The sequence below is a fragment of the Argentina anserina genome, chromosome 3 (genome assembly GCF_933775445.1).
Source record: "Argentina anserina chromosome 3, drPotAnse1.1, whole genome shotgun sequence".
Lineage (NCBI taxonomy): Eukaryota > Viridiplantae > Streptophyta > Magnoliopsida > Rosales > Rosaceae > Argentina > Argentina anserina.
This window is the reverse complement of record NC_065874.1, coordinates 4,735,848-4,806,829: the sequence shown is the minus strand read 5'-3', so window position 1 is coordinate 4,806,829 and position 70,982 is coordinate 4,735,848. Positions and strand designations below refer to the sequence as shown.

General features: G+C 37.4%; 8 protein-coding genes across 12 annotated transcripts; 3 read left to right on the top strand and 5 right to left on the bottom strand.

Annotated features, from left to right (window-relative positions):
• The first annotated feature begins 7,022 nt into the window (after positions 1 to 7,022).
• LOC126788322 (licodione synthase-like) lies at positions 7,023 to 8,942 on the top strand. The gene is given in 2 exon segments (XM_050514297.1): positions 7,023 to 7,985; positions 8,095 to 8,942. Coding segments are annotated over 2 exon segments (1,581 nt in total). The 5' UTR covers positions 7,023 to 7,064; the 3' UTR covers positions 8,755 to 8,942.
• Positions 8,943 to 31,193: 22,251 nt separating this feature from the next.
• LOC126786297 (transcription factor TCP2) lies at positions 31,194 to 37,835 on the top strand. Of its 3 annotated transcripts, none has more exons than XM_050512073.1 (5): positions 31,194 to 31,464; positions 31,586 to 31,653; positions 31,907 to 32,096; positions 32,651 to 34,469; positions 37,499 to 37,835. In XM_050512073.1, exon 4 carries the CDS (start codon positions 33,068 to 33,070, stop codon positions 34,457 to 34,459), a length of 1,392 nt encoding a protein of 463 aa, XP_050368030.1. In that variant the 5' UTR covers positions 31,194 to 31,464; positions 31,586 to 31,653; positions 31,907 to 32,096; positions 32,651 to 33,067; the 3' UTR covers positions 34,460 to 34,469; positions 37,499 to 37,835. The 3 variants fall into 3 exon arrangements, with proteins under 3 accessions (XP_050368030.1, XP_050368029.1, XP_050368031.1); XM_050512072.1 differs by having other exon boundaries at positions 31,586 to 31,664; XM_050512074.1 differs by lacking the exon at positions 31,907 to 32,096 and having other exon boundaries at positions 31,586 to 31,664.
• A 3,128-nt stretch (positions 37,836 to 40,963) lies between these two features.
• Positions 40,964 to 42,895, bottom strand: LOC126786353 (F-box protein At5g46170-like). Of its 2 annotated transcripts, none has more exons than XM_050512154.1 (2): positions 41,502 to 42,895; positions 40,964 to 41,402 (listed from the first exon to the last, which is right to left on the bottom strand). In XM_050512154.1, the coding sequence occupies exon 1, from the start codon at positions 42,788 to 42,790 to the stop codon at positions 41,513 to 41,515; it is 1,278 nt and encodes a 425-aa protein (XP_050368111.1). In that variant the 5' UTR covers positions 42,791 to 42,895; the 3' UTR covers positions 40,964 to 41,402; positions 41,502 to 41,512. The 2 variants fall into 2 exon arrangements, with proteins under 2 accessions (XP_050368111.1, XP_050368112.1); XM_050512155.1 differs by having other exon boundaries at positions 40,964 to 41,388.
• Positions 42,896 to 50,430: 7,535 nt separating this feature from the next.
• LOC126785900 (ornithine aminotransferase, mitochondrial) lies at positions 50,431 to 55,357 on the bottom strand. Its single transcript, XM_050511577.1, has 10 exons — positions 55,152 to 55,357; positions 54,514 to 54,622; positions 53,889 to 54,119; positions 53,364 to 53,523; positions 53,170 to 53,225; positions 52,856 to 53,008; positions 52,399 to 52,496; positions 51,863 to 51,943; positions 51,513 to 51,746; positions 50,431 to 50,858 (listed from the first exon to the last, which is right to left on the bottom strand). Exons 1-10 carry the CDS (start codon positions 55,301 to 55,303, stop codon positions 50,720 to 50,722), a joined length of 1,413 nt encoding a protein of 470 aa, XP_050367534.1. The 5' UTR covers positions 55,304 to 55,357; the 3' UTR covers positions 50,431 to 50,719.
• Positions 55,358 to 55,990: 633 nt separating this feature from the next.
• Positions 55,991 to 61,372, bottom strand: LOC126787780 (KH domain-containing protein At4g18375). The gene is made up of 8 exons (XM_050513680.1): positions 61,252 to 61,372; positions 60,296 to 60,933; positions 59,530 to 60,024; positions 59,063 to 59,302; positions 58,719 to 58,979; positions 58,384 to 58,439; positions 58,202 to 58,298; positions 55,991 to 58,074 (listed from the first exon to the last, which is right to left on the bottom strand). The coding sequence occupies exons 2-8, from the start codon at positions 60,914 to 60,916 to the stop codon at positions 57,943 to 57,945; spliced, it is 1,902 nt and encodes a 633-aa protein (XP_050369637.1). The 5' UTR covers positions 60,917 to 60,933; positions 61,252 to 61,372; the 3' UTR covers positions 55,991 to 57,942.
• A 2,651-nt stretch (positions 61,373 to 64,023) lies between these two features.
• Positions 64,024 to 64,454, top strand: LOC126788757 (uncharacterized). Its single transcript, XM_050514769.1, has one exon. The coding sequence runs from the start codon at positions 64,045 to 64,047 to the stop codon at positions 64,411 to 64,413; it is 369 nt and encodes a 122-aa protein (XP_050370726.1). The 5' UTR covers positions 64,024 to 64,044; the 3' UTR covers positions 64,414 to 64,454.
• Positions 64,455 to 65,320: 866 nt separating this feature from the next.
• On the bottom strand, positions 65,321 to 68,506 carry LOC126788098 (protease Do-like 5, chloroplastic). Of its 2 annotated transcripts, XM_050514061.1 has the most exons (8): positions 68,240 to 68,506; positions 67,431 to 67,580; positions 66,925 to 66,987; positions 66,704 to 66,793; positions 66,406 to 66,528; positions 66,235 to 66,322; positions 65,813 to 65,887; positions 65,321 to 65,527 (listed from the first exon to the last, which is right to left on the bottom strand). In XM_050514061.1, exons 1-8 carry the CDS (start codon positions 68,489 to 68,491, stop codon positions 65,421 to 65,423), a joined length of 948 nt encoding a protein of 315 aa, XP_050370018.1. In that variant the 5' UTR covers positions 68,492 to 68,506; the 3' UTR covers positions 65,321 to 65,420. The 2 variants fall into 2 exon arrangements, with proteins under 2 accessions (XP_050370018.1, XP_050370019.1); XM_050514062.1 differs by lacking the exon at positions 67,431 to 67,580.
• A 1,465-nt stretch (positions 68,507 to 69,971) lies between these two features.
• Positions 69,972 to 70,763, bottom strand: LOC126785959 (uncharacterized). The gene has a single exon (XM_050511647.1). The coding sequence runs from the start codon at positions 70,761 to 70,763 to the stop codon at positions 69,972 to 69,974; it is 792 nt and encodes a 263-aa protein (XP_050367604.1).
• Positions 70,764 to 70,982: the final 219 nt, after the last annotated feature.

The following is a 70,982-nucleotide window of genomic DNA, read 5'->3' as shown; positions in this document are numbered from 1 at the left end:
CACCACCAATGACAAAAATAAGTGACAGAAAAAGAGAGAAATGAAAAGCAAGAGATAATGGAGGGATTAAGTAAATAAAATGAGATAATGCGAGGGAGAAAGAAGTAGACACATAAAAAGGAGAAAAAAAAAGAATTTATTAAAGGAGATTGCACCCACCAATGACAAAAATAAGTGAAAGAAAAAGAGAGAAATAAAAAAGAATAGATAAAGGAGAAATTAAGTAAATAAATAGAGAAAATGCAATAGAGAAAGAATAAGATAACCAAATTTAAGAAGTAAAAAAAGGAATTGATCAAAAGAGATTGCACCTACCAATGACAAAAATAAGTTAAAGAAATTAAGGAGAAAAAGATTCCAAGCTATAATATTCAAGGAGCTAAAACTTTTCTATAAATAGCACATCATTCACAAAGAAAAATTATCACTTCTCCTTAGTATTCAAGAGTTGAAACTCAACCAAAACACCACCATAAACTTCCCTCACAAATCAGCCAAGTCGTCCACGCCAAAACCATCATCATCTCCACCGAGTTTCACATATTGCAACCGTACCTCTAAGGTTCCTACAACGTGTTATTCTCACAACTCATCTCCATGGCTTTGTTTATTTGTGTTAATCTACAATTCTTTGTGTATGAAGATTGTAGGTTGTTGTTTATGTGGAAGTATTAGTTTTGTATTTGTTTCAGAATTTTCAGATTGTATTTGATATGATTTTGAGACTATGTTGAATCTATGTTCTTATAATTATTGAAGTTTGTATTTATATTGTTGTGTTCTACTCTTCGTTTACTTACTCTTAGATAATTTTTAGATATGTGCATACGAATTTAGTGCTTGAATGCAGTGTCTAAGATTGTATTTGAGTGATATCTTCATCATCCATATTGACACAAATCGAATTATACCCTAAGTAGGTTCGGTTTGTGTTAATTAAAGTAGGAAATTCTGTAAATTTACATGTACCCCATGGTGAGTGACGCCACCGTGAAGCATGTCTCCAACAAATATTTTGTGCTTAAATATAATCTTGTTTGATTTCTACCCTAAGTGTTGTTAAACTTGATTGCATCCAATTTAGGTGAGGCCCTAAGTCAACCTAAACGTCAATAGAAATCTTGCATGATTAGATGTTCCTCTAAGGCTCTAATTGTATTAGTGTCTAAAAGTATGTAATCAGATGAATTAGAAGGCATGATAGAACCAAACTTGTAATTATGTGGTGCATTGGTTAATTTAGTTTAGTTTGGTAAAAAGAAGTCGATCATGTAAATAGTAATTTAGGTTTTTTTTAGTAGTTAATAATCAATCTCAAACCCCCCATTATTTGTTAACACTAAAAGTTTAGAGTTCCCTTCAATTTCCCGGAATGAACGATCCCTGCTTATTCTATACTAACGATGACATTTTACAGGGTTAATTGTGTGATGCTCGCGCGTCCCATCAATGAGCCAGTCTACCAATCGTTAGGGGGAGAGAAGAACAAGTTTGTTCAAGTTAAATGACTTGGTTTTGTCATGGTTTGTCTCACTGTGCCTCATCATGTTCCTAAATAGTCCTACAAATGACGAGATAGAGATACATGCTGCAATTATGCCTGTAAAGATTGATGTCCAACAGATGGACATGTAGTCACTCTTTCTTGGTGACGTGGTGACTCCACAAATGTGGTTGATGGTGTCACTAGGTTGTGGCTCTCATGTAAGTGTCAACAGACCACTTGATTTGATAATACTTGTTGAATGCGAGTTATGGCACAACTTGATCTATAATCAATGATACTCACTTGTTTGTTTTCTTGGATGATGGTTATCATTGGGGAACGCCTCAATGTCAATAACAATCCAAAGAGATATCTCGACAAATGACGATGTTGAAAGAGTTTGATGTCGAACCATACATATATACTCTTTTGAAGCAAAATTCCAACATTGTAGATTGACCTACATGGAAACTGCTATCCGGCATGAACTGATGGTGATGATCGACCTACCTCTCCGCCACAGCCTCCTAGAAAGCCGTAGGATCCAGTTCTAACAAAAAGATAGGTCATTAGTCAGATAATGCCAACACCGCACATGTAAATCCTATAAGTTATACCTTTGTTAGGCATAGTGAGAAAAAGAAGAGTTTAGACTCATCTTATGGCGCAAACTCTCTCACAAAACGCCCTGAAATCAAATATGAGATGGTTTGTTCTCATAATACCTTGTCAGTTAGATAGTTTCCAAAACAACTGAATTTGTAGCTTGTGGTCACATATCATCTTTGTTATGACTAAGTTAAGAGATGTAGATAAAGATCCTGAATGGATTAGTTTTAACCTAATTCAAGTGCCTCCAGACTACGGAGTGCGTTAACTTGATAAAGTTAGGGATATTAAAATGAAGTGTGATGGACTCTTGATGAACTAAGAGCCAAATGTTGCAATTCTAAAGCTCCTTGCTTAAAACTCAGGACTTACCACCTTGACCATTCAAGTCTATTAGACTGGAAAATGCAAGAGAATTCACTTCGAAGACTTTTTATTGCATGGCGGGATAGATGTTGCACATCTCATAACCCCATGTTCATTCGATATAATAGAAGAGCAAGAACGATAATTAAGCAGTTGTAGCTTATAACTAGGGCCCTCGTTATGCAAAAGTAATTTACCCATAACTATTTGGGGATATGTAATGTTGCATGCACCTGTACTTACAATGAAAGAATCTTGAGAATACTAGGTCTCGAAAGTGATGACTGTTATTAATGATGTTATTCATCGGTTGGCTAAAGGCAGTAAGAATGTTAAACCAATGTCTACAAGTATTCCTATGAATCATTTGAAGTCAAGAGAAGACATGTTTCCGCTGTTTAAGCGATGATAAGTCTTAGAAGAACACTCCATTTAAGTATGATATGTGTATGCATGTACTTGTTGTATTATATTTGACTCGACATGTCATTCGGTTTAAACTCGTAAAGCCAAGATGATGGCTGAGTACACCCACACATATGTCAGTGCTTGATCACAGAACATTGTGACGTTAAATCCTATATCCTGACACAATAGACACTTTAATGAAGCGATGTCAGAATTTGTCCAGATTTGTAAGTCAACTTCCACGGGACATATAGAGCAGCTCACTTGTTGGAAAATGGTAAATTTAGTACCATTAGAAAGATCTATGTGTATACTTTCTAGGGACACTAACCATGTGACTATATCACTTATATTGAGTGAGTTATAGCTGTTTTAGTAAAATAAGACGGATCTGTCCGGAACCTGCAACTGACTCAACTTCGACGAAGCTTTGTGATCAGCTCAGACCGAACTAGGTTATGAACCTTATATCACTGGAAAGCCACGGATGTTTATTTTCCAGAATAGTTTACGGTTTATCCATATCTATTGTATCAAAGACGTTATGACTATTTAGATGCGTGAAGGTCATACCACGCGTAAATCTGTTTTTCATTGCAAACTCTTGTTTGAGTTGTTATGCAATTCTCTTTCTTTTGATTCATGTACGGATAAATGTACATGTTTGATTTAAAAAAAAATTGGTGAGATTTAATAATCAAATTATTGACTCATTACTACTTTTGAAGAATGTGAAGAGCGTTCGTACACACAATCCATCTAAACTCCGAGATTGAGTTACCGATCATGGGAGTTGTTTTGCAAACTTCAAGGGGAGTCTATACCACATGTTATCTTCAATAGTAGTTAGTGTGTTATGCTCTTTTTCCCTTCGACCAAGTTTTTTATTTTACCCAAGATGTTTTTGTTTTGCTTGGCAAGATTTTTACCGAGGCAACAGTTATGCACCATGACACATTAGGATCGCGTTACAAGGGGGAGTGTTGTAGAATAATTATCTCTGTAATCTTCTGTTGTATCTTGTCTTAATTAGTATAAGTTAGTCTAGATAAGGAATAATATATAATCCATAATCCTACGGGATATTCAATGTAATACATATATAAAGGCCACCTTATCAATGAATAAAGATGATGTTTCTCCTTATTTGATGCATACTACATTCCTCTATTACAGTATAGAAATTATAATTCTAATAAGAAAATAAGTAATTATCATTTATTAATAAGATTAAAATAGCATAATAGGTAAGGAAATAAAAGGAAAAATCTCTCGAACTCCCGAATGGGCCAATATATACCATAATTTTGAACTTAATGCCAATTAATACCTAATTAAAACATAGATGTTATGCCATTTTGAAATCACAGCATGCCCCCTCTAGCCTCTTCTAAGTTCCGCCCCTACACGTACTAGGGTTAATGCATCTGGTCTTCCATCTTTCCCGGGCCAGAGTTTTATTTATCATTTTAGTAAGTCATCTTAGTGGTAACGGGTAACCAAATCAACGGGGGTGACTCCCGTCTTGTGTTTTTAGGCTCCATTAACCCTAGTTTTTATGTACTTGTCCAATTTACATAATCAGTTTTCTAATTAAGAACCGATAATCAAGCTCTAGTCCTCTAGTTTATGTTTGTTTAGTTAAAAGACGGCAAGGTGACATACTTCTTATCTGTATGTATTAAAGCAATTTAGCATATAGAACTGTCAATAGGCATTATATATAATTATATAATATATTATATATATTAAAAAAATTTAGCATATGGAACCGCCAATAGGCATTATTGAAGAAATTAATACCCTTTTTTGGAAGAACTGTTTTGATTTAAAAAAAACATCTTGTATGAACAATCTGGTAAAAGACAAAGAAAAAAGAAAAATACAATCTAGTAAAAGACAAAGAAAAATAGAAAAATAGAAAAAAATTTGATTAACTTCCTTTGAATCAACTTTATTTTGTTTGCCAAATTACTAAAATAAATTCATGTTTGGTTCTTTCCATTTGGACTGGAAAAGTGGAAATGAAAGTGAGCGATTTCTGGAGAAAATTGTTAATAATTAATGGATATAGGCTTTATATAGACAATTAGACATTGTAGATCAGCACATGTCAGTATTTGGAAGCAACCAGGAAGGAACCAGGGGAAAGAAACAAATGTGGAAATTATAGCAAGGCATAGACAAGAGAAAACGTGCTGCCAAGAGTACTATCCATGCAGATGGCGGAGTAAATACTGCAACTGTTGAACTCCCCTTATATTCCAAAATGTCTGCCTAACTAAACTTTCATAAATTTTCTTCTGGGAGTCTAAATAAAGCTTGATAATACAACAAACGTACGGAGACGATGATATCCCAAAAAAAATTGACCAAAACAATGAAATAAAATAGTGGAAACCGAATTGAGATCAAACCTAGTTAACATTAGTCTTACTGTGTCAGTGTAAACATTTTTGTTCAATTCGGATATCCTCGATCTGCTAGCATATACAACTAATACATAGTAAGATGTGTATACACTCGTGTATCCACCATTTTGCTGTAAGGAAATAAAATTTAGTCAAACTTGCAGTCATTGTCACCACACCAAAGGATCTTCTAGCTAGTTCTAGATAGAAAATACAAAATTTGTTCTTTGTATTTAGGCCTTAAATTAAGTTCCTACGTCTACTCTGATACATGCATCAGTAAACATACGAGGTTGCAGTATGTCCAAGTTCAAACAATTTTTTGATAACATGTTTAGTAACATGTCCAATAAATAATCAAGCTATAATTAATCAATATAACATCGATCTATGAATTATATCTTAGCTGATGTGATATCCTCCACAGTTGAAAATGAAATCTATGGGTTGTATAATCAGCAATAATAGTTTTCTTTTTTCTATGATTGAATCAGCAATAATAGAGAGATTTCAAATACACACCCTAAATATCTTAATACACATCCATACTTAATACATCACCTATTTCAATTTTCATTCCAATATTTTTACTAAATACATCACATAAAATACCTAAAATACCTTTGAATTAAAAAATCACAAAATATGTCATTATTGAATATACAAAGCTACTTTTTACAGTGATTAGTATATTATCATATATATATTAACATCGTATAGATGTTCATATCGATTCCTGTTTGTTCTTATGAATCATTATGGATTGTAATTGTTTTTTTCAAATTCTTTAACCATAAAAATGATAAACAACATGAAGAATATATATATATATATATATATATATAAGGAAGGGATGAATTGATTGTTTGAAGAAGATGAACATTTCTTTGTTAAGAATGTATGAAGATGAAATTTAATGAATGATAAAAAAATCATAATTCTTTTTCATGAATTACCTTGTTTGGGACTCTAAAAATAGAAATGATCTTTTTTCGGTGACAATTAAGGAATGAATTGATTGTTTGAATCTTCCACTTAATTTTCCATCAAGATATATACTAATTTAAATTTCCCTGTAGATTTTCTTATTTTAATTGTTTCTAAAAATAAATTCTTAGTTTGATAATTTAATTTGTTTTTAATTTTCTGAATTATTACATGTACCTATTTTGGTCATTCAACGTACATGCGAAATTTTATTTGAATTATTGAATGATAAGTGTGTGTATCAAGAGTTTATAGGTGTGTATTTAAAACTTCTCGCAATAATAATAGTTTTTGATGAAAAGTAATAGTATTCGATGATTTAGTCAGCAATAATAGTTGCATACGTATGTGCATACATAGGCAGAAAGAAAATGAACATTACAATACTTAATTTGGTGACTATTTTCTCATAGGGTTTGCAATTTAATTTCCTTGGTTGAGTCGTGATCTGTGACACCAAGAGTGATGCAATCAAATGTTGCATAGACTAAAACTAAGGTGGGGTGGGTGGCTAAAAGTTAAGAAGATTCTTATGACAAATAGCAAGCTGAAATATTGTAACGATTTTTTTCTAAGTCAAAGTCGCAAACTCTTACTTAATATCAAGAGAAGTCTACGCTGATAATAATTTTCCTAAAAGCTTTTTTTCTTATTTGGTACGCAGTCTTTGTTTTGTCAAGTCAGTACATGCGTGCTTTGCTCTTTAAATAGCAGTAGGTGATTGATGAATGATGAATTTAACAAGATACCAAAACAATTACTTGGGTTAACTATTATAATCTAGGGAGCTAGAAGCCATGGAACTTGAGTTAGTCCTATTCTTTATTTTGGGAATCATCTCTCTTCTTCTCTATACCAGGAGTGTACTACGCCAAAATCACCATGTTCAACACCTCCCTCCAAGCCCCTTTGCTTTGCCCATCATTGGACACTTCCACCTTCTTGGCCCTCTCATCCACCGCTCCTTCCAAGCCCTCTCGTTCCGGTTTGGCCCCATATTTTCCCTCCATCTCGGCTCTGTTCCATGCATTGTCGTAACCTCGCCCGAGCTCGCAAAAGATTTCCTCAAAACTCATGAACTCTCGTTCGTATCCCATGCTCAGTCCACGGCCATTGAACGCATAACCTACGACTCTTCCTTGGCATTTTAGCCCTACGGACCATACTGGAAGTTTATCAAGAGGGTGACGGTGAACCAACTCCTCAGCAGCGGTAGCGTCAGTAAGTTTCATTCCATTAGGGCGGACGAGTACTCTCGGCTCCTTAAGCTCTTGGCAGAGAGAGCGGAGAATTGTCTGGCTGTGAACCTCAGTGAAGAGCTGCCAAGGCTTTGCCACAACATTATAGGCCAGATGATGCTTGGGAAGTATTCCACTGCGGCTTCTAGCAACACAGAGCGGGCTGAGGAGGCGAGGTTGGTGGTAAGGGAGGCGACCAGGATCTTCGGAGAGTTGAACTTGTGTGATTTTAATAGGGTGTGGAAGAAACTAGACTTCCAGGGGTTTGGGAAGAGAATTGAGGACACGCATATCAAATTTGATGAATTGGTGGAGAAGGTTGTCATGGAACGTGAACAACTGAGAGTTAAGAACAAGAAAATTAATGGTGGAGAGGAGATCAAGGATTTTCTAAGCATTTTGCTTGATATGTTGGAAGATGAGAGTGGTGAGAGTGTGGAGGTTGGATTTTCAAGAGTTCATATTAAGGCTCTAATTACGGTAATAATTAACATGATTATACTAGCTAGGGTTCTTTTTTTTTATATAGCACTGAGGTGATACTTGTGATATATAACTGATAACTTATGATTTTCTTTGTTTTTCACAGGATTTGTTCACGGCTAGTACTGACACAACAGCCATTGCAATGGAGTGGGCGTTGGCGGAGCTTATCAATAACCCAACGGTGCTCGAGAAAGCAAGGGAGGAGATCAGTAGTGTGGTTGGGAATGGACGAATAGTTGAAGAATCGGATGGTCCAAATCTTCCATACATCCAAGCTATCATAAAAGAAACATTTAGGCTACACCCACCCGTGCCTATGGTCACAAGAATATCGGTAGAAGACTGTAAGGTCCGGGACTATGTTATTCCGGTGAACACAATACTATTTGTGAACAATTGGGCCATCGGGAGAGATCCAACAAACTGGGAAAAACCGTTGGACTTTTGGCCGGAAAGATTCTTAGAAAGCATTGGAGGTGACCAAACGAGTGGAATGGATGTTAGAGGTCATCACTTTCAATTTCTTCCATTTGGTTCCGGGAGGAGAATATGTCCCGGTATCAACTTGACCATGAAAATGGTTCCTAGTCTGGTGGCCGCTATGATTCAGTGCTTTGATTGGAAGGTTACTCCAAGCAAGAAGATGAACAATGATGATGTTGTTGATATGAGTGAAAGGCCAGGACTGACAACTCCAAGAGCTCATGATCTTGTGTGTTTTCCAGTAGCTCGCTTTAATTTACTTGATGTTCTTAAAACTTGATAATTAAGGGAGACCCAGATGTTGTACTTACCCATAAAATAAGACCGAGGATGCAGGGGTTAGCTCTCTCATGCATGTATGTGTATGTTATTTTCGTTTATTTGTTTGTAAGGTTTTTCAATATTGTAATACTTGAAATAGTTTTTTTCACCAACAGTCCCTCAATTCTGGTGTACTTACCAATGTGATACCTCAACTCTTAATCGTACCAATGTGATACTCAGACTCTAGTATTGCTATCATTGAAGTACTTCCGTCAATTTTTTAAACTTTTCCGTTATCTTGGTGACGTGGCAGGTACGTGAGGCCCACAAAGAGGGTTAAAAGACAAAATTAACCTCATCTGAGATGAGCAATGTTTTTCCCGCCCTTTATCTTGAGAAAGACACCCAACAATTCCAATTTTGGTGCCAATTTTCACTCCCTACTCCTTAATTTGTGTCTAATATCTAAACTAAAGAACTACCGCCAACCAGTCGACCACAATCTGATAAAACCTAGATCAATCTCATTTTCTATTTTTACCCTAGCACTTGTTAAACTAACAGAATAAATATATAAATTTATATGGAACATCTCATTTCCACAATCTCATAAGAATATAGAAACACATAACTTAACGAAATTCAACTACATGTACCATTAGTTCTTACAAGCAAAAATCATGGCAGATCAACATAAAAGGTGGCAACTAATGGTACTTAAACATGTATTTGAATTTCGTTAAGTTATGTGTTTTTATATTCTTATGAGATTGTGGAAATGAGATGTTCCATATAAATTTATATATTTATTCTGTTAGTTTAACAAGTGCTAGGGTAAAAATAGAAAATGAGATTGATCTAGGTTTTATCAGATTGTGGTCGACTGGTTGGCGGTAGTTCTTTAGTTTAGATAAGAGACACAAATTAAGGAGTAGAGAGGGAAAATTGGCGCCAAAATTGGAATTGTTGGGTGTCTTTCTCAAGGTAAAGGGCGGGAAAAACATTGCTCCTCTCAGATGAGGTTAATTTTGTCTTTTAACCCTCTTTGTGGGCCTCACGTACCTGACACGTCACCAAGATAACGGAAAAGTTTAAAAAAACTAACGGAAGTACTTCAATGATAGCAATACTAGAGTCTGGGTATCACATTGGTACGATTAAGAGTTGAGGTATCACATTGGTAGGTACACCAGAATTAAGGGACTGTTGGTGAAAAAAACTCTACTTGAAATCTTATATTGATATCAACGTGATATCTTCGTCTAATTTCCGTAACAACATCAAATTGATGACATTACCACAAAACAATTGTCACTACATGCATGTACTTCATCAAATGAGGCTTAATTTGGCACGAATGTGGCAGACTTGAAAATAGAAATACTCAGTTTTAGACAAGGTCACATCTGATTTTTTTTTTAAATGAAAAATACTAATATTATTGTAAATATAAAGATAAGCGCATAGTGCAATTACAAAATATAGCTTTGGATACAAGTTTTCGGAAACACATCCAGATAGTTTGAATGGTATATTGTTAGAGTTTGCATAATATTTACTAGCCTAAGGCCCGAATGGCTTTTACATACCCTTCCGCTAGGGGTGGAATTCGGTTTGATCGGTTCGGTTTTAGACTAAAACTAAAAATGAACGGAATTTGTATGTTAGTTTAGTTCAATTCGGTTTACAATTTTTCAATAACTCAAATTGAAACTGAACTGAACTGGTTCACATTACTGTTCATAAACATTGTTCATGCATCGCCACTGTTCACCGACCGCCACCAATGACCACCAAATTTCACCACCACAATCTAAATGACATTCCTAAAAACCACTAATCGCCACTGTGGTACACTATCAATCCCTCCTTCGATTTCCACTAATCGACACTTGCGGAATTATCCCCTACACCATCGAATAGGTGCACCGGGATTGTAAACACAAACCCGGTAAGCTTTACAGCTCGTATGAGTAAAATAACAAATACCACTCGCATATCAATATATACGAAATTACACAAATCAACAAATATAAATGCACTCATGACAAATTAGACGGCCCATCTGGTTGTCTAATAATGTGAAAATCTATGAACTCATGAGAATTGGGCAACCGCTCTGTTTACCCAAATGCATTTATAATACGGGTACTCATGAGCGCTGGTACACCTCTGTTACCCCTCATTTAGTATGCCGCCGACATTGGACAACCATCTGTCATCCAATATCAAAAATATATGGGTACTCATAAGCCGATAACCCATCTGTTACCTCATATGCAGTACCTCGGCAGACAGACTAGAGCTCTAACTGTATCGTAACTTTCGTCCGGCCAAAGGCTAGGTTCCGACATGCCAAAGACGTCCGAAGACAGGTCCGAAGACATCAATCACCTCCGAAGACAAAAATCACGTTCGAACACAAAAACTCGTCTGAATACATCAATCACGTCCGAAGACAAAAATCACGTCCGAAGACAACACCTTTTAACAAAACTCAATGTTAAAACCACGTACAATAATTATCATGTCATATTGTACAAATCAAATCACATGCTCGATATATAAATCCAATCACCACGTGATCATATTCACAACGAAATCCTGACAGTATATAATATAGCAAACTATATATATGTACATATTTACCATTTATACAAATATATATATATATATATATATATATTTCACTATATCATATACATGTCTTATTTCATTCTTTAAAATTCTGCATAATCTTGAATCTCCGTAAGGATAGATTCGTAAATAAGTGAGATTTTACTCACCTTATAAACTCGAGCGTAATTCCACAATTCCAACAATAATTATTTTCCTTGGTTTAACGATCATCTTGAAAAGAATTTAGAATCGTTACGTAAACCTTAAATGCCGAAACAGTAAAAATATGTTACTGTTCAGCAATTTCTGGGATTACGAAATTACTGTTCACGTATTTACTATTCATGTATTTCTGTATAAATACACATCAATTATATACTCTTGTACGTACTGTTTACATATTTTATGTACGTATACTTACTATTCAAATGTAAATAATGTCTCAGTAAATAATAATTACTGATTTACCCTTCCGAAATTACTTTTTACATTTACTTAAGGTAATTTACATTTATATTTACCGTAAGTAAATAAAATTTACATTTCTAGTACATAAAAATAAATTTTACAAAATTACTGTTTCGAAAACACTGTTCACGCGCCGGCGACCGCGTGTGGCGCTCACCCCCCACTCACTGTGACAGCGCGTGGGGCCCACGCGCCTAGCCTAAGGCCGGTACGTAGCACGCCACCGCCGCCCTATTTCTCCTCCTCTTCCTCCTCACGGCCTCACGCCGCCTCTAGGCCACCCCACACCCCCACACGCGCCGCGTAAAGCGGCGGTATCCTCCCCACCTTCTCCGACCTCCGATCTCCACCAAAACACCACAAATCAACCCAAAAATTCAACAACATCATCACAACCAACCAACCTAGGCTAACCTCACCTCGATTCGAGCTTGAAAAACACCGGAGATGAGCTTGACTGCGGCGGAGGAAAAACGCAGGAATTGGCGGCGTTGGTGGAGCTCCGTCGCGGCGTGAGAGGGTGCGTCGACCTCGGGGTCGCCTGCGGGGGGTGGTGCGATGCTTCCTAGGCCGGCGGTGAAGGCCACGTCTCCCTGAGAAGGGAGATCGGAGGTGAAGCCGAGAGGGAGAGGGAGAGTTTCGGGGTGAGAGAGAGAGGGAGGCGGAGAGAGAGGAGAGAGAAGAGGGGTTTCCAAATATGGAAACCCTAAACTGAAAAATTCCCCTTTTATACTCATTTCCAAAATCGGAAACTAACTTCCGACATTAATAACTTTCACGTCTGATGTCCGATTCAAATGCGTGACGCGCCCACGAACTCGTATCGAAGAGCTCTACAACTTTCATGAAGGACGTTTTCGCAAACTAGCGTAGGAATAAAAGTCGATACTTACGTTGCGGAAACGTAACGTTTTTCTAAATAAACATTTCGTGAACATTTCCGTTTTCGTTTCGTAAGGTCGCGAACCACCAATTGTCGTTTTAAATTAATTTCGCAAACTTTATAAATTGAAAACAATTTGATAAATAGTTCCGAAAAATTCGGGTTATTACAACGAGATTCTGGTCTCAACAACTAAAATCGTCATTGAACTCACCGACGGCAATCGCCAGAAGAAGTACAAGTAGGTAAAATTGACTATAAAATTTAGGTTTTGTAGTTGGTTAAACTTATCGAATTGTGAATTCGCTGTTTGGTTTGTGGATTTTGTGCTCAATAAGGGTTTATTTGTGGAATTGATTAACAAATTGGTTCTTAGCAGGCAATTTGTGTTTTATATGTCTATATTTTGTTAATGAATTTTTTTTGGGTTTAGTTATTACTGGATTCATGTAATACCCTGAATTCATAATTCTAGTTCAAAAAACACGTCCTAATTTTTCATTTTTATTCCCAAGTTCCAACTTGTCGCACGTTGGTCACAGTGTTACCATGTACGTCGTTACGAGTTCATAAGTGTTTGCGGATTTATTTTCTGACACTCGGTGTATTTTCCTTATTTTATAAATAGCTTGTGTTTTAGGGAATTGTTTTCCTAAAACTAAATATCTCTAATTAATTTGAGCCATCAAAATTATTCTACTTTTGATCCTAACCATTCATCAGTGTGCATTGGGGATAATTGTAGTAGTGCTTGTTGACACTAGGTTCTTCTCTACCATATAATATCAGTAATATCAGTCACCTAATGCTTCTTTATGGATGGGGAATAGAATCAATGAAAATAACTAGGCCAACACTTTTGTCCACTTTAGTTAAGTGTGAATGTGAATTATTTTGTGCATAAAGACATGGAGCAATCTACCCTCTAGATGGTCTCGCTTCACATCATATTGCTTTATATTGCAGTTGTAACTATGTCTGTTATATCTGACAAAATGTATATATATTATGCCTAATATACCATCTTGATGCTATTTTGTTGCTTTGTAAAGAGAGGTATATGACTTTGTAAACAGTCTATGGCTATGTTATTATATATGATAGTTAGAATCTTGATGTTGATGCTATCTTCTGTAACTGTGTTACTTACCTATAATATGTGTTCTTATCCAATCTGGCAATAATGATCTATTCTAGCTTTGAAGTGCAAACCTCATTTGAGGAAGTGATTTTGTGCGTGACCGTCCTTCTGTGATTTTCTTCTGTGATTTTCTTCTGTGATTTTCTTTTGATCAAAATTAAACGTACAAGCACCAGGGGCGACCTTGAGCCGAGAGCCAATAGGCCCAAGCCTAGGGTCTGAAATTTTAAAGGGCCCAAAAAATCAACTTTTTCAGTAGAAAAAAAAAGTTTTAAAAGGCAGCTTCCTTTATTCATCTCCTAAAAACCGGTGAAATCTTGGTATAGCTTCCTAATCTTCTTCTATCATTATATCATTGTTTCTCTACGTCTGAGCTTCTCAATTAATTAATTTATTTTCAACTTTAGGCAAATTAGGCAATTGAGGAATTCTTATGAGTTTTGGTATGTTCTTTGTTTTTTTTATTTTTGAATTTGTTTCCACTTTTGGTTTTTGGGTTTTAATTGTTTAAGAATTCTCCATGTTTCAATTTTATTTTTGTTTGGTTTAGTTACTTGTATGAAGCTTTGTATATGATACAATTTAGGGTTCATATGTTGAAATTGTTTGATTGATGATTGGTTTTGAATTAGGCTTTGTATATTTCAGTGATACAATGATTTTTTTTCTGTAATATTTTGAGTTATTTTTATATTTTTTATTCAAGTATTTGTTAGGGACTTAGGGGCCCTGAAATTTATTTTGCCTTGAGCCTATATTGAGACAGGCCCGTCTGACAAGCACTACTAGCAAAAAAGGTTTACACAGAGACTTAACTAACACATTAATTAAGAACCATAGATAAATTAAGGTACATAAATTTTACAGCGTTTTAGTGATACTAAACTGAAATTTAGTGACATGATCACTGTACTAATTAAAGAACCAAATCGAAGAGCGCACTGAAAACATAATTCACTACTTATTCAACGATTGCTTCCGGGCTCCCCACCCACCCCTTTGAGAAACTCGATAACATAATTACTCCAGGAGGAAGTGGGAAGATCTTTTTTTTATCAAAAAAGGAAAATTATTAAGACTTCAAACAACTAAATGGGTAAAATTCTCCAAACGAGAACCCTACAGTCTTAAATTAAACTTCATCAACTACTTCATGAATCCAAGGAGGATCACTCTCTCTGCAATACACAGCTTGACCAAGAGATAAAGCTGATCTAGCCAACCTATGAGCTTTGTCGTTCCCCCTCTTCTTAGCTTGACCAAGAGATAAAGCTGATCTAGCCAACTTATGAGCTTTGTCGTTCCCCCTCTTCTTAACATGTTTCCAGCTAATCATCTCAAACTCTCTCATCAATCCTCTGACTGCATTCAAGACTCCACCTATTTCACTCAAATCTCATTCGGTACAACTCAAGCCATTCAGAACATTGAGAGCATCACCAATGACTACAACTTTGTTTAAGTTCAATTCCTTACAATAGCCATGCCACAAAGCTAAAGCTTTCGTGACAGCTGGTTTTAGGGGAGCGTGTAAGGGAATAGATAATGCACCCATCATTTGACCCGAACCATTTACAATGACAGCACCTAACCCAACACATCCCCTCTTCGCATCCACAGCTCCATCAAAAAACATTTTTGGATCAGCATCATCATGTCCTTCGTGACAAGAGTCATTCTCCTCATGTTGATTCATTGTCATAACATTGCCTGTTTTTTCACTTAGCCTCAAGATATCAATTTTCCGATCAATGCAGTTTTGGACCAGTCGATCAGGTTCCATTCCCAATTTACCATGTCTGATATCATTTCGGTTCTTCTATATCCACCAGCAGATTAAACTAAACAGCTCCAGTTCGCCTTGACTCCCGACAGAAGCTACATTAATCACCATTTGAGAATGAATCCTCCTTCCAATACTTCACAGAACCTCTTAGCCAAGAGCACTTCCAGATTTGTTGAGATTTCGGACACTCCCACATCGAATGGAGAACTGTCTCACTAGCCTTTCCACATCTTTCATAGACATCATGAGAGCTAATTTTACGTTTAACAAACGCTCAACACAAGGAAGGAATGCATGGGAAGCTCGCCACATGAATAGCTTGACTTTGTTAGGAACGTTGAGGCTCCAAATGATACTCCATACATTTTTGGAGTTTGATGCATCATTCCCACCACTATACTCAGCTCTCACACCCACTTCTTTCAGCTCCATACCTAACCAGTACCCTGATTTAACAGAGTAGTAACCATTCTCCGTATAGTGCCAAATAGCCACATCTTTGTTTCCACAAAATCTACGGATTTGGCTAGACTATTAAATTCAGCAGTTGTTCGCTAACTTCGCTCCTTACCACCCGGACACAAGGCCATCATGGTTACATCAATGTACAATACGCACTTCATTTCTGGGGTATCCTCAAGGACCTCAACTACCTCAGGCATTACAAAATGCTCAGAACTTACCTTCCCATAATCTGGTACTGCCTCCCAAGAGTTTCTCAATATCTTCTTACAGTGTTCATCATCCCAATTATGGAGTACCAACTACAAACTTATATACTCAAATGTTAATTATCATGTAGTACGTACATTGCTTATATACTCAAACTTATATATATATATATATATATATATATATATATATATATATAAGTTTCTCATTTGTGGAGGTCCGTTCCATTTAAAATATGTGGATATTCAACGTCAGTCGTTGGATCTGAACATCTAATATTGAAGGGCTAGGATTAGATTTAACATAGTGTGGTCTTTTTAAAGTGATACCGGCGGGTTATCTTACATTATCTTACAGGTCATGGGTAAGATAATCCGTCTGTATCACTTTATAAATATCACACTATGTTAAATCTAATCCTAGCCCTTTAGTATCAGATGCCCAGATCCAACGACTGACATTCAATATCCGTAGATTTCAAATGGAATTGACCTCTATAATATATATATATATCCAAAACTAAGTTTTCCATATACTCCCAATAGTGGTTGATTTTTCACGGCTTGCTCTATACATGAAATCCGAGAGGGAACAACATTCGACGTAGAAAAATTCGAAAATTCAGTTATTACTATTGGTAGTTTAGTACGTACGTGGTACAAATAATTCAATATGAACAAAAAAAGTTAGTACAAATAATTCAGGTGAAAGATCAAGCAATAATTTTTGATAAATTTGAATGAAAACTATGTTCCATTGTGGATCAATTATATGTAAAGAAACACTTCATTAGTTTGCCCTTCTCCCAAAAAAAAACAAATTGTTTGTTTTATCTAGTGAAAAAGGCTGGTCAATGTATGATGATATATTGACCCAAAAAAATGTAGGATGATATGCAACTCCAGGAAATATAGGGGATTCTTTTTGGGATCACATGTATTCCATTTCAGGAAATTAACAGCAACAAGCGTCATGGTCAAATATTTGCATTATCTTCTGATGATTTTTGCAACGGATAGCAAGCTCTCTGCAGTACGTCTCGCAGAGCTGACCGCCTTATGAGCTTGTTATCATTTCTGGTGTCTGCGGCCCTCCGGAAAAAATCTCAGTATTACAAAGTATGGCCGGCCTACCTATATATGGCTCTCTGGAGCATTATTCATTAAAACGCATGCATGTGATACGTACGAAAAACCCATTGAACAAGATTGCATGCAAACCTCGAGCTCAATTAGTAAAATAGAATTATCACAAGTGCATGAGCTTTTGTAATTAACATGAAGGAAATATTTCTATTAACATGTATTAAGTTGATTGTGCCCGTGCGAGCGAGATGTTTAGTTAGAATGGAGGAACTAATTAATTAACTCTAATGAACAATATATGCTATCTAGAGAGACTAAGGACGGCCTCTCTAGCGGAAAAATACTGAATATAAGAAGATGATGTAAGAGTACTGAGGATTCAGCAGAGATATCAACTGTTAGAAGGAAGTAGTACGGCAGCTGTTTCAGACGAACCATGAATTCGATCCCACCAACATTACTATCCGCAACCAGTTGGTGAAGCGTGCAGCCTCAGCGTATGTGCAGTCCGCGGCGATACTTGCCTGCACCCGAAATTAAAGGATCTTAGTGAGCTTCTGTGGAAGGCTCCTGAGAGGGCATTGCGCGTGCTTGACTTCGGGATGGGATGCATATGTTAGGAGCCCAATAGAAGCTTGCTTGAGGCCTATTTTGCAGTATTTTGCTTGTGTGGTGGGTAATGTGAGGAGTACAATGAATAACTCGTCGGCATGAAGCTAATTAATAACTATGGTTTCTCATGGATGAGTTCGTTCTCTTTGATGTTAATTTGTGCATATATAGATTAATTTCTTTGAATAGACTTTTTCTTTCTTTTGGATTTCAATCATTTCCATTTGTATGTAACGATGTCGCGTTTAATTTGTCTTGATCATGCATGTAACTCTCCTTTACATTTCTCGCTTGAAAATGCTCCTTTATGTTTCTAAGCTAGACCACTTTTAGGTAGTTCTTAACAAAAATTTTGTACGTTTAACCAAATAGATCGAACTCTACAATGAGTTGTTCGAATGTTCACTTGCTCAGCGATTAAACTAATATAATCTTATTCTCGTATTGTAATTTTGGGCTGGGCAATTTTTTTTGCTAACAAAAATATTGAATTATCTAGTTTGGGCCCTACCGAACTTGGTTTTTCTAGTCCAATACGGCGGAGTTCTCTACGGTTTTGCTTCCCTCCTTTTCCCTACAGATGAGATTGTTAACTATATGCAAAGAATAATCATCACATCACAGACAGTTAAGAAATTCATTTTCCTAACCAATTTCCAATTAATTAATAAAAATACCGGTTATGGTGTTTCTTAGTGTACATATTCAACATAGTTTGTAGAACTCGGCATATATTAAAGTGCGTTCTAACCATTATTTTGCTACATAATCACCCGCTGATCATCACATCACAGGCTTGGAAGTTCCGATCATGAACTTGCTAGTCAACGAGAAACAGTACCTTGTATTTGCAACTTCAAGACCTCCTCTTCAAAATGAATTTCTCCATCTAAACATGTCATCATATCATCGATTATTTCCGCTACACATGAGTTCTCACAGTAAGAAGACATGAGTAAGAAATCAAAAGTTGTAGGAGCCGAAGATCTAAACAGACTTATATATGAAAATCCAACCTACACATTGTACAAAAATTACGTGGAAGTATGTTCACTTCACTTCAAGTCATTCCATGTCTTGCTGGACAACCATTAGGTCAAATTCAACAGAGATTAAACTAAAACTATACGCTATCTCTTAAAATATCAGATACGATATGCCTTTCAATATCAACCATGATTTATATGAATCTGGGTCGTATTTGACTTTGATCTTAGTTCTGATTGTTTACAGTGTTAGGAAACCATGGATTATCGAAACTAAAGCAGAAAATGTAAAGAAAACGCATAATAGGCTGAAGACTACATCATGTATTACTTCCTTGAATTGTGTACAGTACATTAGGTATTATATATGGGATAGGGATAGGTATCAAGAATAGGCTTAAGACTACATCGTGTATTACTTCCTTAAATTGTGTACAGTACATTAGGTCCTATATATGGGATATGGATAGGTATCAAATGACATAACTGATCTTACGTTCTTAACACTCCCTCAACCATATACTTGGCTACAAGCATAATGGTTGTACCTAAGTACAGAACAATATAAATTACATGATGTAGACAATTAGCAAGCTAACATCCCAATTCAAAAACCCAACAAACAGTAGCAATTTGAGTGCAACACTTAATGCAGGATGACAAGAATGCGATCACAACAGGGCATATATGTATAACCATGGCAGTAGAGGAACCAATTGAAACTAAAATTCTTGAAAATATGTCTGGAAATTTGTAAAAAAATTGAAAGCTGCATGTGTCTTCTCAATCACTCTACTGCCCAATCTGTGGCATTACACTTCTACCTTAACCAAATATCACCAGGTTGCAATTTTTCCTCACTGATCTACACGAATAAACCCATAGAATTGATAGACATAAATAAGTGCATCCATTGGCAATAAGACCAGTCTACTACAAATCCCCTTATGTAAACTCAAGCGCAACAATCCCAACTAGATACATGAGGGAAATCTCCACCAACTGGAAGCATGAACTTCACACGAGACATAGAAGTAATCGATAATCCAAATAGTCAAGCCTCACTCACCAGTCCACAAATAAAGGAATTAAAAACTGTCGTCGAATTTCTTTTTCTGGCGGCAGACACAAACTCTGATATGAAAAAAATGGAAAATTGATGAGTTGGAGCACAAAAACTGGGACCACAAAGAAACTTCATGTTCAAGAATGAGGGATGCCCAAATTGGAAAAGAGAATACCAATATCTCTTTAATTGACCTGAAGCACCAACCAAGTATGGAAAAAGGAATGCAGCACCAGGATATGCACAATATAACACTCAGACTACAAATCACCCATCAAAGTATGTATATAATCTCCCATCACAATATATTCACCTTATAATCGTTATCCAACTCCATTATAACACCATTTGTATAGGAGCGCGACAAACACCTCATCAAATATGTAATTATCATTTCTCAAGATTGAACTCAGCTAGCCCACAACCCCGTAACCAATCCATATTCCAAATTGATAAGCTAGAATCACCAGTCCAAAAAGGAATAGAATACTCTTCATTCTTAAACTTCAAATTTGTTGAAAACAAAAAGGAAAACAGATGATTAATAACAGAGCAACCCAAATCTGATATAATTCCACGACTTATGAGATGGAGAAGCCAAAATTGGAGAGATATTACCAAGCTATCAGACAAATATGATGCAAAAGCAGGAGTACAGATCATTCCATTCTCCCTTGACGACACGCGCCAAGCACCGTGACGGCAAACGAAGACATAAGCTATGGATGAGGGAAGACAACGCCAATAGAGAACAGTCATGGACCCGACCCACTGGATTCAAAGGCCCAAGCTTCAAGGAGTAAGCAATGGGATCACAACCATCGTGCCGGCTTGGCTTCATGAACACTAACCAAGACGGCCGGAATCAAAAGGAGTGGAGGAAGCAGGAGAGGAGAAATTGAAAATTGGGGGTGAGAGTTTTGAAATTGGGGAAAAGAAAAATGAAATCTATAGAATTCAATATGCAGAAGCAAAGCTAAACACAGAAGCCGTACTATACTATAGACTCTGATACATGTTAGAATACCATGAATTATTGAATATAGAGCAGAAAATGTAAATAAAACGCAAAATAGGCTGAAGACTACATTGTTACGTCCTTTAATTGCGTACAGTACATTAGGTCATAGGGATAGATATGAAATGACATAACTGACCTTAGAACATCTCCGGTATGAGTGAACACGAGTCCATTCGGTTCGGTTTTGGACAAAACCCATAACCCAACCCAAATTTTAAATTCGGTTCGGTTCGGTTTTTCTATTTTAGAGACTGTAACCCACAACCCAACCCGTACGGTTCGGTTCGGTTTTTTTTTCGGTTTTACCCGTATGTAAAATACGTAATATTATATATATATATATTAATTCATCAAATTCAGACCTCATTTGACCGTCAGAATTTTCGGTAAATTAAAAACCACTATTATGCCCTAAGGGAGGATCCATTACAAAGATGCGAACGCCGAAAGCCGTTTGCATATTTGAAGTCAACTAATTTTGTTACCTATCGTGCGCGGTCGCACTGAAGAAATCTATTTGGCAAAACCCCGGTCAATGAGGTTTTATTATGTGAAAACGCCTCTTTTTTGGTTGACCGTAAGTCCGAACGGTCAAATCATGTCCAAAACGGACGAAATTTTTACGGGGTCCCTAAATATATATACCGATCACATCTGCTGGTGTCGATCGACCATATTTCGAACTAGAGTTGACGATCACCTAAGTGTCAACTAATGTATCATAACATTTATATTAGGTTTAAAATAAAACTATCGCATTATGAAATGACTATATGAAGAAAACTTCTAGGGGTCGATCGACACCAGCTGATGTGATCGGTATATATATTTAGTTACCCTATAAAAATTTCATCCAATTCAGACCTCATTTGACCGTTGGAATTTTCGGTAAATTGAAAACACCACTATTATGCCCTAAGGGAGGATTCATTACAAAGATGCGAACGCCGTAAGCCATTTACATATCTGAAGTCACCTAATTTTTGTTACCTATCGTGTGTGGTCGCACTAAAGAAATCTATTTGGCAAAACCTCAGTCAATGAGATTTTATTATGTGAAAACGCCTCTTTTTTGGTTGACCGTAGGTATGAACGATCAAACCATGTCCAAAACGGACGAAATTTTTACGGGGTCCCTAAATATATATACCGATCACATCTGCTGGTGTCGATCGTCCATATTTCGAATTAGAGTTGACGATCACCTAAGTGTCAACTAATGTATCATAACCTTTATATTAGGTTTAAAATAAAACTATCGCATTATAAAGCGACTATATGAAGAAAACTGCTAGGGATCGATCGACACCAGCTGATGTGATCGGTATATATATTTAGTGACCCTATAAAAATTTCATCAAGTTCAGACCTCATTTGACCGTCGGAATTTTCGGTAAATCGAAAACACCACTATTATGCCCTAAGAGAGGACCTATTACAAATATGCGAACGCCGAAAGCCGTTTGCATATTTGAAGTCAACTAATTTTTGTTACTTATCGTGCGCGGTCGCACTGAAGAAATCTATTTGGCAAAACCCCGGTCAATGAAGTTTTATTATGTGAAAACGCCTCTTTTTTGGTTGACCGTAAGTCCGAACGGTCAAATCATCTCCAAAACGGACGAAATTTTTACGGGGTCCCTAAATATATATACCGATCACATCTGGTGGTGTCGATCGACCATATTTCGAATTTGAGTTGACGATCACCTAAGTGTCAACTAATATATCATAACCTTTATATTAAGTTTAAAATAAAACTATCACATTATGAAGCGACTATATGAAGGAAGCAAAACGGCTAAATAATACGCCTCTTATACATTAGGTCAATTAAGTTAGAAATTAGGTGCGGCTATGAGGCCGACTACACTATTTTTTTATTTAAAAAATAATAATAATGTAAAATTATAAATATGACAAAATGATGTCGTTTTATAACGTTGACCATTGACTTCGGGTTTTTCGGGTCCGTTCGGTTTCTAAGGGATTGAACCCAAAACCCAACCCAAACAGATTCGGTTCGGTTCGGTTTTTTTTATTTTCGGTTCGGTTTTATTCGGGTTCGGTTTGGGTTCGGGTCTGGTTTTTCGGTTTTCGTGTCAGTTTGTCTACCCCTAATCTCCGGTCCATTAGTTATTTTGGACATGTTAGCTCAACGGCATCTTTTTGACATTAATCCCTCTCTTCTCCAACTGAATAGTCATACACATATGACAATATGTGGATTTGACTTATGGCTTGATTGATTTCTCTATGTCAAATTTGACATATCAAACCACTCATGTCTTTTATTTTTTTTACTATTTTTCTTTGATACTCTCTTTTTCTTCTCGTCTATCTCTCTCTTCCTACTCTCTCTTCTTATGTCAAATTGATAAAATAATATAACACATCCATTCGATCAAAATTTTGTTAAATTTGACTTTGACACCTCATATGCTAAATTCAAATGTGACACAAGTTATTTGGCATTTTCATTGGAGATGCCCTTACATTCTTAACATACAGATGGTCCATCTTTGACTGCAGCAAAAGCTGAAACCCCCTGGATATGGTCAACTTTTATAGTTCTGGGCTCACCAAACCGGAAACATATCACGGGTGGAAATGTGGAAGGTTGGTCTTGTTTTTAATTTATTCTGATTATGATAGCCTTTCTAATTGGAGATCTAACCGAACTAGGCTGTGCCTTTCACTGGCATCTTAATCTCCCAAATTGGAAACCCACCCACTTGTTCTTTTGGAAGGTAAAATATTATCATCCACATTTTAACCTTATTTTTGTGTGATGATGGTGTAGGAAAGAGACATGGAAAACTCATTTTGTCAAGTAGCTCTATACTGCTGCAATGGTAGACATTAGTCACATTACTAGGTACATTGAACATTGTCACTTCTTAAGTGATAATACTAAAATACAAACGATTCGTCATACTAAGTAGTAAGTACAACTCGTGAGTTTGATTTATGAGGTGGATCTTGTTATCACACATTACAAAATGATTGCATTAATGCGTCAATATGTGATCATATGATTCATATCTATATATAGTCTTCTTTGGTCTTACTTAAAATTATAACTTCGACCCTTAACCGTTAAAACTTGGACGTCTTATTCTTTTTCTCAAACAACATATAATAAAATTATAACATTGAATCAAACGAACATCAAATCGCATTCCTATTATTAGGTGAACATTCTTCTACTATCTAGTAATTTACAGCGTAGATAATGTAACTACTTCTCAAGTTAGAAGAGTTAACCGGGCTGTGCTTCGATTACTTATATGTTTAGAACTCTCCAAGCTAGCAAAGCACACGCCCCTTTAAACTAAAAGGGGCTTTTTGGTTTATGCTTTTAGATCAATTCAGCACAAGACATTATTATCAGTCAAAATTATAATTACAGAACAGTTGCTAGATCGAGAAATGTCCCCATTTGAAAACGAAATATCAAGCAAAGTACCATTAATCAAGTAACCAGAAGTATTCGATTATATATCTGGTGCATCAACGTGATTTTGTATTAGCCAGGTAATTATTTCACCAAAACTCTTACATGTTGAATCGAGAGTTAACTGACAAGCTAGATTCTCTAATTTCGTTTTACATGTTTCTAGGTTAGCACTGTTCATCAATATTAAGCATATATATGGAAGTACTTTTATTTTTCTACTCAACAAAGGAAAATAAAAACTCCATTTGATGGATTTTTCAAGTTACATATGGTAGAACTCATCGTTGCCAATTGTAGTAGCTAATGAGTTTACTTCTTGTGCCAAATCGCATGAGTTTACATCACATGAAAAATTGTAGTAAAAGAAAAAGTTACATGCGATCACATGTTTTTTATCTAGAGAAAGACGCATACTGTATTTTTTAAATTCATATCACCAATTAGACATAAAGTAGTTCATGTATCAAAATCGAAATGTTATTATTTGCACCAAATATATTTCAGACATCAAACGTCCTAGGGTAATTAAATTTAGAGGGACGACCTAATTAGAGAGTAGAGACAATGTGTGACAATTAGTAGCGAGTCACTATTGCCATTTACCAATTTGATCAATCATTCTGCAAAAGTAAATTATTAAGAAACAAAAGTAGTGGGACATAACTGGGGTTGCAAACGTAAAGAACAGAAGTAAAAAAGGTAAAAACAAGTACAAAAGAAAAGCACAGAGAAGTACTGTACTAATTACCAAAGCGATGAAAGGTAGTGCAGGGTGAACAGAGAGCACAGCAACTGTGATCATGGAGTTTAGCCAAGGCCTTGAACCCGCCACTAGGTTCACGAGGACCGTGACACGTGCTCTTCCACTTCCTACATCATCGATAACCGAACGTACTCATATATCCCATCCCTTCGATCACATTGATGCAGATTTACAGGTCCTCCATCTTCTTCCTCTTCCTCTTCCTCCTCCTCTACCGAGTCTCAGACCACGACACATGCCCCTGCTTCCTCTATAAACCCCAACCCAAATATTTAACCTAGCTCTCTCTCTCTCTCTCTCTCTTCGTTCTCTCTCGGCATTGGTTTGCTCGAACACGAACCCTACTTTCCTGTATATCTATCCCACTTCCTCATCTGCCACATCTCGCTTCCGAGCACTTGCTTAATCCTGATTAAGATATTGATTATCGCATTGTTTATACTGAGCACAGTACATTTCGATTGGTTTGGTGGTAAAACTTAATGTGTTTCCTTGTCTTTCTGTTTATTATTGTGTACTATAAAGCTCATGATAAACGATAAAGGATGAAATGTGTTACAGAAAGTAAGGTTTTCTGGGATTATATTAATGGCTTCTTTTCACCCGGCAAGTGATTAAGCGTGGGATTTCGAGATCAACTCAACATGACCCTCTTAATCAAAGCTTTCATATTAATTTTGGCAGTTATAAAACTAATTTAACATGTACTGCTGGAGACACTATCAAATAACAAAATAGTGGTTTGGACAATCTATTTATTTCTAATATATTTTCATTGGATGGGACGTGGGAGTTGGAATAGTCCATATATTGAGCAGGGGATTAAGCACTGAGAACGATTCAGAATAAGGATGTAGGTAACTGTATAACACAGTCTGTTTGTAGCTCAATGCAGTACTACCTACTCCAATAAGTATGGCTAGCTAAGATATGATTAATATGACGAATATTGATTGCTTCCCATGCCTATAGTGAGTGCACACTGTATTTGTATGATAGGTGCTCCTTATTTAACTAATTTTTTGGTTATTTTTTCACATCTCCACAATTTAGTAGTTAGATATATATGTGTAAATTATCCATATAAATTTTAATTCAATTTGGTGACTGTTTTAGCTTTCACAATTATGATTTATAAAAACGGTTCTAGTTGGACACATTTGATTAGATCATAAATTTAATAGTGTTTCAATCCTTTAACGATCAACAAATTGAGTGAATTTTTGTATGGATGATGTACACATACATATCTAATTACTAAATGGTGGAGATATGAAAAAGTGACCGAAAACTAGTCAAATCAAGACATTCGCACTTTATACATTCTAGAGCGGAGCCCTGCTTTGAAATTAAAGTGCATAAGTCCTTATTTGACTAGTTTTCGGTCACTTTTTCACATCTCCACCATTCAGTAAATATATATGTATGTGTAGGTCATCCATACAAAATTTTACCTAATTTGGTGATCGTTAAGGTATTGAAATACCATTAAATCTATGAACCAACCGAATCAGTCTAACTATAAACGTTCTTATAAATCATAATTGTAAAAGCTCAAACGGTCACCAAATACACATACATATCTAACTATTAAACGGTGAAGATATGAAAAAATGACCGAAAAATTAGTCAAATAAGGATCTCCACACTTTAATATCAAAGTGGAGCTCTACTATAGAAGAGAACTATATATATATATATATATATATATATATTATGTTTCAGCTAAGAAATTTATGCAGAGAACATTATATCTCTTATTATAGTGACCCAGTCCACTCTAATATTACTTTCAATTAACGATATTGAACAAGACAGTAAATAGTACAAAATTGTTGAAGTTCTTAGTTACAATGTTTATATGGAATTTTTTTTATAAACAATACATGAAATATAGGGCACTATGAATTTCAGTACATCGACTTCTCTAATATCAATTTAGTCCATTAATTTCAAAATATGACCCAATAAATGTACATAACGTCATTAACACCGTCAAGTTAGAGACATATGTCATAATTTCATTAATTTGAAGGGTAATTCGGTCAGTTTTGGTCTGTTGGACGCCCAACCCTGCTATCTGCTCCTTTTCTCCCATCTCGTCCACCACCGCAACTGAAGTTCCAATATGAGATAAGAACTGAAATCTACAGATTAGAATCAATTGATCAGATGGATAATTGAACTCCTCAAACCACGATTCTTCTTCTCCTTGATATCAATCAGCTACCATTCATCTTCCAATTGCCTAACAGTAAACGAGATCTCTGACCCGCACTATTGAATTCAACTCTAGGTATAAAGGATTTGGGTATGTGTATTAGTGAATGAGAAGGAATGATTGAGGGGTGGAGCTAACAAATTTGGAAAGCATTGAATTTGCAAAACATGCAGTTGAGAGAGAGAGAGAGAGAGAGAGAGAGAGAGAGAGAACACCACTACTAGGTCCAAGCATGCCTGAATGCTTGATTATATCTGCATATCAAGATGGTTAGTAGTAGCTAAAGAAGAGGAAGTAGAAGACCTAACATGAGAACGATTCTTTTGGAGCTGATGATGTTGGTGGTGGAGATTTGCAGACTCCATCTCCAATTCTCTATATGCAATGATAATTTTCCATATCCTTTTGATAAACTCATAAAGTCCTTAATCTTCTCATAGAATTGTATTCTATCTCACGCACGCAAGCAAAAGATAGAATATTGTTACGCAGGTCTCAGCAGAGAGAGAGAGAGAGAGAGATAGAGCCAAAACAGAGTGAGAATAAACCCATTATCCCCTTCATTATACCTGTACTGTCATGCACAGTGACGGAGTCAATGAAGTCCTATACGAATATTAAGTTGGGGTTCATATTTGATGTATCAGAGTTCATATTTTTATAGTCATTCTACTAAAATTCATAGTGAGTCATCTTTCATTTACTGCCTTGAAATTTTCCCTATGTATATATATGAACTAAATACATGAAGATCCATCTAATCCATGCATACAACTTTGGTGCATGTTGTCAGAGTTTTTTTTTTTTTTGAAATGCACTGAAAAATGTTGATTGACATAATAACACCTGCATCTATAATGTTACAATTGGTTAGTTAAACCGTTTAACTTGAACTTTTCAACAGCGGGTCAGAACCGTACCACAAATCAAGTTGATGAATTTGCTATCACACTGAAATTTTAACGTATCGGAACGTAATACCAGTACTCTGCGAATTAGGATTAACGTAGCAACATCATGTTCCATCATTGTCTATCAGAAATTAAATAAACTGAAGAACAAAGCAAGACTTGAGCTCTCCAATCCCCTCATCGAGCTATAGAAAATTCAAGGCTTACACATTCAGAACCAATACTTCCCTCAAATTATCTCAAATCTTCTATGAAATCTATCTTCTATTAATCAACTAGGATGTAGCTCAAATAATTGGTCTCTTCTGTTGCTACATTGTTTTCTAGCAAAGAGATCATATGCTTCCACAGTGGGTTTCTGTTGCTGCCTCCACAGCCCACAGTATGTTGCCACCTACACATTTGAATACTATTTCTTACATTATATCTCAAAAAATTAGTGTCACGATATTATCGAAAAACCAATTATTGTCACTAGAGGATGGGTAGGAAAGAGGAGTAAAGAGATGCATCATTTAACCCGTACGGACGAACAAGATTAATCAAATCCAAAATTGAATTAAAAACTAAACCACCTCAAAAGAAGCCCTTTGGGTGGGAGGTTGAGTGAGTTCCCAACTCGACATTTGGGTGGGGAAAAAAGGCCTTTAACTCTGAAAACATCATTTTTAAACCTTGGTGATTTCCATTCCATCAATAAACTTTATGAGATACTTGAGATTAAACCTCATACTTGAGTTAGAATTACAATGTCACCATTTTGTGATAATTTTGTTAACTAGGGTTTTCATGGTGATTAACACATGTCGGATTTTACACAATTTATTTCTGAGTATTTAAATCTTATCATTCGTGTTCGTAAATAGATGTGGAAGTATAGTAGTCGGCTAAATTAATTGAGATTGAATAATAAAGGGAAAATTAGTTTTAAACCGTAAACTCTAAGTATACGTGTATAACTTTTCTCTTGTGCATTGTATATTATCAAAGGAGGTTCTATTGAGTATAGTCTTAAAAATTAAACTAGGTAGAATCTCATCAATTTCGAATAATAATTATACAACACCGCAGCACTATCAATGTGTGCCTATCCCTCTAATAGATAGTACATTAGTACGAAGCGCAAGAATAGACAGATTCAAGAATTGAATGATCCAACTTATTACCATTAAAAGTCCTCTATTGAATCAAATGAAGAACCCTTTTCCAACTAAGACCTAGTTGAGATAAGTTGTACCAAACATTGTATAATCTACATATAGATCACTGAGTATTCCAACTACCCTTGATTTACACATGGTAAATTTATGGCAGATAGAGAAACAACTGCAAATCAGAGGAGCAAATCAAATCAATAAACTTGCAAATAATTGAGGCAGACTAGACACTGCTCATTTGTAATTTGTTCCATATGTAACATGCATTCAATTTCATAGTCAGATACTTATAGGGCAAACTATTAAGTTCGGCCATCAGGTCTAAGTTATATATATGACATATTTCACTGCATGCACTAGTAAATTTTAAGATCTAGGACTCGGTGAAAGTATCCTGTTGATATCTTAATTACCATTATATTTATGGGGGTGGCTAGAGTTGTTTGATTTTAACTTGTCTTCTAATTGGCCGTAATTCACTGCATGCTAGCTGAACTTTCATAGCCATAACATGCATTATTCAAATAATGCAAAAAGGATGTGAATTAATTTTGTTACTAGGCTAGCTCAAAGGGAGAGGACACTCGCGCTTATTTGAAGCATCCTATATTGACTGACATGAATGATAATGTTAAATGTGAACGTTAGTGCCTTGATGCAAAGCTTACCTAGCTACTTGGTAGATGATCGATAGAAACAATGCCAAGCAATGTGAGTGGTGATTCCTTAATGAAAAGCTTACCTAGCTACTTGGTAGAAGATGGCAACAATGCAAAGCAATGTATATTTTATTAAATATGGGATGCGTTGTCAAAGCAAACTATAGCTCATTAAGAATAAGTTTTAGTGTCAAATGTCAAGATAAATGTGTGTTTTCTTGAGGAAATCTCATCTTAGGTCATTTCTTTCTCTAATGAAGATATATATGCAATCTCTTCTATGTGATGTTTGCGATGCCTCATGTTGAATTGTTTGCGGAGCCAATGTGATACATGTATATTTTTTTGGTTAACCCAATGTGATACATATAGTTGTATATACACTTAGATACAAAATGAGCATTTTCTTTACCAAATAAGATCACATTCAAGTATTTGTATGGAGTTAAGAAAACTTTGGAATGTCAACTTGTTCAGTTGTTCATATTGTTCTTTTTATAAATAAAACAAAAATATCTACGTATTCATTATCATGTAGAAAGGTGAGTACAAGAATAATGGAAATTTGACTACAGCATATACCTCAACTCACTGATTTCCATACCTACTTCACACATTCTCATTTTCTTGTTCTTATATTATTCTTCATGAATGAAATCCTCATTTTCTAGCTAATTACAACAACTCCCATTTGCTCAGATATAATTGTGAAAATGATATTCTCCTCCGGAAAATGCTTTGACCACAATTATTAGTTCAAGGTTCCTCAATCCATTTTCTTACATAAATTACAAAACAATTTTTGTGTCTCAATTTTGAATAATGAAAAAGAATAAGGTAGTAGGGTAAAATTGGAAGAGAAGAAAGGGCAAAAGAGGAGAGAAGACGAGTAGAGATATATAAAGTGGAGAGAGAACGGCGCTGTCTGTGCTGTGCTTTCCCGATAAGCCCGGTGGTTTGCTCAAATGGGGAAGAAGAACTCAACTCTTTCTCCTTCACTGTTTCTTCACTCTCTCTCTTATCTTCTTCCATCATCACGACTTGAACTACTCCTACTACTTAACCCTTAACCCCACTTTGGAAACATCATCAATTTCCCACTTCATATATTCAATCTTTTCCTTCCATTTCTGATTACTCCCTTACCCGCCAAACACACCCCACAACCCTAACTCACTCTCATCTCTCATACTCTGAGTTGATAAGCCAACCTTCTGTGAGTGTCTTTTTCTTCAATTTTGTAACCTTTGAATTATAAAGATTGAGATTTGTTGAGTTTCTGGATTTGGGTTCTTCTTTGTTTAGGCTAGTTAATGAAGCTTTTCTGGACTTTACAGGGATCAAGGAGCTGTGTGTAAAGCTTAATTCTTGCAAGTCTACTCCAGAACCCAATTCCAGCTTGAAAGTAATTTCTAGGTCATTTATTGAGCTTTGTCTTATTAACCATTGCACCCATCTCTTTCATTTGAGCTTGAAAATCTGCAATTGCAAATCTTTTCCAGCTATTTCAGCTCTGGAAATTGGCTTGAATTACACTGCAGCTTTGATTGGTATTATTATAAAGAGTAGTGTTGATAAGGTCTAGATCAGAGGTAGAGGGGGGCAATGGGAAGGACAAGAATCTGAAAGTTTGTTTGATTTGTTGGTTTTCTTTGCAGCAAGGGAACTGATCCCATCAAGTTTTGTTGCTCAGATCTGTGAGCTTTGGATAGTTAAAATCTCATTTGCTCATGAATCTGCAGACAAACAATCACACTGCTCCAAGCTTGGCCTGTACTCTTTAAGTTATACCAAATCAGAGAGAGCTTGACACCTGTACCAAATCAAAAACACCCAACATTGTTCAAGGTTTGAATTCATTTTCTCAATTTTAAATTCACAATTTTCACCTTTTCTTAATAGTGGGTCTGGGAATATGTCTGGCAATTTTAGGGCCAAGCCCAAAGGGTTTAAATACTGAGAGCTAAAAGGAAGCTCAAAAGAGTCTGGCTTTGGCCAGATGGTTTGAAACTTTGAATCTGAATCAGAAACCATATGGCTCTTAAAGCTCTTCTGAGATAAGGCCTGTATTCATGAGAGAGGATGATGTCCCTCTCTCTCTCTCTCTCTCTCCCTTTCTTTGTTTCTACTTTGGTTATGGCTCAACTCTTTTCTTTAGGCTTTCAACTGTTGCAGTATTGTGTTTGCACAAAAACATAAAAGTCAGATCTCTCTCTCTCTCTCTCTCGGAGCTGTGTTCTTTGAATGAGTCTTTAATTTTATCAGTGTAAAAAAATGTGTACGTATTTTAGGCATCTGGAAATGGTTTAATATTTAGTCTCCTCTAGCTATTATTACATTTACAAGTAAGAGAAAATAAAAAACTGATATCATTATATTGTTGGGTTTTTTTTTTCTTGCAGGGCTGAGCTAGGCAAGGTCTGAGACTAGAGATGTTGAAGTTGCAGGCTTTGCTTTTGGTGAAAGCGCTTATGCAAAAAGCTTAAACGAGAGACGGAAGGCTAGGCCTCCTGACTTGGACTGTGATATATCACAGCGTAAAAAAAGGCCTTTTTATCACTACACAGCCAAAGTAGCCTCTCTGAATTATCGTCATCAATGCATATGACACAGTAACCCCACCTGCGCTACTCTCTCTGCTACCTCCTCTGTACTCTCCCTAATCACCTCCCCCCTCTAATTATCAAAGCTTCAACCCTTCTCTCTCTCTCTCTCTCTCTCTCTCTCTCTCTCTCTCGCCTAACCAAAGCAAAACCCAATTCGGAGAGGCGTGTTTTTTTGATTGAATTGGATGAGTGTTGAGGCATGAAAGTGATGCTATGGAGGTGGATGACATTCAAGCTCAGCAGCCCTGCAAGTACCCAAGAATTGGAAATGGCGGTAGAGGAAGCAGCACTGTAGTGTCCAAGAACCCTGATGAGGAGGCCGACACCGCCGGCCGGGAGCTCAAGAGAGCCAGCACTGGCGGAGACGCACCCGGGACTAATCGGCTTAATGGTTGGCACCACTCTCGGATCATCAGAGTCTCGAGAGCCTCCGGCGGCAAGGATCGGCACAGCAAGGTGTGGACTTCGAAAGGACTGAGGGACCGGAGGGTCAGGTTGTCTGTTACAACGGCTATTCAGTTCTACGATCTTCAAGATCGGTTGGGTTACGACCAACCCAGTAAGGCAGTGGAGTGGCTGATCAAAGCCGCTGCTGACGCCATTTCCGAGCTTCCTTCGCTGAACAGCTCGTTTCCTGACACTCCCAAGCAGCTCAGTGATGAGAAGAGGGGAAGCAGCGAGCATGGATTCGACTCTGTTGAGCTGGATGCTGAAGGTGATCCCAACTACCACCACCAAATGCAGAACCAGACACAACACCAGCTTTGTATGTCGAAATCGGCTTGCAGTAGTAACTCGGAGACAAGTAAAGGTTCTGGGCTGTCTCTGTCGCGGTCGGAGATGAGAGTGAACAGAGTGAAAGCCCGGGAGCGAGCTCGGGAGAGAGCAGCTAAGGAGAAGGAGAAAGACACCAACAATAATAACGACGAGTCTTCCCGCATTGCGCAGGCTATTTCTCAGAATGCGTCGTTTACTGAGCTTCTCACCGGCGGGATCGGCGGACATGGAAACAACAGTAATAACAGTTCCAGTCATCATCAGCAGAACTCCGGTAGCAACAACGGCGAGCCTATTTTGTTCCACAAGGCAGGACCGGGGATAGATTATTTTGCTTCTGGTCTTCTCGGACTTTCGTCCAATCCGGCCCGAAACCACCAGCACTTCTCCGGGCAAGTCCACCTGGGGAACTCCCTGCCGCAGACAATGTTCAGCATCTCTGGTGACCATGGTCACAGCAGCCACCACCCGGAGATGCAGCATTTCTTTGTTCCTGACTACATCCCTGTCTCGGCGGCAGCGGCCAACGGCGGTGGAGACTACAACCTCAACTTCTCGATGTCTTCTTCCGGCGGCCTTGCTGGCTTCAATAGGGGGACCCTTCAGTCCAATTCATCATCATCACCTTCTCTTTTGCCTCACCTCCAGAGGTTCTCTCCTTTAGACGGATCGTCCAATGTACCTTTCTACATCGGAGCCGCCCCAGCTCCAACCATGGAGAATCATCACCACTATCCCCAGCACCAACACCACCAGTTCCCAGCTGGATTGCAGCTCTGCGGTGACGGAAGCCGGCATTCAGACCACAAGGGAAAAGCAAAGAACTGATCTTTTTCCGGTAATTACTTGCAACCAATCTTCATTTCTTGATCTTCAGTTCTTCACTTAGAAAATTAGTCTTTCCCATTGTTTGCATTTCTGTTCTTTCTTTGCTTGTTGGGTGTATTTGTCTCATGAACGGGTGGAAGGGGTGGGTTGGTTTTCCTCCATAATAATTAGACCATTTGTATATGATTTGTTTCATGGTATGCTTTTTGGATTTAACATGTAATTTTGCATCCTAGTACACTAGTATGATAAACAAGATCCTCTTGTCTTGGTAATATGAATAAAGAAATGAAGGCATTGGGCCAGGGGTTTATGGGGTTTTTAGGATTATATATTATTGTAAATGTGCTTTTGAATCTCCTGCATGGATTGGTGCGGATGGGGGATCGGCTGGTTGTCTCCTCGTTTGTTCTATTGTTGGTTCCCTTCTCTCTTAGCATCTGTAAGTCCATCCATGTCGCTGACAGGTGTTGCCATTCAAATAGTGAAGCCATGTGTTTGTCACTTAGGTTTAGCCAGGTTGTTTAGGGTTAGATTACCTTAGCCTTTAGCTTTTTCTCTAAGCTATATATAGCTTTCCAGTGTTGTTTTGGACCTCCCAAGCTTCACCACATGGCTAATGCTCGGCGCTGTGTCGGGGGTTCAACTTAGAATTTAATTAGCTTGAAGTGCTAACTTGGTTTCTTTTCTTGGCATCACAAAGCCCATGCACGAAGGCAAGTAAGGTGCCTTCATGCCAGAAAAATTTGCAGTTGAGTTTAAAGTTTGCTTGAATAATAGTGTTACGCGCTGCAATATAATTAGGAGAATACAAACTGTACATGGAGAAAACAAAAGTCAAGCAACTGTCCATAATATAGGTGATATCCATAATATAGGTGAACTTATGTGGAGAAGGTTAATAGCTATTATTAAAGTGCAGTTATCTGTATATGCATCTTCTCTCTATATATCCATAGGTAAGAACAAAAATGAAATTGTAGAACCTTTTGTTCTAGGTGTAAAATTGAGGAAAACTACTGCAAAGAAATGATGGGTAACAGTAGAAACATCTTTTCGTTTTATCTTATCTTTTGCATCTATGTACAGTTGTTTTAAATTCTTTTATTCTTTTTTTCTTCACCTCCAATTCAGTCTTTGTTAAATACCTGTTCTAATTACTTAGAAAGTTATAGCTTCAAAGCAAGTGACATGTGAAAAGGAATTCACATGTAGAACTTGAATGTAGCTGTATCAAAGTGATAACTGTGTTTAACGAGTACCGAGTACTGTTAAAAATATTGCAAGTTTATACTTTGTGTATAAAGTATAAACCGATGTTCTCTTCTTTGGAACAAAAAAAATGCATTTCTACAAGTGTTTTCTACAACTCACAAACCATTCTGACCATCAATATTTGGTTTGTAAGGAAGGACCTTTGCCTATCTATATTAGGCAAATAATTGCGCTGGTATCTAGATGCACAGTCTTATACATGAATAGATCAATCACAAAAACATATAACACGCACAAAGTAAATACACAAAAGAGGAGAATCAGTACTACTGCTACAAGATTAACAAGCCCCTACAAATGGTTCTCCACCTCACCAATCTTCATAACATTTACCTCATGCAGCATGATTAGACCACTTCTAGATCGTGCTAAAAGCTTTCCATATATATTCCCTAGCTTTCCATTGTTGTCTAGAATCTGAGGACAGATACTTTCTTGATTTTCTTAGCTTGCTTCCTGGTTTGCAAGCTTGGTAGGCGAGTCTAGCTACTTGCTTAACTAGGATAAGCTAGGCAGAAATCTTATTATGACACTCACATGCACTATTTTTGTTCTGTCGTGTAGATTCCTTCTAACATACTATGTGTATACTTCTTGGGAGAGAAGTTGCATCTCATAGCTCAAGGCCAACTCAAGTAAAAAATGTTTGTCTTCTTACACAAGCACTAATATGCTGTATACATGCTCATCTCTCTGGAGAGAGCTTTCTTATATACTCGTTTCACTATGTTAACCATATATATGAACAAATCAGATATTAGAGAGAACTATCTGAACTTATAATCGATTGATTCTACCAATGAATAATTTGATCACTTAAGAATGTCCTAGATATATAGTCCATGTGAGCACTACTGATAGTTGTAATGTGTGTGATCACTTCAGTTACAAATTTATGTAAGCTTTTCTTTGGATATAGTAACATTTTGGGCCTTGAAACTGTCACATCATTGACATTTAGATTTCCCACCTGTATTCCTGAACTCTTTGCATCAATCGAATTCTTTCTTTCTTCTTTGATGTCTTCTACTTGCTGAACAAGTGGTGTTCTCATACGTACCAACATGTTGTTTCATTTATTCATGCTAGTTTAAGCACTGCTGAATGAAATGAAGATTCTTTGGATAAATAAATAAATAGAAGTATAAAAATCAGATTTGAGCTTAAAATAGATACTTGTAGATGAAATAAATGGTGAGCTTGGGAAGTCAAGGCAGGTCACGAACAACTTCAAAACCCTGAAGGATGAGAATTAGTAGGCGAAGGAGCTTATTAGCCTGGAAGAAGGTTGACCCATATCTGTGTTCCTTGCCGGATACACTTCTTGAAACATTGCATTCCCATGTTTTACTAAGAAAATGGTCTTTTACCTATGTTGGAAGAATTTCTTACCAAGTTATACAATGCACTGTGTTTACCTATCTTGCATAGAATATGAAATCAGTTAAATTGCTACCTTTCGGTTAGACAGAATCTCGTGCACACAAGAGCAGTATGGAACCATTGTTATTTTCACTGTCATCAGACCTTCCACTACCTGAGTTTGTAAATGATTCACAAACAACCTTGTTTGACCCGTGTTTGTAATAAGTATATGCATCTTTAGTGTAAAAGATTCAGGTTGACTAAAAGATGTTTATATGTTAGAGTAGGGGCATGTAAATGTATGTTAGATTGGCTTTGAAGTATAGCTTTGTTTCTAAATTTCTGTGGTTTTATTTGCAAGTTGGACTTGTTTTCTAACTGAGGATAATGGTTATGCAGAAAACTGAAGCGAAAGAAGTAATATCGAGCTGCAAGTCAATGCATGCTTCCTTCATCGGATGAAAAATTACTATAGTGCTGAAGTTGGTGGTATTTCTAGTTTAACCAGTTTGAAGTCATTCAGCTTGCATTCCTTCATTCAGAGAAATGTTTACATTTATTATTTATCTCTGTGTCTGTTTTGGAGATGTACCTGACAATTCAATTGAAGTTATTCTTTTCTCCCTTCCTCATCCCAAGAGTTCTTAAATGTCTATACAATCATTTAAGAGAAGTGATCTTGTGAAATGTAGTACTTGGTTTCTGAATTATCTATCAGGTTCTAGAAATCCAATTCATAACACATTTTTTCATCATAATATTAGTATAATTACTTGTTATTATACATCTGGATTTGCAAGTAGAATCATTGTTGAATCAAAATGATAAATATTTTACAGCAACATCCAGAAAGCACTGGAGGATAATCTAGCCAAACTGAGCCTATACTAGTTTCGTAAGGCACAACGTGCAGGCCGTGAACCACCCTATCACACTACAGGCTCTAAAATTATGCCGCATAGTAACTTTCTGTAGAGAGCTTAGACTGATTCTAATATCATCCATAAGACCTGCATTGACATGAGCACATTGCTCATTTGCAACATCAGAAGTAGCTTCTAGGCAATCAGTTTTCCTTATTACATTGCGCACTTGCATTTGCCAGTTGAGGCTTCTATTCTTTGCAGGGTTCTTTGAGCCATGCTGGAGAAGCACCCCATCAGTAGCAGGCTGGCTAAGGCGTTGCCATAGATGCTGCTCCTGTTCTTCCATGTAGCCCATAGAACCATATAAATGCTTTGGAAAGTCCTCTTGCTTAAGAACTTAAGGTGTAAAGCATAATCGATCATCCATTCTCTGAGACCCATATACGGCATCAAACTGCTTCCCAAGTGAAAGGGATGTGCTATTAGGACAGAAATAGTGGTTGGGCAGTTACAGAAAATATGTGCAACGTCTCACATGGATATGCACACAAGGCAATTTAGGTCCCCCGGTATAGCCATTTTTGCTTAGCTTAACTCGAGTAGGTAACAGATTTGAACAAGCTCTCCATATTCAAATCTGAACTTACTTTACACTTCTGCTCTCCAAGAACTTTTATTCATAATTTTTCATGGAGATGGACGTGAAGACATTTTCCATCACTTTAGTTCTAGCAATCTAACAGGCAGTTTTACTAACATGATATATTTGTATGTGACAAGGGATCATTGTTCCATCTGAAATTAACAGGTGTCATAATTCAAGGATTATATGACTAAAATGCCTATGCTTGTGGAACACTGGAAATTCTGAACCAATCTTTTCTTTAAGATGTTGATATTTAGTCGTTTAGAATAATTACGGTTTAACAATGTTGTATTGAGAACAATCTAAAGAGGGTCATATATAGCTCACTCAACTTTCACTTGGGTCATTCACCTTGTAATCAACCTTGTAATCAAATGTGATCATATGGCTTATGCATGAGGCACAAAACCCTCAAACCCCCACGTTTGTGAACTTGTGATGACTCAAATGAGTGTCTAGTCCAAAATCAACAAGAAGTTAACTATGGAAAATTCTATGCTAGCTACTTGGCATGCAATTAGGCCAAAACAAGGATGGGTCTTCCATGATCCATTTCTACAAATGATTAGATCTGCAAATGAGCTATAAGCTAGTGCAGTAAAAAGAGACGAAAACATTTACAAAAACAAATGAATTGCATGGGTACTTAGCAGAAAGCTTAATGGAAGTATTTCCATTCTTTTGAGATCAATCGATCAAAGTAACAAACTTTCGCTTTTACGAGTTTAAAGTTCATCCATTAATCTCTTAGCTAGTTTGTTAAAGAAGCTTGAAAACTTGAACGTTCAAGCATGTTCAAGTTTGGGAGGAAAGGCAGCTCAAAGTAAGGGACTTTTGCAATTGCAAGTTACTGCAGTTTTGGTACTTCTCCTCTGGAGCTGCTTTTGTTCTTGTTTAATATGGCAGATCAATAGCATTAAGTCATTAACAAAGTTCTGATATCACTGAACTAGGGAAATGCCCTTGAATCATGAAATGAATGTTGCAATAATGTGAGAAATAGTTTTCTGGGACTTTATAGTTGGATTAATGTGACATACCCCATATAAGCTATAGTTAAAGTCAATATGGGGTTATAAGCAACCGATCAAGCTGCACTTGTGTGAGCTTTGAGTCCAGTCCAGGCTTTATTTCACGTGGATTGTGACTTTGTGAGTGTACAAAGCTAACAATTCTCATGTGATGATCACATAAAAGAGGAAGCAGAAGCTGCAAAACCAGCTCATCTTCTCCATAATTTTAATAATTGGCCTCTCCAAAATTCTCTTTGTTTTGTTTATACACTAAATCAAAATAGTGTGGGTGACTGGAAAACAGTACCTGGAAACAGCCTAAAATCCTTTATTCCCGTTTCAATGTCATCAAATTTTTAAATTTCTATTTTTTAAATTTCATTATTATCCCACAACTACCAGTACTCATTTGATACTTAAACGAAATCATTAAACAAATTGGTTCTGTGGGTTTGTGTGGATAATATGCTTATTCTAGAACTGTGACTTTCAGCTACAGAAGAATTCCTGATGATGCTGCTACTGTGGTGGTTCCTGCTTCACAGTATTTGGTGGATAAGTCTTGTAAGTTGGAATATATGCCAAATACAAGAAACGAAAATGAGGAGCACTACAATTGGGTCATGCAACTTGGAATGAATGAGAAGTTTGATCGAGAAGGGATGACATCAATGAGAATCTCTTGGATTTATCAAGGGATAGTGTACCTGGAAATAGGCATCTTTTACATGCTTTATTTGGCCTGAAAACACCAAAATTCAACCACTTGAAATTAGTCTTATTGTATTGTACAACCACCCAGTTATCTATGGTGAGATGAGCAATATTCTCACTCACAGCAAGAAGAGGAGAAAAGCCATCTTTTTATCTTTTATGATGGAAGCCAGAAAAGGAAGTAGATAGTCCAAAATGTATATTTGGTCAGCTGATCGACTCTCCTTAATTAATATGTACCCTTTTGAGAAAAATTGCAATTGCTTTTGGTCATTATAGAAATTGGCAAAATGATTTTGTAATACAAGGTATATAGCACACATTGGCATACCAATTATCTATCGATACACTAGAATACGACATATTCCAAGTTATCTATACGCTGGAGTAGGACATATTCCGAATTCTTGCATGCCGGATCCAACAATGGAATGAATTGGATGCCGTGATGGAATGAATTGATGTGGAATTGGAAGCAAACAGAAGTTTTGTCTGAAATGTAGTTACTCCACCTAGAGGGAGCATAAAACAATCTGCAGAGCAAGAGTAAAATGGGGAAGAAAGTATGAACCTTAAAATTGGTTCAAAGTTTAAAACCTTCAATAAGAGATAATAGCTATATGGATGATGAGAAAATAAAATCTGATCACTGTTATATTCAATTAGAGTGCTGAATGAACTTGTCGACATACATCAGATAGAGATTACCTACAATATTCACAAACATGGAAGATAGATAAAAGTAAGGTCACTACAAGCTCCAAAATCTTTTTATACATCAGTTCTAGTTGCATTTGCAGTGCAAGCACTCATACAAGCATATGCCTGAACAAAAACAACCAGCAGATGCATTTCTACAGTGAGCTCAAGCATAAATTGAGTAAGCTTGTAGTGGATAACCCCGCCGTCTCTCTTCTTTTCTGTCTCAATCCCATCAACATAAGCTGAATGAAGGGAAGTGTGGTGGACTTTGGTTACCAATGAGACAGACCTGTTCAGTTTCTCCCGTCTTCAAACCCCTCATTTCCCCCTCAAAGGATGGCACTTTACCTGAAAACAAGTATCTGTACATTGAAAAGACTACAAGCTCAGGATCAAAGATTTGAACAATACAAGTGCAGAATAGTGCAACTATCACCCAACAGAGATTGCAGCGAGATTACCTGAAATCTCATCAGAACGAGTTCATCTCAAGGCAGTAAGTCCTTCTCTTCACCAGCATCTTGGCAGCAGTCCCATACGGCTCCTCAAAGGCAGTCGAAACCCAAGAGAGATCAGACACCTCCTTCTTCGGATTAGACTGCTCGCTGGGCCGAATCGCAACCAAAGTAGCTCCCTTCAGCACAACCCCATCAGGCAACTCCAGCTGCGGCGCGTACCACAGCCTCATATTGAGCGCCGGCACCAGCGTCCTCTTGGACGCCGAAGAAGCCGACAGTGGCTTCACTCTCAACTCCTCAAGCTGCTCTCTGTTCATGGACAGCACCCCCTGGCCGTCGGCGTCGGTCAGCACCAAGCTGTCCAGTGTCTTGTGCTCGGAAATGATCGGCTGGAGCAAGTAATGCCGGGCCGAGGCGGCGATCAGTGAGCTGATTGTCCAAACTACCCTCAGTTTAAGCCCGCCGTTGGTGTAGAACGAGTCCGGTATGCTTCCGTTATCGTCGGCAGAAGCTGCGTTGTTCGCGGCGCAAACCCCGTCGGCCCAAACGACGTCGTTTGTTGTCTTGGAGTTGGGACTAGGTTGGATGACAGAGGAAGCTCCGAGAATCACGCAGTTGTCCAAAGTGGAGCCGAAATCGGCGCGCCATTTGAGGAGGACGCCGTCGTCGATGCCGAGCTCGCCGGAGGGGAGCTCGATCCGGAGGAAGCGAAGCTCGCTGAAGTTCTTGAGGACCTGAGTGGGGGAGTGGTGGGTGACGCCGGCCTGCTCGAGCTCGCCGGCGGCGTCGTCATCGGCGAGGAGGGAGGGGGAGGAGGAGGAGGAGGAGCGGCGGGGGCCGAGGAACTGGCCGAGGGCCTGGAGGGGCTTGACAATGCCGCCGACGACGAGGCGGAAGAGGGTGGAGATGGAGGCGGAGCGGGACTTGTCGGAGGAGGAGGCGGAGGGGGAGGAGTCGTCGTCGGAGATGACGCAGTCGACGCGGACGACGACGTTGTCGACTTGGGGGACGAGGGAGTGGAAGCGGCGGGAGACGACGCAGCAGCGGCCGAGGGCCTTGACGTCGCCGATCTTGTTGAAGACGAGGAGGAGGAGGGAGTCGGGGAGGCGGTCGAAGTGGTCGAGGCGGCGGAGGAGGTCGGAGGAGGGCTCGGGGTAGACGCGGGAGGTCAGATCTGGGTAGAGGCGGAGAGACGCCGTCGTTTTTGTAGTCGGTTGGAAGAAGGAGAAGGATGGGTCTGTTAAGGAGGAGGCGGGTAGATCTGGGAGGGCGGCGGCGGCGGAGGAAGGCATGGCAGCAGCGTGAAGAGGAGAGGAGAGGAGAGGAGAGATGGGTTGGGTTAAAGATGGGAGCTTTGGTTGATGGGGTTGGAGAAAGGAGAGAGCTTGGTGGGTTCAGATATATCCACGCTACTACGGTGGGTTCAGATATATCCACGCTACTACTGTGTCATCATGTTTTCGTATTTACTAATTTTTCAGCAGAGAAATAATAGAGATTGGGAATTTGAGACTGCTTTGTATTCTCTATTTACTTTTTTTACTGTTTGGGCATCAATGTATGTTATACATCCTACATCTAACGGTTGATAACAGATATTATTTTTCTGATCTCACTCATAAAACAATATTGACCGTCGGATGTGGGATGTATAGCATACATTGATGTATACTAGAATTTTCCCTGTTTGGGGGGTTGTGTGAAAAAACCATTACCTGGAGTTTGATTCTTTTCCTCGTATTAGTTATGGAAAAGGAAAGTTTACTGTTTTGTTTTTTTAGACAGGTTTATGACTACAGACTAGAGAACCATGCTGAATCGAAACTTTCTGATTATTTTGGAGAGTTGTTTTATCTATGGACATTTGAATTTTGATACAAAGCACTCAGAAATTCTCGTGTGATTGCTAAGATTCGATGAAGGTATTATTCCTCAACATTTGGTCCAATACCGGCACCCAAACTCCGCCCACAAAAACAAAACCGAACTCTACGATCTACACGCTTCTTGTTGTATCAATCATCAAGTGAAATTTGCAGAATCGATAAAGATTTTCAACAAATATGGAGATCAATCACGGCTTGAGAGTCAAAACAAGAGCTTGCAGTTCCATCAAGTAGTAAGTAACATATTCCAAATGCCAAGTTTTTCAAATTCCATGAAGAATGGATGAAACAAAGAAATAGAAAAATGAAGATGGTGGGCGGCAAAATGGCAATGGGAAAGCAGTTTAGTATTAGGTAGGAGGAGGGAGGCTGCGTTGCAACTTGTGTGTTTGTTATGAGTATATGATACGGTGGTCGGGTAAAGACGTTAAAAGCCGCGAGTCTAGATCGACATGGGTCGGCCGATACTCCGACTCCAAATTTTGCTTTTCTCCTTTGTTTTTTCTTGCGTTACTGTTCTCTGCCTAAAACGCACGACATTATGGCACTTGTGTGGTCAATACATTCATATGCAAGTAACCTATTTTGGGGGTATTCGGATCGACATCTCGAAAATTCAATTCACATCTACAAGGGTCTGTATGAGTTGGCAAGTAGAATTATGCAATTAGTGCATGGATCCAAAACTATTAGAATCGATGACTCGCTAGAATAATACGAGTTACCCGCTTTACATTTTGAATTATGTAGTTATCAACTTTCTATAACTCATTTTTCATCACTTCGCGGACTCATATTACCACTCGAAGACTATTTGTCACTTGGTCTCATACTCCTAGAGAAATTTCAGAGAGAACATGCCAGAGTAATTAACTTAATCATCTAAGAACTAGGCTTGCTGACTTGCTGTGGTTAAATCCCAGCTCACTCTCACCTTCCTTCTTGATCTCATCACTGCAACTGTGAATGGACATTTTTTAATTCAAAGAGATTGGAGTGACCATTCATGTTAGTTTCAATTAAGTCGAAATGTTTGATCTCATTACAATCATCATAATGCAAATAAGGTTGGGAAGCAAAATAATACAATCATCATGTGCTCAACAAGTATAGCTGTTATCTGAAGGATAGTAAGTATGTTAGTTAATGGTGATGAAGTGCTTCCTGCTTCATTCCAACTAGATCGAATCGTCACGATTGAGCTCATCAAAACGAATAAAATCCATACCAAATTCATAAATAAATTGTTATTCCAAACATGAATGAATGAGATCCTAATCTGATCATCAGAGCTTATACACACACGCAACACACGTAAACAACTAAACTAATATGCAGATATACAGAGACTGTGAACCCTAATAAAAATGTAGATTGCATCCCATTTAGGTATCAGTTAAGCATGTGCAATTAAACTCCAAGCATGATCTGATGAAGCTAAAACTAGATCGATCACAAATTAGGAGATTAAACAAAACAGAAGCTCACGTTGTGGGCCTTGCGGCAATGCCAGGAATGCATGTGTTGAAGTTTCATCGATGATCGATGAACCCTTGTCACAGTTTGAAGCAAACGACCTATGATTTTCATGATTCCATCCGTACCAATGGCAAGTACAGAAGCATGAAATTAATCACCTAATTCATTTACCACTAGTATTCATGTCATATTCAAGATCTTGGGTCAACGAAGGGGTTGAAGCTAGTCGTTCAAGGAAGGTAAATAGTTTCTCAATTTTAAAGCACTATCGTTCGAGTTTGGATGTTATGCCTTGAAGAAGAGGACAAGAACCTCCACGCTTTTTAGCACAAATTTTTGAGTCTCGCGTGTCTATCATTTCAGACACAGTTGCGATTTAAGTTCTGGAAGCTGACATCTATTGGATGTTCTTAGGGGGGAGACTAAACTGGCTAGGAGGTTGCTACTTCTCAAGCTAGCTCAACTCATCAACTCCATCTTAAAGAGGAAAACCTTTACAAATGTATGGCAAACTCACTCTCAAGCAGTTAATCCTAATTTTAAGGTTGTTTTTTCTTGTTTCTTTGTAACAAATCTTTTTCCACCGAACTCGATCTTGTAGGTTAATCTGTCATTGATGGGGAACCTGAATGCAAACGAAGAAAAGCATGAAAGCTATCATGAAACATTATATTCTGAAGAGAAAGCCATTATCCTCACAGTCATAGTCCATTTACAAAAGAAGACAAGCTGTCCTTTTAAATTTTGAATAATGCTTCCCGCTTCCCACACCCACACCCATCTCATTACAAATTTATACAACCATTAGAACGGTAAGCCATGCATAAATGAGCATGCGATACAGGAATTAAATTCATTACACAACAGATGAAGGCAAATGTAGTTGAGCAATAGAAGTGGCCAAAATTCAAGGCCAGGTGAATAACTTGAAAGAAGGAACAAACAGTGAGTGATAAGATTTTTGTTGAGTGTGGCATCTAATTCTTCTGTGCCTGTGATAATATTATGTATGATCCCATGCTCTGGTCCCCCTGGCTTTTTGGAATTCATTGTGACCCAAAAAAGAAAATATGAAATTGGTGACATTGGCATCCAATTGAATTAGAATTGGCATTCATTAAATAGAAATGACTCAATGAGACCTTGTTATCAAACAACATGATTACCTTAAATTTGATGATGGACCATCCACTAAATGAGTGTAATTTTCCATTCCCCCTATTATGGTTATTAATATGCCAAATGGTGTCCCATATGATGATTGTGAACTATATAATGGGTGCCAATCTAATGAGTGTGACAATATTGACAACATGCAATCCCCACACAAAGTAGAAGGTGTACATTTATACACATAAACCTCCCTTAACCCCCAATAAATCCTTGAAGTTGAGACTTTATCACTTGTGATGATTATATTTCTTATATTTATACATACAAAGTTGTAGATACATGTTCTTTACATGTATAGGAGATAGAGTAAGACAACTTGACCAATAAGGTAGGGTATCCTAGGAAGTGGTCCTCTATTCTTACATGTAAGAAAGACTTGTCCTTGTCCCTGTGGGATTTCTACACCAAATAATCCAAATGCAAAGGCATATTCATTTCTTTTGAATGATCCCTGTGAAGGAAAATGTGATTTCTCACCCCTAGGCTAAAAGCTATTGCTAAATTCCATAGTCTACTGCTAGTAACAGTTATCAGTTGTCACTACACTACCTTCATTATTACATGTAGGTATTACTTATTACCCTTTTCCATCTGAATTTGCTTCTTTGTTGACTCTTACTACAGTTTAGGACTACAACCAGCAAACTGGATCTTCTTACACAAAGGAATTTTTGGATACCACTAATTGGAAACAAAGCAGAGACATCAACTACCATTAGCATCACATTCAAAACATTCAGCATGCTCAGTGGAGGAACCACATCAAGAGCAGACATGAGTTGTGTCAGACACCTAATTTTTCAGTGTTATGCAGAAGCTTTATAATCTAAAACTAATGGGGTGCCTTCTTTCATCAACAAGTAAAGGACATTCTTTTTAAAGTAGAGGCTCCTGTTCTACCAAAAATTTGAAAGCAGAGGAATTGTTGAAATCTGATCTTAAATATAACAAGGACATGTATCAGGGCAACTCCAACCATAAACTCTATTTGGGGTGCTATTTTTATTTTAGCACCCCTTATTGCACTATTTATATATGACTCATTTCTCTATCTCCAACAATTATGTGTTATATGAGGTGTTATATACACAATTATTGATTAAAATATGATCTTGAGTGTTATATGAAGGTGTTATGAACTTATGACATAGTTGAATTGATGCGGGCCCATGCACTGTTAAAGTCTTAGTCTTAGAAAATCACTATATATAAGACTTAGTTTAGGTCAAAGTCTTATTAAACCAAAACCAAAACCCCTTAAAACAAGATGTTGCAGATGAAAAGTTCTATTTTAAGACCAAAACCTAAGTTTAGCACCATTGATGGAGTTGCCCTTAGGATATAGCAAACCCTGCCAAAAGAGAGCAGTTCTGAGTTTCAATACTGAGTAGCTGTCAATAAACTTCTCTCAGCTTTGTTTTTGCCTAACAATTAAACCATTGCTATTAACTTGTTTGATACATAGCAAAAATATCCTACACAGTTAAGACAGATGTCAGAAAATTCATTGTTTGTAACTTTGCAGAAATGTCTTCTTTTGTTTTTATATTTTCTTCTGGGGATTCATATATATTTAAGTATATTCTGATGCAGGACTATGAGTCTGCTCTGCATTCATGAACATCATCATCATTTGACTATGATGGGTTTGGCAGCACTTGAATAACATTCATTTTAGGAATAGAAATATGTATATAATATTTCAAGTCCAGCTCTTTCCAAATTGTTAGGTTTGGCTAATAAAGTGAGGAAGAGCTACAGAAACCAAGATAAAGATTGGGTGATGGAGAATGAGATCAAAGGATTCAAAGCTGGTTATAGGCCTGCACAGTAATAAATATATCCCCAGAACTCTATGAAACAAAATTTATTGGCTCACCAGCTCAACCTGCAACCTTTACTACTTTTTGACTCATAAACTCCACAGTTGGTGCCTTGGTGGCTTCAGGTTGCCAAAGCGGCTTGATCTTAAACCTAATAAGGCATGGTTTCACTCAGCAAAGCTCACTATCACTGAACAGTAATCACCCCAACTTTATAAACATTTTCATCCATCTGCCTACCACAAAGACCAGTCAGGGAGATTGTTTTTACTTTTGACATGCAAATATCACATCATGACCAAACTCTGTAACTGTAAATCAGAATTCTGTCTAAAAATTTTTATTATGCAAAGTCATATTATTATTTTTTGAAACGACAGTCATATTATAGCTGCATATTGTTTGTGTAGAAGAAGAAGAAGAAGCAATCATTAGGTATTCTCTCAGGACTAGACTCAGGCACTCAGCATATAGTATTTATATATTTATCCCATTCTCCACAAAATATTCTTGTAAACAGATCCCAACCAACAACCACCAATCCACACCAGTAGCAAAAGATCTCAATAAAGTGGTGCCCATGTTAGGGGGATATATAATCAGTCTAATAATACTTGCCTATTTTTGGAAATGAATTAGGTTTCTTTAGATAGTTGGGTATGGTGAGTAGTTTGATGGGTGAAGTTAGACTTATCAGTTCAAGATTCATAGCTTTTGTTTTGTTCGAGGTGTTTAGAATTTCCTAGTTGTTATCACTTATCAGTGATGAGACCAAAAACAAAGAAGGGAAAGAAGAAGAAGAAGCAATAGACACGAACTTCATATTTTTAGGACACTTCTGGTTTTAATTGATGCAGAGAAACAGACCCTTAGAATATGATAATCATAGAACAGCTAAGCTTCTCCCAACAACCCGTAACCTTAATGCAGAGTAATGAAATCCAGATAAGCTTCACACTGTGTATAGGTAGAGTATACTAGCTACGTCCAATTAATAATAAGTTCCTCAAGGCTCTCATGGGTTAACATGATCTGTTTACATTATTCGAGTTAACAATGCTAAGAAGCTGTCTCTTGCTATATAATTACTTAACCACTAAAAGTTTTAAATTATTGTGTCTCTACTGTGTCCCCTCAACTATTTATACCAATCAAACAAAGAAACTGTTATATCACAAGATTGCAATGTTCCATCTAAATAAAACAAAAGAAAAGAAAAGCAATGAGATGAATTTAGAATATATATTTACAGGGTCCATATAAAACTTTGATTTTTTTTGTTTTGTTTTGTTTTTTTGGATCCTCATGCATCACAAATATTAACCAATTCATTAAGCTCTCCTTTTGTGAAAAACAAAAAAAAAAATTGAAAATAAAGAAGAGAGAAATAGAATACCCCCATCTCTTTCCCTTTAACAAAACAAAAAGAAAATTATCAACCAAAACAAAGGAAAAAGAAAACAAAGTAGAGCTTAAATAAAGGGTAAAGCAATGGTATAATATAGAATCATGTCTCACGCAGAATTTCTGGTGCACAAAACTCAATTATGTCACTCATTTTTGTATGCAATTAACAGATATTATTGTAAAATATTACATCATTAGTAGGTAGGTTGAAGTTTTCATGAACAATCTAGCTATATAAAACCAACATGGATCCCTATTCATTATACTATAGAAGCGACACGTGACATCTTATGCTCTCGCATGTGGGAAAAAGTATAAACAGTGCATGTGAATGTAAATAAACCAACAACAACCAGTCACAGAAAGGACATAATCATTTGAAATCAAAATGTTACATAAGAAATACCAGAAAATTTCCAAAAACAGTTGTGTAATAGGTTCCAAATAGAGTACTGTCTAGTGGATATGTAGATGAAGAAAGGGTTACCCACTTCAGTTTATCAGATAAACTAATCAAGGGATTTACTATATGTCAATATTCAAAAACCAAAAATGAATGGGTGTATGATATGTAAATGGCGACCAACAATTTTATAGTCATTGGAGCGTAGAATGCAATTTTAATAGTGTCGTGCTCTCCATTATCATCTAAGAAAGATTCCAGCACATTTGCATCTCTCTCAGATCACCAACACGAATAGAACACTCATTACAAGCTTCCCCACAAGGAAACACAGACGTGTACTAGCCACATAACGAGGGTTCAAGCTAGAGAAAACTCATTGAATTCAGGAAGATGCCTGAGCCACAATATAAGAGGGGCCAACTCAGAAATCGATTTCCAGCAACCAATTTCCAGCTATGCTATCACAATGTGACATTGACAATAACTAACAAAGCACAGTACCGATATTAGCTACACGAGAGATCTTGTTGTCACTTCTGACTTCTCAATGTACGCAGTCAAAACTTGTATAAAGAGGCAAAGATGTCCATCCCAGCTTAAATGTCACAGATCAGAAATTTTCATCAGCATTTTATGATAAACAGTGCTTAATTGTATGATAGAAAAGTAGGACTAAATCTGCAGTGCTGGAATTCTGGAAACAAGTAGCATAACTAGCCACAGTATGGTGTGCTATGCATTCTAAGACCTATCGGAAATGAAATCAGAAACTACAGTAGTGTATATATCGAGTAACCCATTATGTTTCTTTTATAGTTTGTCGGTCATATAAAAACTATTGGTGATTGAAAACTAGATGAATCCAGATTACAAACCAGCCACATTAGGGTGGCAAATAGGTCAAAGACAATAAAATGGATACCAAAACATAGGAATGATAGGATTCGAGATTGATGTGTGAATGATCATACTTGTATTGCCCATAACGGTCACATATGTTAAGAACAATCAAAGGGAGGTTTTCAGAGATTTGTCGTGTGAAGAGTCCTACAAGTTTCGTCCGCAACGGTCGCATATGTTGGAAGCAGTTGGAGATATGTTTTCTGGTTTTTCCTTCCGCATCTTTGGTAAATCATGTTCCAGAACATCAGAGAGTGCCTTCGATCCTTCTTGGAGCTCTTCCAAACTGGAATTCAGGATATAGTATTATAATATAAATAAATAACCTGACATAAAAATATTATTGCAGGTATACAAGTTTTTTATCTTAACTTCATTTGAAGATCATAGATCTCTATAGCATTAGTTTGACGAATTAAGGAATTGAAAGTTTTGCATTTGGTTGGTGGAGCAAAATGAAGTCTCATTAAAGAAATTCAATCCATGCGAATTGAAAAGATCAGGAAATGAGCACTACAAATAATCTTGGAGTAGCATAACTCTAAGCTTAGGCATGGAATTAGACACTCATTTCAAGCGAGCTAGAATCACAGTCAACAACTCAATCATTACATGGTAGAATTAATTTTGGCCAAAGAAGGAATTTGTAGAGTTACACGTACACCATGGTCTTACCAATACGTATTTCACATACTAGTATTGACACAACGACATGAAGTGTTTAGTATACTATCATTTGCAACATTTCTTAGATCGAGCTAATGATTTCTTAAGGGATGTATATAAATAGAGCAACGACTATCAGGCCCCTTAATTTGATCTTTTAACTTTGATTTCCTATAAATGTTACACTTGTTTCAACAGCCTTATTAACCTCAAACATGCAGAAAGAGAACACCATTAAAACATTCATTGATTGATCATCAATATATGTATTTACCTCATAGATAATGGAGGAGTCAATCTGATAATTGTATCATGAGTTGGCTTGGCAAGAACTCCTCTCTCCTTTAACTTTAGGCAGATATCATAAGCAGAAATAGGGGACAAATTCTTGCTATTGAGCTCCACAGCATTAAACAAACCTCTTCCTCGAACTTCCTTAATGTAGTTTGGATACTTCAGCTGAATCTTGTTTAGCTGAATCCTCAGCTCTTCTCCCATTTGGGCAGATCTATAAAGGAGTTGAGCATAAATAAGTTCTGTCTTCAGTCTCTTAAAGAGTTAAAATCTCGAATAGGCCAAAAATTAAGGACTTAATGTCAAAACACTGGGTGAAAGATTTGCTACCTTTCGGCAAGTCTCTCATCTCTTATCACATCTAGTGAGGCAATTGCAACAGCACTGGCCAACGGATTACCACCAAAGGTACTGAAAAAAGAAGAAGAAATACACCCAACTCTATTATACAATAGACAATAAACTAGCCAAGTATATAGCATGAGTATTACAAGTGTAAACACAAATATTAGAACAAAAGAGGAGTAGCAATATTCAAAGAACTATATCCAAGTCAGGTCTGTCCTAAAAGTTGAACCCTTGTGGCCCCAATCAAGCAGAAATTCCAGCCCTACCATATTGTGGACACAAACATGGAAAAATTCTTTCCACAGAAACACCAGTAGAAATATACCTAAAGACATAAAGAGTAAATAATGAACCCTACATATGATGGACGATCTTGATCCAAAAGTATGAAACTGTCCAGGTATTTAAGTTCTCTATAAGTGTCTTAAAGAGTATGAATATACCTAAAAAAAACATATACACAATATGATGTGCTGGTTATGTATGAGTAATTCATAAGAACAGTTATAGCAGCAAACCTTCCATGCTCTCCGGGTTGGAAACAGAGCATAACATCTTTGTCTGCAAGCACTGCACTTACAGGTATCACACCACCACCCAATGCTTTTCCTAGAATCTGAATAACGACCCACAATATGTTAACTTACTCTGACATCTATCATGCATTCATATATGTTTATATCAGTGGCTACTGGTTTAGGAAAAAAAAAAAAAGGAGTACATGAAAGGAAGGAACTGATGGCAGAAAAAATTGTATCTGATTTTTTTTTAACAAATAAATAATAGATGCATCACTAGGACAGATTTTCTAAGGTGCACAGTCAACAGTTTGTACAAATAACTTTTGCAATTATCAAGAATTTTGACAAAGAGTAAATTTGGTGCAAAACTAGGTGGGTTTTAATCTAAAACAGATCAACAGAACAAGAATTATGTTTATTGAGGAGTTTGAAAAAATTTGATACTTCAACATACCACGACATCTGGGCGAACTTCTTCCCAATCACAAGCCAGCATTCTCCCTGACCGTGCTAAACCAGATTGTATTTCATCACCAATCATCAAAATGTTATATTTTGTGCATAAATCTCTAACAGTTTTCAAATATCCATCCGGAGGAATTATAACCTGTGGACTCAGAGGACCATATCTTCAGAACTTATGAACAATAGGAATAATTATTCAAAACTAATGTGTCAAAGGAAAAAATTCAGTCATGTTTTCAGTTTTATGGGAAACAACAAGTTTAACACAATATTAATAAAATACTTTATGCTACAAAAGTATACCCCAGCCTCTCCTTGAATGGGTTCAAAAAGAAATCCAGCAATTCGATCTCCATTTTCTGCACTTGGTAGCAGATAAATTAATCAGTTCAATTTAAAGCATATATCTGCTAGGATTATGGCAATCCAGTAAATATTTAGAATGAATAAATTAAACGTGTGAACTATATGATGATTCTAAGTCATTGCATGCAAACCTTTAAAGATCTTTTCAAGGCCAACTGCATCACCAAAATCAACTTTAAGATGTCCCGGCAATAAGGGCCAAAAACCTCGGGTTGCATCATTGTCACAGCTCATAGAAATGACTGCCAATGTACGACCATGGAAGCAGCCACAACACGAGACAATAATAGCCTGTATGCAGCTCAGTAAAATTAGTAAAAATTATATTAGGTTAGCATCACAATTGAGATGGATAAGAAGTGCATATCAACTGGCTTACTTGCTTTTGGGTGAGAGTTACTACCCAAACTTAACAACCGTTGATAAGTTACTTATATCCTATGTGCTGATTAGTGTTGTTCACTTATTATCATATAGATCATGACTTATATATCTGAATCTCCCGTTTTTTTTTCTTTTTTTTTTCCCAACAGATTGTCTGTGCTAACATAACTATGAGTGCAGAAATTCAGTACTCCAGTCAATCAAAAAACTTAAGCAACCCAAAATAAATGAGAGTCATGTCAAAAAAGAGAATGTGTCTTCATGAGTTCTACCTCATCTTTTGGAATTTTTTTCTTCTCATACCCCCATTTCCTTGCCAACTTTAGAGCTGTTTCCACAGCTTCTGCACCAGTGTTCATCGGCAGTACCATGTCATAACCAAACATGGTTGTGAGATACTCGGCAAATACTGGAAATTTGTCATTATAGAAAGCTCGAGAACTAAGAGTGAGCCTTTCTGTCTGTTCTCGTAATGCCTTCATGATCTTTGGATGACAATGACCCTATAGCAGGAAGCTACTGGTTACATAATGGAAGACCATGTGCTGTGCAATGAATATTATCAAGTACAAAGCAGGATCAATAACGTCACTATATAAAGGCTCTAACAATAATGCTTGCCAATATGAACACCAATCTTTGCTGCTAAATTGAAAAGGAAAAAGCCATTGCCACCTTAATAATTGGATAGGTGAACCTGGAAATCCAAAAATGGTATGGCATTCATGTGCTTCTTGGAATAACAAAATGATTCATGTAATCTGGTTCAAGCTGCATAAGTGCATATTAATCTACCTATTTCTGTGCGCACATTTATCTACCTATTTCTATGTGCATGTTGTGTGCGTTCATGCTTGCATGAGCCATTGTTGCAACACATTTACTTACTTCTTATACCTGGTTAACAGCAGAATAAGCTGCAAGAAAGTCCAGATATCTGTTTCCCTCGGGATCCCATATGCATGATCCCTTCGCTTGAGAGAATACAATTGGAATCGGATGGTAACTGTAAATTGCACCAGCAAAGTTTCTCAAAACATCATCATCATAAAAGCACAAACATCAGAAATTAACACATCTACACCACATGAAGGCAAACCCTCGGAACACTAACAAGAATCCAGTAATATTCACACGAGTATCCCAATTCTACAGTTTCTATCACAATTATATCCACACAAAAAAAAAACTTCAAGAAACAAGATCAAGAAAACGAGGACTTCACTCGCACAAAGATCCTGATTTCTTCAGTTTCTGCCATAGATTCTCACAATAAACGACCCCACACAAACAAAAACATCCAGAAAACTATAAATTCACTCATATTAAACTCAACTAATACGAAAGACGGACAAAATCATTAGGCAAATACAAAACTCCACGTAAAGTGACCCCATTTTACGTTCATTTGGAACCCACAAAGCCACAATGAAATGAAAACAAGCCGAAACCCAGATTGCAGAACATGATCAATAATTGGATGGCATCAATAAAGTGATATTCTTTAACGAAAAATATAGAGAGAGAAAACAGACTTGTGGGCACTGTGTTCATATTCAGAATTGATGAGGTTCTGAGAAGATGAAGAAGCACTGGCTTGAGGGACAGCACCGAAGGTCCTCTGTTGCGTCCGGATGATACTGTTGAATCCCAACACGCTCTGCAAAGCTCTCCTGCTGCTCGCCATTGATGGAAAGATATCAAGGATTCCAACTTCTTCTCTCCTCGATTTTGGTGTTGTGAAGTTTGTTTTGAAGAAAGCGAATGTGTTTGGTTTTATGACTTGTCAGAGTGAAATACGATGATGATGGTGATGGCAAACTATTGTCCTTATACGACGAGGTATAACACTTATCCAAAACATCCTAGTTCCCACGTCACATGTTTAATCTTAGATTAGCTTGGTCACTGAAATAGCAAGTGTTAATCGACATCAGAATGATCAGATCATTTTGTTTCCTCGAGTTGGATACACGTATGAATCCATAATCTGATCGTCTTATATGGTTTTTGATTAGTTTAATTAGGTTTCTTCATTTTACATTAGTGTTGAGTAGGAGAAGCTAACTTTGTAGCTGATATTTACTAGTTTTGGTCATCGATGGAGTGAAGGAAGGTAAATTTTGTAGGGTAATATTTTGGATCAGCCCCCTTTTCAACTCCAGATTGACTAGCACCATATAGTTGCCATAACATTCATTCAAGGAGACCATGAGCAGATTAAGGTCACAAAAGAGTGATAACATTTGCACTGGTGATGAGAAACTGGATACAACTAAGGGTTCCAGTAAGACGCATAATTCAATAGAGTTCTCCGTATATTCTGATATGCAGACTTGAGCATATGTCTGACGAAACAGAAAATGAAAAGAAATTCAGAGCAACATACCATTTCCATATATCAACAATCAATATTTCATAATCAAGCATCAACAAGCACTGGTCATGTTGCCATGTATGCTTTATAGACCGCTTATTAACTAATAAACTCACAAGATTGTTTACAATACAGGAAAAAAAAAGTTGCTCAGTGATCAACACATTTTCGCATACCCTTCCAAAACCTGTCCTGCTGCCCTTTCTATTCCCAAATGATAGAATACAAACGTTCCAATGGTTACCATGTCAAAGCACCACAATTCATTTTTGGAACCAAGCAATCAATAGACAGTACAATGCGGCCACACTATTGTATACCACAGACGCAACATAACCCCTCATTAGCAGGGAAACACCCAGATTTCTTCAAACAGTTTTGAACTATACCTACCAAAAATCTAGACTTCACAAAAATATTTTGATTATCTTAAGACAGTAGCACGACTGAAGAGAAAGTGAGACGCAACGAACTCTTAGACAGAAATCACGCTGAAGTAAACTCTAGAAAAGACAGTACTTGGTACACACCTCTACAAGCTTATAGCTGTGATCATAATGAAGCCATACCATGAGCAACTCGTTGAAGGAAAGAGAGAATTTCAATGGCGTGTTCACATGTCATTTAGTCGCTAACACACTATTTCAAAGTACCAAAAGTACCTAAACAAAACAAAATCACGTGATTTTGTCATCGTCATTGATATGAAGGGAAAGGCATTGGTTTCAAGTGACCTTTCTTGATGCATATTCTCTAAGCTCATGTAAAGGAACCTATCTGAATATCTATATTCCTGGGCAACACCTCTATATGGAAGCAACTAATACACGCCATCCAGTAGATGTTGCTTCTAACGAATAATCATTGTTAACAGCAATAAGAATTTGCAGACGACAATATGATAACCAAGCTGACAACCAGAAAAAGATCAAAAATATTCAAGCAGTTCAATTCAAGATCAAATAGCTTGATCGAATGAAGGTTCTATTGTCATCGATGTAATGGTCTCTCAAAATTCAATATCGATAATATTGAACATCAAGCGTAGTTGAGTAGGAGCTAAGCTGTTCTGGGATCACAGTGGCTCAATCATGGATTAAAATATAGATGGCTACTCAAAGTCCTCATCATCTAGAGGACACAACAAAGCCACACGATTGAAAGATATGGTTAATAAGAAGTTTTATCGCCAAAGAAGAGTATTCAGGAGCACGTCCATGATATCCCTATACAATAGTCTCCTCAAAGTGCACAGCGAATGTTGTGGTTAAGAACGGCAGATAAGAGCACAGAAATCATCTAGGGTAATAATAGATATTCAAAGATTTGGTTTTGCAATGATGTTTCACATGCCCAAGATGAACACGGAAGGTAGAGAATAAAGATGCAAAAGATTTGCTGTAGATACTTTATTTGAAGAGTGAGTCCTCTCCGGTTAAGCTGTGATGTGCATGTAAATACAGAAGCACATGGAATTACCAAGAGAATTTCACTCGAAGTGATTGAGAAGATGCTTCTAGCAAGAAGCCAAGAGAAAGAGTTGAATGGCCAAGGAAATCAAATACATTTATTATAAGATTGACAATTATTGTCATCATTGAATAAATTTCTGGCATGAAAATAAAATTATAGAGCACGACACTGAAATAAGATGAACTCTATCTTTGTGAAAGACAAGACAACTGAAGAGATACGACTGGAAAGATAGAACCTAACATTATAGATTAAGAATAGATTTGGCGACAAAGATGGAAGGCATGAACCTTGCGGGGCCTCTAGAAGTCTTGATACCCAATTGAGCGAAAGAACAGGAAGAACCATGTCAGATAAGTTCAGAAAAGAAGCCTTCTCCAGAACCAAACCTAAAAAGGTCTAAGGACGGGAAACATATTAGAAAATTCCAAGATTCTTACTTTTCACCTTTAAACTGGCAAGGTGCACCTGAAAACTTAGGTGGCCATTATAAATGCCTGGATCAAGTTCTCTGCTGTTCGCTTCTGTTCGGCTGTACCAGATATATGAGCAATACGATCACCCCGGGAAGATTTGGACTCGGGAATCTCTATCATTGCTCCTGATATCTGAAGAAAAATAACTATGCATGAGAACACTATTCAACCATGCAAATTGTTCAACATGTATAAAAAAACAAGATTGATGTTCAATGCAATTGCACTCTCCAAATGAGAATAAACAAAGTATATCTACCTTCCGAATGTTAGCCATATTTGCCCCTCCTTTGCCAATCACCTTACCCGCTGCATTAGCAGGAATGAGCATCTCAAGTGTTGAAGGGGGTGGCAACCTGTGTAGAAGAGCAGTATATGACTGACAGAAAGAACAAGGGAGACAAACTTCAAAACCAGAGATTCTAAACTTGATACACTTACCCTCCATATAACTTGGACGAATATGAAGACACTGATCCGTAGCCATCTTCCCTCATCTACAAGAGAAATAACAAAATGAGTACCATGAGCGACATATATAAAGTTGGTCCAATAACAAAGTGATAAAAAAAAACTGAGATAATTAAGGACCTCAAAACTTCGAATTAAAATAAATCTCATAAAATGACAAAAACAAATAAGCCAATGACTTCATTGCATAGTTCGTGGGTAAGCTTCAAACGAAAGTATTGGGCACCAGTTGGGGTTCGAGAGGGCTTTCTAGCCAAGATGATGTGAGAAACAAAAAACATGTGAATTTAGTGACATTGACATACCGGCAGAGACCCATATCCAAAGAGGCCACTGGAAGAAAGCATGCCCAAGCCACTTTCAGCCCTCTGATCATAACCTAAGGGTGCAATCTGGGGGACAGAAGGCAGGACAGATGGCAAAGAGAGACCAGTGCTACCCGGAAATAGAGACTCAGGACCAACAGCGAGGTTATGACCACCATCTCTATCTTTCAAGACATCGTCTCGAAGCCTTAGAACAATCTGAATAAGTGCATCTCTCAAACTAGTAGGATCTCCTGCTACCTAAATGAAAAACAGTGATGATGAGATAATAAACAAGCAAAAAAAGTGAAACACAAACCTCAAACTAATTAATTTAAACAAACCTCAACAATTTCGTCATTAGTGTCAGCACATTTAGGCTTATCAGCTTTCGAAATGCAGATGTTGGCGTTTGTTCTCTTCCGAATTTCATTTATAATTGAACCATTTTTTCCAATTAGACAACCAATAACTTTAGATGGAACAAGAAGCCGTATAGAAACATTGTCAACATCTTCGTCATTTATCTTCCCTTGCAGCAATAGAACAGCTTCAACTGCCATGGACTTCTGATCATCCAGTGACTGCCAGACAGTAAAACCAACTAACATTACTCACAAGTCAGTAAGCAATATCATACATCGGGAAAAGATATTATCCAAGACAGTACTCCTGAGCCTCAAATTAAATTGTAAAGCCAATACCTCAAGTGAAAAAATTAGATCATGGACTGTGAAATTCTCGAGTGAAAAAGATAGATCATTTGGCAAATAAAAATATTCAGTGAAAATAGAAGTGGCACGGCCAATACCTCTGTAGAAGTAACAGTGATCATGCACTCATCCCGATCATCCTTGGTATCATCAACCTCAACTCGAGCACCACTTGTCTGCCTTATGCTTTTAATTGTACACCCACCCTTTCCAATAACACGACCAATCTTGTCAGAAGGGCATAGTACTCTCACAACTAAGTCCTCAGACCGTGATGCCACACCGAATCCAGATACTAAAGGAAGAGCAGATGAATATAGGGGCCACGCGTTCCCTGTATCTGCATAACCCTGAAGCTCTGGAACATGTGTAGCATTTAGGAGTGGGGGCAGTGATCTAGAAGGAATAAGAGGATCTGCAGGATTATATAATCCACCCTGTTGATAGATTGACATATCTGATGGAATTATTATGTTTGGATGGGCCTCTGGTACTGTCGTATCAAGATAAATCTCTTCTCGTGCAGGGAACTTGTATATGATAGCAGAAACTGCAAATAATGCTTTTTTCACTGCTTCTGATTCTCCAGTTATCTGTCACAGAAGCAACTATCTCTTAAACACAGTAATACTACGGAGTATGTTCAGAACTATGAAGGGCATGAACAATGCATTAACAAATAATGTCCATTGCAGCACACCTACTAAAGAACTTCAACTCAAGTAGGATAAAATATTGAAATCAATTAACAAATATTGCAAAAAATCGAAATCAATTACTATAATTGCAAAAGTCAAGTTTCTCTGATCAAAAGCAACAGCACAACTAAAACTTTACTTTGTGATTAAAAAGAAAAATACTAACCACGACAAAGTTGTCAAAGTTCATCGCACACGAATGTGTTGGATCAGAGGCATCTTTTGTAGTGACCTTAATATTCGTCCTCGTCCTACTCCTCAGTTTCTTAATCGTCGACCCAGCCTTCCCTATCACATTAGCACACTGGCTAGCTGGGACAAGAATCTGACACTCTTCCTTATCCCTCCCCCTCTTATCCGACTCCCCAGCAGCAGCCAACGCGTTGGAAATCGCCGAATGCACCTTAAATAGAGCATCCTGTGCAGCACACAAGGGCGCTCTGTCGCTACTGAACTCCCCATCAACATCAACCTCCTCCTTCTCCCTAACATAGCTATAAATAGTTATAACCCTATCTTTCGCCCCCGGAAATGGATCCACAACCTTCACCTTAGCCCTACTATCCTGCCTAATCGAATTGATCACTTTCCCACTCTTCCCTATCACACTCCCAATAACCCCAACCGGGCATAGAATCCTGTACACCACCACCTCATCGCCTCCTCCTCCACCGCCGCCCCCGCCACCCCGGTCCTCTCTGTCATTGACACGCCTCTTCTGATTATTGTTCCCGCCATCGTAATCACGGTCCCTCTGCGAACGATGCCGCTTCCCCGTCTCTCCCATTGATCGATTCTCCTCGCCTGAAAACCACAAAACTCAATCACAGACTGAGCAGAGATTCATATCTAAGAATTCAAAGCAACAAAAACATAGATAACTTTCATATAAAAAAAACCAAAAAACAATAAAACTTTCATCAAAATTGAAACACTGGTTGTTAGAATTCGGGTTATTAGGATACGGTAAATAAGATTAAGAGCTTTGATTTCGGGATTCCGCGGTTCTGACATGTGGATTCTTTCTTGGCATTGTTAAGTTTGAGTAAAATCGAAGTAGTGAAAAGAAAGATGAAAGCAGCGAGATTAAGAAACCCTAGAAGAAGAGGAAGAAGAAGGTACCTGTAAATTGGGACGGAGCTTCGTCGAAGACGAGAGAGAGAGAGAGAGAGAGAGAGAGAGAGAGAGAGAGAGCTCTGAAGAAAGCTTAAAGGATTCGCGCTGAGAGTCGACTTTAGTTACGAACGGCGCCATTGTTTGCACTAATATAATATTATAATATACTTGACCCAGGCTCAGGTAGCCCAATAGGCCCAATAGTATCACTTCAAATTAGGGATGGTCACGGGACGGGTCCCACTCTTTTGAATCGGGACGGGATCGGGACGGGACGAGAGTTTTTAAGAATGCATCCCACTCTGGATTAATTCCGGTTGGGACGAGACGGGATCGGGACGGGACAAATCCCACATTCCTATAAAGTTAAATAAAAACCTATATTTTTATTTTTTCATTAACAAAATAACATTTAATAATGAACTTTTAACAAAAAAAAAATACATATTATGTTCTAAATATTATAATATACCATTATTATTTGAATTGATATAATTTTGGAGTTATTAAGAATATAAATTAGTTTCATTTTGATACAAATATATAAGAATTTTTAAGTTTTCATTAAAGGTGGGATGAGACGGGACGAAGCGGGATAGAAATTATTCGTCACACGTCTCATCCCACTATTATGAAACGGGACGGGATCAGGACGGGACGAACGTTTTTAGACCTCCGTCCCGTCCCGTCCCTACGAATTTCGGGACGGGATCGGCACGGGATCGAGATTTCCGTTTTTTATGCCCACCCCTACTTCAAATACTGTACTGTGTGTTGCTTCTTAGGATTTAGGGTTTCGAGTTGCGATGTCGACGGACGGCGCGCGTGGTTTTGAAGAAGACGGGATTAGCCGAAGCAGCACAGACTGAGGAGAAGATGGGAGGAGATAGACGTGGATTGCTTGGCGAATGCGTTTAGCAAAGCTGGAATGGAGTCGCTGATTTTGGCGGTTCCTTTGTATGTGAGTCATGGTACAAAGCTAGCCTCAATCCTGTATGCTGGACATGTCTTTCCTTTCCAGATTATTATCCTCTCCTTTGTTGGTTGATAATGTTGAAGAAGTTGAAATGGGACGACCTCAGAGTTTGGGTACATTCTATGATGAGTTTGTTGATGCATATGGAATCGATAAGAGTCGATCGGTTTTCGATCACTGCGTTTGTAAAGTTGGTGGTTGATCGGAGCCAAGGGAAGGCTACTCAACTCACGCTACCTATGTTTACTACAGAAGCAGCTCTGAGATATGTTTCAGATGCTTGTCCTCTGCTCAGGGAGTTAACGATTGAGGATGATCTGGTGATTTTCAAGCATTCTCAGATTCTCCCAGAAGTGATTGGAAAGTGGAAGTTTTTGGAGAGCTTGTGTTTGGGGGGCGGCATGCAGCACATTGCCGAGGAGGTTGAGGAGTTAGTTGGTGGCGGAAAATACTTCGGTAAGCATTTTCAGGAATTGTTGACACTGCGAACTCCAAGCTGCTATAATGTTTTGGACAGAACTATTGTGCAGATTGGCACACACTGAAAGCATTTTAGGGAGTAAGTCTTATACTAATCCATCTTTGGAGGCATTGTCAATTGTGAACTATCTGCCAAACCTTGAGAAAATGTTAACGTGGAGGTGCATCATCGAAAGGGATAGCCTTCTAACTATAGTCCAGGGGTGCAAAGAGCTTCAGGTTTTCTATGCCGGAGATTGTAAAGGTTTTGAACAGGATGATAAAGAAATACTCAAGCTTGCTTGCCAGACTCGTAAGCTTGTATGTGAGAAAAGTGTGTTCAAATGCTGCACGACTTTCGATGCTGTGGACTGTGATAGATATAACGAGGGAGCTTGTACTCTCCAATTTGAAGTAACTTGAATCTTAATATTTATATGTTTGTCATTTCAGGATTTTTAAGTGTTAACTATTTTTTTAATAGCAGTGTTATGTTTGTTATTATTTACTAATTCCATAAACACAAGTTGTTTGTTATTTTTCTTAAGAAATTGATTGATTTCTTTTCCTCAGTTTTTACATTGTTTTGGATGGATATCCAAATCTTTGTTTATAATTTTTTTCTCAGATTTCTACATCATGGATGACATAGATGCTCTATGCCTCTATCCCAATGTCCTTGTTTGGTAATAGTCTCTGCTATGATAACTATATATATATACAACACTTAAGTTTGCTGTTTGGCTCTCTGTTTGTGTCTTGACTTGATTTTTCCAAAATCCAAGATGATTGTGTTGGTAATCTTCTTAAAATACATACTAATGTGTCTTTCAAATATATATATATATATATATATATATATATATATAAGTGATAAAAAATTATAGATTATGACAATAAAAGTAATTTGAAACAAAATTTGCTTTGTCGTGTAATTTTTGACATCAATACATCGAGACGCCGAGAGGTTGTAAACACTAAATCGAAATGTTCTCGATTTGGAGTTGTTTCCCAAGCTAATTGAAAACTGCTAGACAAGGAAATGATGTCTCTCATTCCCACTCCTTGGAATGCTAGACAAGGAAATAACCGTGTGATGGAACTCTTGTATTTCTGATATTTTGAGTCGATCATGTAACAGGAATCATGTAACAGCAATGGCATCTAGAAGACTAGAACAAGCTTTTCACGTAATTTGACCGATGAATAATAAATTTTGCTTCGTAATCATTTTTGTAAGAGAAACATTGTGAAGAGGTTAATTTGGTAATTAAAAATATTATTTAAAAGGCCAAATGTCCAAGGAAAGAGACGAACATTATTATAATTGTGAATTGAGGCAAACAGGTTTCAACCAGGGCAGCATGAACATGGAACAAGAAGCGGCAGAATCACTGATTCAGGTGGCAGGCTCAGATGGGTCGAACCCGAATAGCTCAGACGGGTCGGACCCGTGTTTCTCGGAGGCCGTGACCCGCGTCAAGAAGCTTCTTTTCCGACAAATGCTCGTTGGGATCAAAGACGGCCGCTTTTTCCTGGGGACCTTTCACTGTGTTGACAAACAAGGTAACATCATTCTTCAAGACTCGGTGGAGTATCGGAGCACTCGCCGGAACTCGTCTTCTCCGACGGAGCAGCGCTGCCTCGGTCTCATTCTCATTCCCAGCTCTTGTCGTATTAGTTGTCATGTTGGGTGTTCCATTGAAGAACAAATTAGTCTGCTTTCAGTCTAGAATGTGTCATGTTTGCGTTTGTGTTTGTGTTTGTGTTTGTGTTTGTGTTTGTGTTTGTGTTTGTGTTTGTGTTTGTGTTTTTGTTTTTGTTGTTGTTTTTGTTTTTCTTGGTTTGATTTTAGTTTGGAAGTTGAAATTTGGTGTTTTGGTTGTTATACTTCGTAAGAATGTTGCAGTAATCCGCGTTGATTTTCAGAGTTTGCGATTGTACTAAGGAATTGAGTAGGGATGGATGTTCGCGTTTAAGGTTCTTATAGAATTGCTTACCTTTAACTTACAAGCAATGGGATGGGGTAGCCATTGGTTTTTATTTCTGGAGACAAATCTTTTCTCAGTAGTCAGTACAATGTTGAACTTCCAAAGTGGTTGCCCCAAACAATGGGTGATCGATAAAGGTGGTCTAGTGACGTTATGGTGTTGGTTTTTGGTTCTGAAATGGAGGTAGGAGGAAGATGCCGGGATTCGAAGGAGAAGCTGGTTAGTATTGGAGATGCATCTGCTTCGAAACTTCTACCTTTTTCTGATGCAAAAAGGAAAACATGAACACGAATGTGTGGTAATCTTTAGCACAGAAGCCAAACTTCTATAGATGGCTTCCGGAGACGAGTTACGATGTACGTCAGAGGCAGTGAGGTTCCAATTCTTGGGTGTTGCTTGCACTCAATACCAGCAGCATGTTTGCCTTCCTTGAATACTAGGCTAAGTTATCTTGGTGTTAAATTGCTTGACAATGGCAAGTCCTGTCTCCAAATGTATGATTTGCACCAGAAAATGCAATGTAGAAAGGGAATAGGATCTAGAACGAGCATATGATGTAGTTTCGATGATGAATGATATGATGCAGTCGAATCTACTGTGATGTGGCTGATGATTTAAAACAAACAATAAGGCACAGCGTATGTTTCTCCACAAGTAGATCAATCAATATTCATTTAGAAATAGGGTTCCAATTGACATTTACAAATGGTATCACGACTACTTTGGATACATCACTGTGGAAGCATTGATCAAAACCTATTACTATAAGGTGTTCCGTATACAATAAGGTAAGGTACAGTTCGCACAACAGAATCTATTGGTATTGCAAAGTTAACACCAGATGATGTTCCTGACCCTGCAAAATAAAGACAGTATCAGCACTGAGACGTTTCAACTGAAACAGTTGCCTCTGTTTCATGAAAAAGTTTTCAGGCTTTTACTAAGTTTAAGTTGTCTGTATAGAACCAGATGCTCAATATGTAACTAGTTGCTTGCCAATCTCTTCAAGTCTTAAAAGCACTTTGGAGGGATAGAAACTGGAGAGATGACCTGAGATGTTGAGTATATCTAAACCTTGGATACCTACTGTACCACTCAGTTCCCTAAATTACATACTACAAATAGAAGCTGCATACTCTACCTTTGCGAGTGAATGTTGATGTGTTAACTCCAATAACATGACCATATGAATCGATCAATGGCCCGCCTGAATTCCCTGCGGAAGTATACAGTTACAAAATGTCTTTCAGAGGATGAATGAGCATTAGTGGAAACAATTAACAGCATAACTCGTATGTAAATAAGAAAAGTAAATTCTCAGACGAATTATCTATTGTGTTATAAGTTTTTTTGGAGAAAATGGGTGCAGAAGCTTATTTCTACTGCTAACCCCTACACCAGTGAATCAAACATAACTTGCAGGTATACACTCGCAGTCTCCTTGAAACCTACCAAGTGCCAACTATGGTGGCATAACTAGGATTTTGGAATGCCCATCATTTGCTCTTACATGGCACAAAGGTTTATATGGGGAAAAGGGACAGCAATAAGTTGGAAAGGTACCTGCATTAATAGCAGCGTCAGTTTGAATAGCTCCTTTAATGGTATTTCCATCTGGTGACGGTATCTCCCTGCCTAGTCCACTGACAACCTGAAGTATCAAAAGGAACGTATAATATCAAATACTATATCTTCTAATGTAACTATAGAATAATCGTATTGTGAAAATGTTACCCCAGTTGTTAGTGTATTCTCATATCCATATGGATTTCCAATGGCGAAGCATGTCTGACCCACACGCAAATCACTAGATGTACCAAGAACAACAGGTTTAAGCTCATGCCCTTCAATATTAACCTGCAGATGATAGATGATATTAGCCAATGCATCTTTGATAGTGAAGCATGTTGTATTAATAATTCAAAAGTTTTTCTACTCTACGCAAGTTGTGCAACGATAATTTAGGTAAGTTTCATTTCCAAAAAAACCAAAAGGGCTTCAGGAGAAGAAATGAAATGGTAAGCTTTACTACCTTAAGAACAGCCAGATCACGAGATGCATCTAAACCAACAATCTTGCCTTCACTGCTAAAACCATTGCCCCTTGCATCAACCATATAAACCTACAAACGGCAGAAATATGGGAGTCAAACCAATGGTAGAATATCAGATCGAAAAAGTATCTCTTTCAGTCGGAATTATTAGTGATGAAATGATTGCACAAAAACTCATAGCTAGAATTATAAGACAAAACCTTACAACGCTGTAATCCGGTTTGATCTGTAGCCAATTTAGCTACAACATGGTAATTTGTGACCTGAAGACAAAGGATTGAACATTTTCAGAACCAGGAAAGTAGAAGTGCATACTTATATGGGAGCGGGTGCATTAGACTAGATAATTTAACTTCAAGAAATTTTTCTCTACTTAATCCTAAAAGAAGTATGGATGAGAGTGTAACTACACCACAAATGTAATGATTTATTTTCCAAAGGAAAAAATGTCAAACGTACATACAGACGGTGAACTCTAGCAACCAGATCATATCAGCTAATCTGATAATGTAGGCCACATTACTTATCTGTTAATAGATACATAAATTTCCCTATAATTTAAACAGCTAAAGTTATAGTCTTAAGGGCATTATTCCACATTTTATTCTAATCTGAGGCAAGTAGATTTTCTCTTTCGGAAACCTTGAAATTGTATAATCTAAAGACGAAAAAGATGGCAATGGAAAATATCGAGGTATTGGCTTACAATGTGACCAAACTTATCCCAAATGAAGCCAGAACCTGTTCCTTCAACCTTAGCACTATCATCCTCACTTTGTGAGACTGCATTAGGAGAACCTTTGAGGCTTTTATCAATTTCAATGTCTTTAATGTAAACCACTGATGGAGAAGTTTTCTGCAAATACAGTACATGGGTTAATCATGAATTATATGAGCAATTTATGCACCTAAGAAGCGAGGAACATGTTATTAAGTTACTCAAAACAAATTCGAGAGAAGTATGGATCTTCATTGAGAAGTAATTCGCTTTACGGGTTTCAGTAAAGTGGTTTTCAATGTGCATGTACAGTTTATCAATCAGATATTTGTGACAATATAAGAACAAAAATTTTGAGGAGCAAACTGATCAGTTAAAGAAGACACCATGGATCTCGGCAACAAATTCTTCGAGCTTTCAATCGATCTCAACTGACCACACACCTTTTATCTACCAAATACTTTCATCTTGAATAGTTTTACAGTGACATTATTGAAAAAGGACACCCAAGTCCATCAGTCAAGTGTATTAACAAGAAGCATAATGTGGGTGACAAATCTATATGACCCAATTGCAAATTCTACATATATATCATCAGTTCTAATCAAAAAGAGCTCTCACCAATCACGTTCTTTTCTTTACACAACTGATGGCCAATAGGATCAAAGAAACAAGCTCATTAACAACAATCTAGCTCAACTCAGAGAGCATTATCCAATTGGTTTTGGGTATCAATCAAATTAGCAATATAATGAAGTAAAGATAGTGCCTTTAGAGACTTAGAATGAGAATGAGACCTGAAAGAGATTCACAGCACGGTCTTCTTCTCGCTGAAGCTCATCTTGCAGCTGCTGCTGAGCAATTGCTGAAGGTTGTGATGAAATGGGGTTATAGAAATGGAGCAAGGATGCCACCACAGCAGCTGGGCAAAGCAGTAGAGATCTTCGTTTTGTGACAAGGGCCTTCTCGGAACGATTTGAGGAAGAACAAGAGGTGGTTGGTATTGGTGGAGGGAGCTTGATTTGGGTAAGAGAACCCAACACCAACATAGTTCCTTTTCCCGGGTGTTTTGGCTGATTTTTAGACCTTTTGTTGTTGCTTCTTATTATTGAGATAAAGTAGGCTAACTATATGTGCTTCAAAACAAAAGGATGAGTAATTATTACTCCCTAGTCAATCATATTAAGTTATAGGATAATTAATATATATACGGTGAAAATAATAAAAAAATATTTACATATAAGAATAAATCAGAAATAATTACAGTAAAAAATAACTAATAATATTAAGAGGGTACGTCACGTGAGATATGTTACATGTGACTTTGTGAGACTCTTCATTTGATCCGAAACAATTGTTTTTCTTCTTATTTTGATATTAAAATTAAAGCAAATTTATCAGGAAATTCTTGTACAACCGCCTATATTGGAGTAAGTAGAAGAGTGAGTTTCAGAAACACAAGGGATGAAAATCCGAGAGCTTTGTAAAACACATTGGTGTCGAGGATGAGCAATTGCATTAGCTGAGAAATTGACTTCGCTCGAGATGAGATATGGGTTCCTAAACCAAAATTTTCAGTTTTCGAAATTGAGCTACCAATTACGGACTAAAATTCGTTTTGGTAATAACTTTTGTGCTAAGTTGAATGACCTACTTTTCTCCAACCAAAGTGCAAGTGCATGCAAACAGTGAGTCACCATTTCGGCAATTCGGCAGATACTTTTATGAAGCTCGATCAACTTTAACTCTAGTTTGATTAAAGAACTTTCTGGATCAAATTTTTAATGCTCAAGGTGGATTGATTCATATAATTTCATATGATATTGTAGAACCAGATTTAAAAAAAAAAAAAAAGATTGATTATGCACAACGTGTACGCCCACTGTTTTCTCGGCTGAATCGCTCCATGTCCTATAATCTATACAAGGTCGACAATATGTACTAAAACTTCTTTTGATTTGTGGTTGTGTCTGGTTTCCCTAATTAGCTGGCCCTAATCATTTACTTGAAAACTACGTATCGAGGCCTAACGTGGCTTTCATAGATCAGACCCTTGTACATACAAGTCCTTTCTATGAAATTATATATATTTGCAATATTACCCAATTTTTTTCCATCAACTCCAGAGGTACACACACAGTGCATGTAATGCATGCTAGCTAATTATCTGGCCCTTTCGGGTTGGAACTTGTATTTGAAGCTAATATATACTAGTTAGAAATGTACTTTCTTGAAGAAAACATAAAATTATATGAAACTTTGAGAAAAGAAAAACTGAAAACTTTCAGATGAAAAGATAATAGCTAGCTAGGTAGTTAATTGGATTCATACTAATTGTAAACAGAAATACAAAGCTTCATTTAATCTACATATCTACTACCAATACTCGATACATTATTCAGAAGGAAACAAAGCAAAAGTTTCTACAAGAAATACAAGGCAGCAAACTCTTGGAAGACATCCATTCTCTTTCTCATCTTGTTGTCAATCGTGCAAGAAATGACAAACCGGAAGTGCGAGTAACATTACTCAATAACTTTCTACATGATGGTAAGTCAGTTCGGGCCTTCTGTCTGCAACTGATTGATGCCTAATTTGTTCATTAAACCTTTGAATAAACTCTTCGAATCTTCTGTTAAGTTCCTCAGTTGACATGGATGAAAATTCATTTTCTTCTTCCTGAGTATTTCTTTGAGCTTCTTCGTGCTTCTCCATTGTCTCGGAACTCATTATAATACTGCTCTTGCATTCGTCCATCGCTACTCTTTTCACCTCCTCCGACTTACTTCGCTTGTAAGTTTTAGCTTGAAGATTTCTCTTCTTACGACCTTTTGACTGTACGTGAACTATCCTCTTTTCTCGGACATCAAGTTCATCGACACTAGGCTTTTCATCATGCTCATCTTCAAGCACAGGTTGCCTGTTTTCTGGGATTTCTATGTTCTGATGTGCAACTTGGTGATCACTAATGGTTTCCTTGACTATTTCACGAGGGTATTCCGAAACAAATGAGGAAGTAGTAGTTTGAGCTTGCCTATGCATCATATACTCTTCTTGGTGATTAATTTGGTTGTGCTTATCTTTGGAAGAAGAGTAATCGGCTGCAATTATAAGAACCAGGGTGTTGGATATCGCAAACCAAAACTTGCTGTTGTAGAAGAGAGTGGAAGGAGAGAGGTTGAAAATATAGAAGACGGAAGTGTAAAGTAGTATAGAGAAAACAAAGGCAATCAAGGATCTTGCACTAGATTTGAAGGGGTTTTGAGGATAATATTCTTCGAAATTGTAGGGTTTCACCAGAGTTTGTGGTGTTTTGGCCATGTTTATGGAGAGAAAGGAAGTGTGGGACTTAGTGAGCGAGCGAGAGTTTGGTTGGTAGAGAAGTTACAAACTGAGGGTGGCTTTTTATACTTGTGATTTATATTCATTAAGCTGATTATTGTTGATTAAAATCTCTAAGCTAAGCTATATCAGCATAGCTGAGCCGCAATGACCGATAGCGATCTTATTCTTAATTAATTAAGTCTTGTTTTGCTGGCA

What these genes read in the sequence shown, in the direction of transcription:
- LOC126786297 (XM_050512073.1), top strand. Translation starts at nt 33,068, where the DNA reads ATGGAGGTGGATGACATTCAAGCTCAGCAGCCCTGCAAGTACCCAAGA.
- LOC126786353 (XM_050512154.1), bottom strand. Translation starts at nt 42,790, where the DNA reads ATGCCTTCCTCCGCCGCCGCCGCCCTCCCAGATCTACCCGCCTCCTCC.
- LOC126785900 (XM_050511577.1), bottom strand. Translation starts at nt 55,303, where the DNA reads ATGGCGAGCAGCAGGAGAGCTTTGCAGAGCGTGTTGGGATTCAACAGT. An exon ending in CCATTCAAGGAGAGGCTGGG is followed by an intron (nt 53,009 to 53,169) that starts GTATACTTTTGT and finishes CTGAGTCCACAG; the next exon opens with GTTATAATTCCTCCGGATGG. An exon ending in CAACCCGGAGAGCATGGAAG is followed by an intron (nt 51,944 to 52,398) that starts GTTTGCTGCTAT and finishes TTCTTTTTTCAG; the next exon opens with TACCTTTGGTGGTAATCCGT.
- LOC126787780 (XM_050513680.1), bottom strand. Translation starts at nt 60,916, where the DNA reads ATGGGAGAGACGGGGAAGCGGCATCGTTCGCAGAGGGACCGTGATTAC. An exon ending in CTAATGACGAAATTGTTGAG is followed by an intron (nt 58,980 to 59,062) that starts GTTTGTTTAAAT and finishes TTTTTCATTTAG; the next exon opens with GTAGCAGGAGATCCTACTAG. An exon ending in TCGTCCAAGTTATATGGAGG is followed by an intron (nt 58,299 to 58,383) that starts GTAAGTGTATCA and finishes TCTTCTACACAG; the next exon opens with GTTGCCACCCCCTTCAACAC.
- LOC126788757 (XM_050514769.1), top strand. Translation starts at nt 64,045, where the DNA reads ATGAACATGGAACAAGAAGCGGCAGAATCACTGATTCAGGTGGCAGGC.
- LOC126788098 (XM_050514061.1), bottom strand. Translation starts at nt 68,491, where the DNA reads ATGTTGGTGTTGGGTTCTCTTACCCAAATCAAGCTCCCTCCACCAATA. An exon ending in AGAATACACTAACAACTGGG is followed by an intron (nt 66,323 to 66,405) that starts GTAACATTTTCA and finishes TTGATACTTCAG; the next exon opens with GTTGTCAGTGGACTAGGCAG. An exon ending in ATCAACATTCACTCGCAAAG is followed by an intron (nt 65,528 to 65,812) that starts GTAGAGTATGCA and finishes TTTATTTTGCAG; the next exon opens with GGTCAGGAACATCATCTGGT.
- LOC126785959 (XM_050511647.1), bottom strand. Translation starts at nt 70,763, where the DNA reads ATGGCCAAAACACCACAAACTCTGGTGAAACCCTACAATTTCGAAGAA.